The 53,745-nt window shown below is 48.4% G+C and overlaps 2 protein-coding genes and 1 pseudogene across 5 annotated transcripts; 2 read left to right on the top strand and 1 right to left on the bottom strand.

Annotated features, from left to right (window-relative positions):
• Positions 1-1,428: 1,428 nt before the first annotated feature.
• On the top strand, positions 1,429-18,993 carry LOC133348987 (large neutral amino acids transporter small subunit 4-like; annotated as a pseudogene).
• A 1,305-nt stretch (positions 18,994-20,298) lies between these two features.
• Positions 20,299-31,957, bottom strand: LOC133348964 (dual specificity tyrosine-phosphorylation-regulated kinase 2-like). Of its 3 annotated transcripts, XR_009755857.1 has the most exons (12): positions 31,920-31,957; positions 30,714-30,774; positions 30,197-30,345; positions 28,626-28,762; positions 27,741-27,875; positions 26,638-26,773; positions 25,837-25,918; positions 24,254-24,423; positions 23,223-23,283; positions 21,936-22,053; positions 21,080-21,497; positions 20,299-20,395 (listed from the first exon to the last, which is right to left on the bottom strand). XR_009755857.1 is itself a non-coding variant. In XM_061562126.1 (11 exons), the coding sequence occupies exons 1-11, from the start codon at positions 31,953-31,955 to the stop codon at positions 21,218-21,220; spliced, it is 1,365 nt and encodes a 454-aa protein (XP_061418110.1). In that variant the 5' UTR covers positions 31,956-31,957; the 3' UTR covers positions 21,020-21,217. The 3 variants fall into 3 exon arrangements, 2 of the variants coding, with proteins under 2 accessions (XP_061418110.1, XP_061418111.1); XM_061562126.1 differs by lacking the exon at positions 20,299-20,395 and having other exon boundaries at positions 21,020-21,497; XM_061562127.1 differs by lacking the exons at positions 20,299-20,395; positions 21,080-21,497 and having other exon boundaries at positions 21,621-22,053.
• A 9,639-nt stretch (positions 31,958-41,596) lies between these two features.
• PRR11 (proline rich 11) lies at positions 41,597-53,387 on the top strand. 2 transcript variants are annotated; one of them, XM_061562151.1, is made up of 10 exons: positions 41,597-41,648; positions 42,433-42,543; positions 44,238-44,379; positions 45,666-45,788; positions 46,903-47,127; positions 48,460-48,558; positions 50,542-50,657; positions 51,231-51,293; positions 51,465-51,561; positions 52,630-53,387. In XM_061562151.1, exons 2-10 carry the CDS (start codon positions 42,443-42,445, stop codon positions 52,705-52,707), a joined length of 1,044 nt encoding a protein of 347 aa, XP_061418135.1. In that variant the 5' UTR covers positions 41,597-41,648; positions 42,433-42,442; the 3' UTR covers positions 52,708-53,387. The 2 variants fall into 2 exon arrangements, with proteins under 2 accessions (XP_061418135.1, XP_061418134.1); XM_061562150.1 differs by having other exon boundaries at positions 41,616-41,660.
• The last annotated feature ends 358 nt before the right edge of the window (positions 53,388-53,745 follow it).

The following is a 53,745-nucleotide window of genomic DNA, read 5'->3' as shown; positions in this document are numbered from 1 at the left end:
CAGCAATCGATTAAAACGAGGAGATCCTTCAGGTTGTCATCGCGAAGTTCCTCTCATACCCCGCCATCCATTGGAACCCGCGGCGACCTCCTCAAACGTTCCTGCGACGTTCTGATCCGCCTGAGAACTTTCGCTCCAGTCTCCCCCAGGGGGACGGAGGCCCCAACGGAACGACGCGTGGCATTCTTTGGCCGCCACTCCGAAAGAACCAAAGCTTCAAATCAAAATATTCTGTTGGTTGTCGTTTTGGTTGTTGGTTGTTGTTGTTGTTGGCGATGGTTGTTGTTGTTATCATCGCTGGTGTAGGCCAATCAGTTTCAAAGACAACGCAGACGTTAAATTTCGATTTAAAGCTTTCGTGACTTGCAGGGATTCATCTTCTTGGTTCTTTCGGTAAAGTCACGTAAAAGGGAAATAATAAAATAATAAAAATACAACTATTAAATTCTCACGACGTTTCGATTGCATATGTAGTTACATCTACAAATGTCTCCGGAACCCGTTACACATATTTGAGCCACATAGCCGAAACGCGTGGTGCCGGTTTCTCAACGTGGAGGAGGAAAACCGGGAGGGCTCTGAGAAACATCCACGCGACCACGGCGAGAGAGAGACACTCAAACTCAAAATATACAGCAGCAGCAGGCGTCAGGGTCGGGACCGAACCCACGACCTCCTGCACACCAGGCGAGGTAGTCAACATTTTCTAGCCACCGTGGTGATGATGAGAGAGAGAGACGCAGACTCAAAATACACAGCAGGCTTCAGGGTCGGTTTCGAACCCACGACCTCCTGTTTTTTTTTCCCCTCCACATTTTAGAATCAACATCACGCGTTTAGAATTATACATGTAGGAATAACAGGTTCCACACTGCCCACCAGGGATTATTTGTCTGTCTGTCGTGCATATTTGTCTGTCGTGCACGAATGCGCTGTCCAACCAAGTTCCCTACCTGCCCACTCCGAAGGAACGTGTTTTGGCTGCTGCTACCACTGTCCACGTGATGATGATGATGAGAAGCCATTCCCGTTGAGCTATTATTGTGATAGCCAGATCGCTTCTACAACAACAAAATAAGCTACATAGCTCAGGTGGGACCTAACCTGGTTAAAAATAAAAACATTTCGATTTAAAGCTTTCGTGACTGCAGGGATTCATCTTCTTGGTTCTTTCGGTAAAGTCACGTAGAATGGAAGAATGAGACTCAGACTCTGTCTACTCGACAGACCTGCTCTCCACCTGAGGACGGCTGCTTGCGTTGTGACCGAAACATCGTGAGAATTATCTTATTATGTTTTATTTTTTATTATTTTATTATTTCAATTCTACGTCACTTTACCGAAAGAACCAAGAAAATAAAAACGTGTTTTTAGTAGTTCGGTTTGAACTGGATCCCGATGGTGGTGGCTTGCCTGCGGCTGTGGCAGGCGACTTTGCAGACATGCGCGGCGCTGGCAAGGGCTGGTCGCTGGCGCGGCGCTGGTGGCTGGCCAGCACGGCGCTGCTGGAAAGCCTCGTCACCTCGGGGGCGCTGCTGGGATGGAGCTCCCTGCTGCCCGTCCTCATGGCCGAGGGCGTCTTCTCGGGACTCTGCGCCCAGCCAGGACGGTGAGAGAGCGAGAGAGCGAGAGAGCGAGCGAGAGAGCTGAGCGAGAGGTGGGGCTTTACATAAAGCAGAGTTTAAAATTGTAAATGTAATTTTTTTTTAAATTACGAAATGATGAACGAAGCAAAGTGCCGAATACACCGAGCATCTTCTTGTTTCCACTGATCGTAAAAAAAGAGAGAGAGCGAGAGAGAGAGAGCAGCGCACATCTGCACGCAAGTTCAACGTCTTCTTTCGAGGCCGTGCGTGAGCCAACCGCGCTGACCGTGGCTTAGCGCAACGAGCTCAGCACAGCAACAAGAAGCAGATCTACAGAAGTTTGTTTTTAATCGGTGGAAGCCCACGCGGTGATACATATTTCACCTCATCCTGAGCCTGAACCTTACTTTCGGTGTCAAACTTCCACGGGATGGGTGACATGGCCCTAGTGGTATGTGCGTTGAATGCATGGACTTCTTTTCGCACCGTACGTAGCCAAGATTGCTCATCGGAGGTGCGAATGTGTCTTGGGCATTCGAATCTGGACAACATCGAGGTGGGCGCCGAGGTGGTGAGATGTGAATGACCACCCCGCGTGGGCGTGCAAGAGGTGGCGCGCTCACCTACTTGTGAAGAGGTTCACGATACTAACTAACAATAATACATAGACGCCGTCCGTTGTTTTAAAGCTGTCGTCGCATGCGTGATTAGCGCCGCTCGTTTCAATTGGGAATGGTTTATGTCCTCGTGAAACGTAAAAAAATCTCAAATCGCGATAAACCGTCGCACCATAAAAAAACAAATCACACGGCACCCCATGTCGTGACAATTGATATCGCGTTCGCCCTCACCCCCCCCCCCCTTCCCCTCTCTGCACGCAGAGGGGCTGAACGCCACCGCCGGACCCTCCGATCTGCCGGACAACGTCTCCGGCGTGGTGGCGTTGCGGGAGGCGGGCGGCTACGCGTCGTGCCCCAGGCAGGAGACGCGGCTGCATGTCGCCTTCACCGTGGGCGCCTTCGTGCAGGCAGCCACCGTGCTGCCCCTGGGGGTGCTCATGGACCGCTACGGGGCTCGCCGCCTCCGCCAGATCGGCAGGTACGGCTCCCGCCGGGTAGCCAAGCACGGCATCCAGTGGGTAGTCAGGTACGGCCTTCGCTGGATAGCCAGGTACGGCACCCGCCGGGTATCCAGGTAGCCGGGTACAGCCTCCGCCGGGTAGCCAAGCACGGCATCCAGTGGGTAGTGAGGTACGGCCATCGCTGGATAGCCAGGTACCGCATCCACTTGGCAGCAAGGTAGCCAGGTAAGGCCTCTACCGAGTAGCCAGATGGCCAGGTACGGCACCCGCTGGGCAGCCAGGTAGGCAGGGAAGGCCTCCACCGGATCACGGCGGTTGTTGGCGACACCGTGGCGATATTTGAAACAGAGTCGAGGCCACTCGTTTCCTGCCGTCACCGTCCAAGTTTGGTTTCGGCGTGGAGTGCAGCCGTCAGAGCGAGCAAGTTCAACAAAACCACTTCCCCTCCCCCGGCTGCCCACCGTGTAGGAACTCTCGGGCGCGTGGAGCGAAACGTCGGACACCGTGCCGAACAACGCGTGGCGTCGCAACCTCAAAACCCGTGGGAGTTATAGAAGCGAGGTCGGGGCGTGTGTGTGTGTGCTGTACGTTGAACTTCTTTCGCACCGTACGTAGCCAAGCGCGATAATGGGAGGTGCGGGGGAAGGACAACAAACTAACACAACAACAACAACAACAAGAAAAGGGCAGTGACTGAATCAGAATATTTATTTAGACCGCAGGAGAAATATACAGCAGCAGCAGGCGTCAGGCTCGGGATCGAACCCACGACCTCCTGCACACCAGGCGAGGTAGTCAACATCTCCTAGCCACCGTCTCTGAGGTGCCTACGACAGCGGCAGTGGGTTAACAAAGCGGCGGTCCCAGTACTTAATCGTCGCGTAACACAGCCCGTGCAAATTTCTAATGCCTAAATATTTCCCGTTGGCTGGCTACGTGCAGCGCGACAGAAGATCGACGTACACACGCGTACGTTGATATATAATGGAAAGGCGCTCACTTTGGGGACACCTCGAGTGCATCTGAGTCGGGTTCTGAATCACGAAAGGCTCTCCTCCCCTGGGCAGCTGTGTTTGTGTACGCACGTATGTACATGTTGTTGCAAAAACAAAAAATAGGAGGCATGCTCTGTTGACGAAACATTCCGTTGTCAAGATATTGGTTGTCAAGATATTGGTTGTCGGTAGAACGGAGGGGGAGGGTTGGGTAGGGAGAAGGCAGGGAGGGTGTAGAGCACAAATTTAATTGGAAATCTGATTTCCAGTGGATTGGCGGTGGTGGTGTTCAGCCCGGTGCGTAGCGGTGGTATGCAGAGAGGTCAGGGGAGTAGGCGGTGGCGATAACAGCCGCGCTTGGGTATCGTTCGGTTCGTTCTGCTAGCGACGGTGCCGAGAATTGTGTGGGCTCACGGAGGGGTGGCTAGGAGATGTTGACTACCTCGCCTGGTATGCAGGAGGTCGTGGGTTCGATCCCGACCCTGACGCCTGCTGCTGTATATTTTGAGTTTGCGTGTCTCTCTCTCATCATCATCATCACGGTGGCTAGAAGATGTTGACTACCTCGCCTGGTGTGCAGGAGGTCGTGGGTTCGATCCCGAGCCTGACGCCTGCTGCTGCTGCTGTATATTTGGAGTTTGCGTCTCTCTCTCTCTCCCCGTAGTCGCGTGGATTTTTCTCAGAGCCCTCCCGGGTTTTCCCGCCCACATTTAGAATCAACGTCACCACGCGTTTAGAGTATTTGGCTGCTACTACACATTCCCACGTGACAAGCCACTTCGTTGTGGCCAGGTTGCTTCTGAAAAAGAGCTGCACAGCATAAACCATCACGCAGACTCCCGTCATCCTCGCAGCGGCTTTTTGCTCGCCATTGGATGAAGGCGGTGGTCACCACATCGCTTGCTTTTCAGATGCGCTTCTGCGTCCGTCTGGAACGCTCTTCCTCCAGATATTAGGAAGCCACTGCAGCGATGCACTTTTAAAAATTCTAATCTAGATTGATAAACTGATTTCTTTAGAACTGCCTTTTGTGTTTAGTCTGTTGTCGTTCCCACGCATCTACAATTAGCGCGGTTGCCTACATACGGCGCGAGAGAAGTTCAACATGCATGTAAGTGGGCCTTGCCTGGTCAAATAACAAGTAGTTTGTTTGTCTGTTTCTCCTCAGCGCTGCGTTCTGCCTCTCCTGCATCTTCTTCTCCTACACGGCGGCCAACCCGGGCAGTGAGTGACGCTCACCGCCCCGACTCACGCAAACTCCTCCATACCTCCCGAAACGCAACAAGTTTGGGATTTTAAAAATATCCCGTTGTAAATTCAATTTAGTTTTTTTCCAGAGGTATTGAATTAGCTGAAGCTGCTGTGTTGTTCAAAATGATCGCTTTTCATGCTGGGGGGGCCCGGATTCGGGGAACCGTCTGATCGATTATTCTTCTCCAGTCGGCCAAGTCCCCGCTCGATTATTTTTTCACGAACAAATTATTTGGCGGCGTCGCCACCGCCGCCGCCGCTGCCGCTTCTGCGTTGGCAGTGGTGCTCAAGCACAACAAACAACCACAACAAACAACAACAACAACCAGAACATCCACGGGACCTCAGTCCCAGAGATCCGGCTTGGAAGCGGGGCGGAGAGCGGGCTCGCCGCCCCGCCGAGACCACGCGCTCTGAGCCACGCGGCTCGCTTCCAGAGGCAATTCGGCCAACTCACGACGGACGATGGCGCGCGACGGCGATGACTGCACGCGCGCGACGGGCACGGACCAGCGGGGCGTGCGGTGACGTCGGTGTGTGTGTGTGTGCGTGTGTGCGTGCGTGCGTGTGTGCGTGCGTGCGTGTGTGTGTGTGCGTGCGTGTGTGTGTGTGCGTGTGTGTGTGCGTGTGTGTGTGCGTGCGTGCGTGCAGGTCTCTCCACGCTCGTGTTCGTCGCCGTGTCGCTCAACGGATTCGGAGGGATGTGCATCAACGTCTCGGGCCAGATGGTGAGCGGGCGATCGTTGTGGCTGCGTCGTGCGTCGTGCGCGTCCGCGGCCCGTCACGTCGATGGGGCGGGGGAGAGGATTTGGGAACTTGAGAATCGGCTGACTTGGGGGTCACGGTGCGCCGTCGCTTTGTGAACTTCGCGACGCGATTACCGTCGCCTCGAGCCGCACTCACGTCCCCGATGGAGTCCTCCGTCCTTTCTCGTATCCGTCGCCTCTAAACTGTAAAACTACAAACTCAACACGTTATTTGGTATTTAACCGAGTAGCTATCGAGTTATTTTTTACAGACGCGACCTGGCCATCACAAATCATAGCGTGTCTACCCGTGTGTGTACCCGTGTGTACCCGTGTGTGTGTATCCATATGTTTGTGCGTGTACCCGTGTGTGTACGGGAGTGTAGCGGGTAGCATGCTGCGCTACGAACCCGGCGACCCGAGTTCGATTCCCTGCTTGCCCCAACAGTCAGGCTATACGGAGCATATTTGTATTTTTGTGTGACTGTGTGTGTGTGTGACCGTGTGTGTGTGACTGTGTGTGTGTGACTGTGTGTGGCCGTGTGTGTGTGTGACCTTGTGTGTGTGTGGCCGTGTGTGTGTGTGTGACCGTGTGCCTCCTCCCCAGCTTGCTGAAATGTTCCAGACGATATCCAACGTGTTCTCCGCCCTGCTGCTGGGTTCCTTCTGCTCGGCAGCCTTCACCATGACCATCCTCAAGGTGGGTGGCACACCTGGCGACACGAGCACACACACATAGTCACACACACACACAGTCACACACACACACAGTCACACACAGTCACACACACAGTCACAAAGACAAAGATCCCCCGTATAGCCTACAGACTGTAGGGGCAAGTGCTGTTAGCGAGCACCTATGAAGGCCGGAACGGTACACGAGGGGGTGGGTGGCCAGCACCACGCCCAACCGCCTTTGTCTCCCCAGTGGCGATGTTTACACACCGCACCAGGTACTCATTTAAGGCTGAGTCGACCTAGGGGAGGCCCAGGACCGGTTCAGATAATCGTCACTGGTGTTAGCCGTGAGCGGGAATCGAACGCGGGTCGCCAGGTTCATAGCGCAGCGCGCTAACCGCTACACTACCGCTCCCCACACACACAGTCACACACACAGTAACACACAACAACAACAACAACCGCCATTCGCCACTAAGTGGCGGTGACGTCACCACGATGCTTGTGCCAGGCCAAGTGCACCTTGAGGCCACGTGAAGTGTCGAAAGCCCGCTGGCAGGAGGTCACGGGGCAGACCCAGGTGCCACTGGTCGACTGACCGAGATGACCGAGATGACTGGCTGATGCACCACCTGTGCCCCCTACTGTGCCAACTTGCTGTGCTTTAGCCACCCGGCGCTCCGCTCGTTGTTGTGAGCGTCGCTCCTCCGCCCTCCGTTGTTGTTGGAGGGCGACTGCCTCCAACTGCCCAGTAGCGTCCTTCACGAGCCTCCTCCACTGAGGCCGATCTTGACACCGCTGGTACCAGTCATCGGCAAGTCCACTCAGCTCCACGTCCTCCTGTACCACATCACTCCATCTCTTCTCCAGCCCGTGCCGCGCCCGTCTAGCCCCCTCGATCCGGCCGAACAAAAGCTGTTTAGGCATGCGGTGGCTGGGCATGCGGGCTACATGACCCAGCCAACGCAGCCTTGCCTGCCGGAGGAGCTCACTGATGGGACTTTGCCCAGATCTTTCAAGGATTTGTGAGCTCCTCACACAATCCAGCCTGGTTAAACCCAGGATGGATCGTAGGCAGGCCAGCCTAAATGTTTCCAACCGGCGAAGATGCTCCACCAGGGGGGTCCACGTCTCGCAAGCGTAGAGAAGGGAGGGAATGACCGTGGCCGAGAAGACCTGAAGCTTCGTGCGGAGCGACAGACCAGGTAGCTTCCACACAGCGTTACGCAACCGATGAAAAGATATTGCCGCTCGACTGATTCGGAGTGAGACCTCTGCTGATAGACTGGAGCCGGTCATAAGCACACTGCCCAGGTATGGGAAACTCTCCACTCTCTCCACAACTGCCCCATCACCAATTGGGAGTTGTGGGGGTGGAGTGTCCGATGGTACAAAATACCCAGGCAGGTGCTTGGTTTTGGTGGGGCTGATGGTAAGGCCCCACCTCTTAGTGGCACGCTCCAGTCTCAGCAGCAGCGCCTCCAACTCCTCTTCTGAATGAGCAGCTATTACCAAATCATCGGCATACATAACGTGGTTGACCAATAGGGAGCCATCCCTTGATCGCACCCGGGCGTCGATCAGCCTCCCATTATATCTGTACCAAACGGAAATTCCCCCGGTACAGCTATTGAAGGCTTCACGAACTACGCGGTCAAAATAGATGTTAAATAATGTGGGAGCCAGAGGACATCCCTGTCGCACCCCAAGGTGTACAGGGAAAGGCTCCGACTCCCGGCCACGTAGTTTTACCCGGGCCCGCTCACCATCATGAAGGTCCTTAATGATCGTGAGCAGAGGGTCAGGGACTCCGAAAGCACGAAGAACAACCCAGAGTCCAGTCCTACTGATGGTATCATAGGCCTTGACCAGGTCAATAAAGCAGAGATGTAGGTCTTTTTGGAATTCCCTACACCTCTGCTGTAGCAGACGGACAGAAAATATGGCATCTGTGCAGGACCGCCCTTTCCTGAAACCGCATTGGGGCTCCGCAAGCCCCTCCTCAGCGTGCCTAGCAAGGCGATGTTGAATAATCCTTGCCAGGACCTTACCCGGCACACACACACAGTCACACACACACAATCACACACACACACAGTCACACAGTCACACACACAGTCACACACAGCTCACCTCGCACACACACAGCTCACCTCACACACACACACAGTCACCTGAGATCTCGTAACGTGGTGGGTGGCACGCCGGCCATGTCGGTGGCACGTCCGCGCGCTTGTCGCAGAGGTTCGCGGTTCCGATCCCACGGTTGTCCCGGTCACTGCGCATGGAAGCATCTACTGTATGCTGAACTTATTTCGCACCCTACCTAGCCAGCCGCGCTCATCGGACGTGTGGGGGAAGGAGAACAAACTAACACACAAAAAGCAGTTGCAAAAAAATGAATTTGTCAATCTGGACGATGATGATTTAAAAGTGCATAGCTCCAGTGCCTTCCTAATATCGGAAGGAAGAGCGCGTTCCAGACGGCCGCAAAAGCGCAACGGAAAGCGCCGCGCGATGCGGCGACCGCCGTCTTTGTCCGATGGCCCGGCCGAAGACGCATTCTTTCCAGGAGGGTCACGCTCCAGAACGATGGACCAGTTCCGTTGAGCCTTGGGTTTGTCGCAGGCGACCGCCGTGCGTGGAGGTGCCGCTGTGCCTCTCGGCACGTCAAAGAGGGTGACGAGAGTCGTCCGTGTTGCTCGCGCCGCAGGTGATGTACGAGGCCGGAGTCCCCTTCATCTACATCTGCCTGGGCTGGGCCCTGCTGGCCGTGGTCATCTTCCTCAACGCCATGTTCGGCTGGCCCGAGGAAGCCATGACGGGCCCCGCGCACATGAACCACTCGTGAGTAGACCCGCGTCCATCGTCAACAACAAATAGCAACAACAACAACAATAACAAACGGTGGCCGGCGGTTGCGCTGCGCCACGCAAATGGCCTGTAATCCGGCGCTGCGGAGGCAGCGAGGGTTGGTGGATCACCGCGTGAATGTCCCCGTGGTTCATCGAGGTGGAGCCGAACCCCTGGCTTCCCCGTCCAGCGAGCGGACTAATCGCCACCTGTTTCCATTGGTACGGGGATAGAGTGTTGCCCCCTCGCTCGAGTGAGTTTTAAATGTAGCAGGACGCTGCTGACAAAGGCAGCCATCCGTGGTGCTGGCCACCCACCTCCCCCCTCGTGTGCCGTGCCGGCCTTCATAGGTGCTACTCGCTAACAGCACTTGCCCCTGCAGTCTGTTACAGGCTACACGGGGGATATACTCTTAGTTCTTTCGGTAAAGCCACGTAGGTAAAAAATGAAATTAAAATTAATAAAAATAAAACAATAAAAATCACGACGTTTCGGAGGCAACACAAGCTTCCGTCTTCAGGTGTGAAGACGGAAGCTTGTGTTAACAGCGTGACTTTACCGAAAGAACTAAGAGTATGAATCCTTGCATTCACGAAAGCTTCAAATCTAGAATTAATACACGGGGGATCTTTGTCTTTGTTTTGTACCCGTGTGTGCGCGTGCTGCCCCCGCGTGCAGCATCCGACTGAAGCTGAGTTTCCGCGGCTCGCAGCGCGGCACGCAGGGCAAGGAGTTCTACGCTCAGATGGCCGCCATGGGCTACCGCCTGCGGCCCGACCTCCGCGAGCAGCACTCCCTGCTGCAGCCCGCTGACCGAGCCTCCACCGAGCGTACGTCGCTCGCTCGCGAATCATTGTCGCGTTCACGAAGATATCAAAACTTATTTTTTATTCAGTCAAAGTGATCTCCAGTTTAACAGCCAACACCCCTCCCCCCGACACCCCCTGACACCCCCCTTTCCCCGGAGCCGGTGGTGGAAATTCCTCATTCCTCTGGCAGGGGTGATTCTCTCTAAACGTTTTTCTTTTTCTTTTACCAACTTCAACTGGGCTACGTGGCTCTCTTTCAGAAGCTACATGTACACGTGCCCAGGCCTTGTGTACATGTAGCTATGAACCCGGCCACCCGAGTACAATTCCCGTTCACGGCCAACACCGGTGACGATTGTCTAAACCGGTCCTGGGCCTCCCCTACGTCGACTCAGCCTCAAATGAGTACCCGGTGCGGTGTGTGGTAAACATCGCCACTTGGGAGACAAAGGCGGCCGGGCGTGGTGCTGGCCACCCACCCCCTCGTGTGCCGTGGCGGCCTTCATAGGTGCTGCTCGCTAACAGCGCTCGCCCCAACAGTCTGTTGTAAGGCTCCACAGGGGATCTTTGTCTTTGTCGTGCGTCCGCAGGCATCCTGGCGTTCATGAGGAGCATCTTCACCCCCGTGATGCTGTGGAGCATGGTCACGATGGCCGTGACCCAGCTCCACCTGACCTTCTACCTGGGCTCACTGGGCAGCCTCCTGCCCGGAGGACCCGCGGGTGAGAGAGCCGCGTGACTCCGAGCGTGCCGGGAGCGGTGGTGCAGCGGTTAGCGCTACTGCCCTACAAAGTCGGCGGCCCCCCGAGTTCGATTAGCGCTCACGGCCAACATCGGTGACAAATATGTCTCAACCGCGGTTGAGATGAATGAGTTTATTACTTCCGAATAAACTCATTTTTACTGAAATAAAAATGACAATACGTTGCTGGCACGTTGCATTTCGGGAAAAAATCCACAAGCAATGCATTCGTGGGACCCAATACACTTCTTATATCATAGGAATATTAACTCCCCCCCCTCTCCAGAATCAGAATCTTTATCTAGATTGCAGGAGAAATCCGATGAGCTATGAAGCTCTTTTCACAGATGTCCTGTAAGGGCGGGTCAGCAAGTTACAAGAAACGATACAAAAACAAAACCAGCGGGAGTGTTTTCTTGAGGCAGCGAAGTCTGAGAAATTCGTGCCGAGGTGGCTAGGAGATGTTAACTACCTCGCCTGGTGTGCAGGAGGTCGTGGGTTCTACCCCGACCCTGACGCCTGCTGCTGCTGCTGTATATTTGGAGTTTGCGTGTCTCTCATCATCATCACGGTGGATAGGAGATGTTAACTACCTCGCCTGGTGTGCAGGAGGTCGTGGGTTCGAGCCCAAACCTAACAATACCTACTGCTGTATATTTGTAGTTTGTGTGTCTCTCCCCCCGTGATGGTTGGTCTTCTGGGTTTTCCCCTCCACATTTAGAATCAACGTCACCCATTCAGAGCATTTGGCTGCTATAAATGTGCACGTGACGATGACGATGATGATAAGCCCACTTCGTTGAGCTGTCATTAGTGATGGCCAGGTCGCTTCTGAAATCAGAAACGGTTTTAATCAGAAACGGAAAGAGAGCGACATCGCTCAGTGGGGCCATACCTGCTAAAAAATTAAATAAAACATAGTTTAATAGTTTAGTTTATTATTATTATTTTTCCTCTTTCCATGATATGGCTCGGGTTTTCGTGCAGGACGAGTTGGGTTTTGGCAGATCTGAAATCTGTCAAACCCCATTCTGCCTATAATAGAGGTTTTAGTTTAGATTGCGAAAATATAAATGTGTACGTGACTTTACCGAAAGAACCAAAGAGTATGGATTCCTGCCGTCACGAAAGCTTCAAATCAAGATTAAATGTGTTGTTAAACCCGCCACCGCTCGATACAGCCGGTTAGTAAGATTTGTCACGGAATCAAAACATGCCAATTCGTTCCAAATACAGCACACCGGTTTCACGGCACATTTATATTGACGCGATCTAACCCAAAAACCTCTTACAGATAATATTGCGAAAACCAGGTCGCTTCTGAAAAAGAGCCATATAGCTCAATGGGCCTTACTTGGTCAAATAAAAATAATAGTAGTAAGGTAATAGGTGCTCGCTAACTGCACTTGCCCTGGCAGTCCGTTGAAGGCTATACTGATGGGGATTTTTGTCTTGTGGTGCGTCGTGGCCGCTCGCAGACACGGAGCTGTACGTGACGGTGTTTGGGCTGCTGCAGCCGCTGTGTCTGCTCGTGTGCCCCCTGCTGGGTCACCTGCTCATGCGGGAGACGGCCGCCGCCAGGGCCGACCCGGCCGTCGCTCAAAGGTAGGGTCGGTTCGCCCCCAGTGTCACCCCCCAGTGTCACCCCCCCAGTGTCACCGCCGCGTGTCACCCCCCCAGTGTCACCCCCCAGTGTCACCGTCCAGCGTCACCCCCCCAGTGTCACCCCCCAGTGTCACCCCCCCCAGTGTCACCCCCCCAGTGTCACCGCCCCAGTGTCACCCCCCCAGTGTCACCCCCCCCCAGTGTCACCCACCAGCGTCACCCCCCATTGTCACCCCCCCCCAGTGTCACCCCCCAGTGTCACCCCCCCAGCGTCATCCCCCCAGTGTCACCCCCCCCAGTGTCACCCACCAGCGTCACCCCCCCCCCAGTGTCACCCCCCCCAGTGTCACCCCCCCCAGTGTCACCCCCCATTGTCACCCCCCAGCGTCACCCCCCAGTGTCACTGCCCCGTGCCATCGCCCAGTGTCACCGCTCAGTGTCACCCCCCAGTGTCACCCCCTAGTGTCACCCCCCAGTGTCACCGTCCCCGTGTCACCTCCCAGTGTCACCCCCCCAGTGTCACCGCCCCAGCGTCACCCCCCAGTGTCACCCCCCCAGTGCCACCGTCCCCGTGCCACGCGGACGGAGCGCTAACGGAGGCGGTAACGGTGTCGTTGCAGCGAGGAGGAGCGTGATCTGTCGAGGAAGATCACCAAGGTGCGCAGGGCGATGTGCGTGTTCTTCACGACCAGCGTGCTGCTGCTGGCGTTCGGCATCACGAGCCTGGTGCCCAACCTTCACCTGCAGGTCTCACCCGCAGCTGGCCTCACCGCAACGCCTGCCCGGCGGCATGGGCACAACGCGAATGATAGCAAAGACATTCACGACGTTCGCACAATGCCACCGTGGATCGATTTACGACGCACGAATCCGGACGGGTTTTCGATGCGACTTGGCATCACGATTGTGTTGTTCTCAAGTGTCCTCGTGGATTTGTGAGGCCTCGCCCGCCACCGTGACCGCGTCCTCTCGCGTGGGTTTCAGATCGCCACGTTCATCCTGCACACAGTGGACCGCGCGGCCGTGGCCATGGCGTGCAACGAGCTCTACACGGCGGTGTAAGTCGCACGCCGGATGGAGGGGGGGTTGTTTGGGGGGGGGTCGGGGGGGCCCCCCTTCTCGCCGCCGGAGTCTTTGGCGCCAAGACGCCACCGCCGCTCGCCCGCTCAGGGGAACCCCGCGGTTATGGAACGTGACGGGCGTAAAAATATAGATGATAATTGTTTTTTTACCCTTTTATCTGGCAACAAAACTGACACCTTTTTTTACGAAGAGTCATGTTTGCATTGACCACAATACCTGCAGTCGTAATGCAAACAAAAAACACAACTCTGATAATGTATGCACTGTCCTTGAAGTTGATCGGTCCACACCCGAGACAGCTTTCTTTAGAGCCTAGTCTCACATGGTGTTGGACAGATGACGCCAAAAGGCGCTCTAAGGAAAGCTGTATTGTGGTCTATGCAAACGTGACTCCTTGTAAAAAAAAGGTGTCAGTTTTGTTGCCAGATAAAAGGGTAAAAAACCAATTATCATATTTTTCGACTGGCAAATGAGGTTCCAATGCTGTAAAAATATAGATGTTTATATATTTTCTTTTCTATAGGTGTCTACGTGAATGTTGTAGATAGATAAGTAAATAACGAGCCCACGCTGGGGGGGGAGGTCGCGTGAAAGCCTTTGAGGGTCGGGGGAAGGATGCAGGCTGCGGCATGGATACCGTGCGGGAACATTTGAGAAAGTGCATCAGGGGGCGGGGGGTGGAAGGACGGCTGTACGTTTGTACGTACAGGATGTCGAACTTCTTTCGCACCGTACGTTAGCCAACCGTGCTCATCAGAGGTGTGGGGGGGGGGGGGCGTTTGTGACGACAGAACGCATTGATACTCAACAGGAGACGATTTGCGTTGGCTGGAAGTGTGGGTACATGTCTTCTGTGTGTGTGTGGGTACAGGCCTTCTGTGTGTGTGTGTACATGCCTTCTGTGTGTGTGTGTGGGTAAAGGCCTTCTGTGTGTGTGTGTGGGTACATGCCTTCTCTCTGTGTGTGTCATTGCCTTCTGTGTGTGTGCGGGTAGATGCCTTCTGTGTGTGTGCGGGTAGATGCCTTCTCTGTGTGTGTGTGTACATGCCTTCTGTGTGTACATGCCTTCTCTCTCTGTGTGTGCAGGTTCCCCGAGTCGCACTTTGGGTACCTGAATGGAGTGCAGTTCCTCACCAGTGCGCTGGTGACGCTGCTGCAACACCCGCTGCACCTCGTCCTGGTGGACAACACTCTGGAGGACAGCGCCCTCTGGGTACGTGCGCGTGTCTGTGTGTGTGTAGTATCTGTGTGTGTGTGTGGTATCTGTGTGTGTGTATCTGTGTGTGTGTGTCTGTGTGGTATCTGTGTGTGCGTGTGTGTATCTATGTGTGTGTATCTGTGTGTGTGTATCTGTGTGTGTGTATCTGTGTGTGTGTGGTATCTGTGTGTGTATCTGTGTGTGTGGTATCTGTGTGTGATATCTGTGTGTGTGTGCGTGTGGTATCTGTGTGTGTGTGGTATGTGTGTGTGCGCATGTGGTATCTGTGTGTGCGTGTGTGCATGTGTGTGTGTGTACATCTGTGTGTATCTGTGTGTGTGTATCTGTGTGTGTGTGTCTGTGTGTGTGTGTATCTGTGTGTGTGTATCTGTGTGTATCTGTGGGTGCGTGTGTGTCTGTGTGTGTATCTGTGTGTGCGTGGTATCTATGCGGAGCGGTAGTGTAGCGGTTAGAGCGCTGCGCTGCGAACCAGGCGGTCCGAGTTCAATACGCTCTCACGGCCAACACCAGTGGGCAGTGACGATTACCTGAACCGGTCATGGACCTCCCCTGGGTCTACTCAACCTAAAATTTGTACCTCGTGCAGTGTGTAAACATCGTCACTCTGGGAGACAAAGGCGGCCCGGCGTGGTGCGGGCCACCCACCCCCTCATGCGCAGTGACGGCCTTCGTAGGTGCTGCTCAATAACGGCACTTGCCCCAACAGTCGGTCAAGGCTACAGGGGGGATCTTTGTCTTTGAAACAGGTGAACGGCCTTCTGCTGGCGGTCTCGGTGCTGAGCCTCGGCCTGCCCTTCCACCTCCTCTTCTACCAACGGCGGCTGGCGAAGAAGCTCGGAGAAAATTCGGCCGTTTGCAATCAGCCGACCTTGCCGGAAGAGGCCCATTCAACCAAGTAGAGGTTTGGGGGGTATGGGGGAGAAAGCCCCAGGGGGTGGCGGTGAGGGATGGACAAGGCGACAGGTTGACACGTCCTGAAATGAGTTGGGAGGGAGGCATGGCCCGAATTTTGGAGCAAGGATTTTGATTCCTCTTAGCCGCGAGAGCTGCGTGTGATGATGAACCTAAATTCTGAAGTTAATGTCCGCCGGGATACGCAATGGTCTGCGCGGCTCCGGCAAACAGATGTTGAGCAATCCCTACAAGTTAAGTAATCCCTCCAATATATTGAGTCTTTGATATTGCGATCGGGTTAAAATTAGGCTGCGTTTCCGAGTATGATTACACTGATTATCGGTTCGACTGTTAAACGAATCGAATGACATCAAGGTAGTCGTGGGGAAAAAAGTTTAAGTAAATAAAACTCTGCACGCCACATATGCCGCTGGATGGGAGATGATGGGCGGAGATCGGTGATGCTATTGGCATTATATGCACGTGTGTTGAACTTCTTTCGCACCATACGTAGCCAACCGTGCTAATCGGAGGTGCTGCAGAAGGACATACAACGAAACACAAAAAGCGGTTCTAAAGAAATGGGTTTTCAATGTATATTTAAAATTGTATAGCTCTAGTAGCTTCTTCCTAATATCGGAAGGAAGAACGCTCCAGACGGCCGCAGAAGCGCATCTGAAAGCGGCGCGATGCAGTGAACTCCGTCTTTAAATTTCGATTTAAAGCTTTCGTGACTGCAGGGATTCATCTTCTTGGTTCTTTCGGTAAAGTCACGTAAAAAACTCCGTCTTTGGTTGATGGCCGAGCCAACAGCCGCCACCGCTGCTGCTGTGAGGATGAGCGGAGTGTCACGTGATGAACCCGTGCCATGCTGGGCTTGGCTGTTTCCTGCCTTCCTGCCTATATGCTTCACGCGGAGTATCTGCCGACAGTATGTTGGGGACATGCTGTGGTTCACACGGAGCAAACTTGCATGCATAGGATTTGTCCCAGAAATGAAAAAAAAATTCTTAAGGTTTTTTCAAACCTACAAACGCAGGGCTTCCTCAAGGTGTTGAACATTCGGGAATGTGTGGGTCAAACAAACACATTTTTATTACTTGCCGCTTTTTGAAAATATATTTTGGAACTATTTGGTTTTAAAATAAGTGCGGTAAGAACGGGGAATAACTTTTTCTAAGGAATCAGGGTTTGATTCCTCGAAGGAATCAGGGTTTAATTTCTCATGGTATATTTTCCGTGGTACCCCTAATCCCCAGATCCACGTCCACCACCCACCTCCCCGAACAGCGAGGAAGGAATGGGGAAGTATTTTCCAGTGCTCAGCCCTGGACTGATCGAGAGCTGAGCTCTAAACTCTGCGTATATTGATGGGTGGCTCCCACGAGATTTTCCATCTCGTTGTTTCACAGACCTTCTCTGCACTCTCACCGACACTTTGAAATGTCCAGACATCGACGGAGACAAAATCTAAGGCCCATTTTATTTCGTGGTGAAAAGGTACTAGTTCAAGTTCAAGTTCATTTATTAGGTATAGCCCTGTGAGCCATTCAGCTCTTGAATCGGGTGCAACCGCAACAAACAAAAAACATGAACAAAAAACATCTTAAAGTGAATATGTGACTAAGTGCAAACAGAAAATTCAAGAAAAGACAGCAAAAATATTGCAGAAAAAACACCGTACACCAACGCTGTGTGCAAAAATCTCAGTGGGATGCAAGTCAAACAACAACAACAACCACAAGACAGCTTAGATTAAGGCCATCAGTCTAACTCTGTACTACAACAAACAAACATGGCTAAACCAACACACTTTTCGAAATCACCAAAATAAAGCCATGAAAGCAATGAAAAAGCAACCATCCGCCGACCATGGCTGAAAACAAACGACAAACTCGGCTGTTGCCTGCCAAACAATCTGCGAGAACGCGAATCGAGACCCGGTCTGTAATATCTCAGCCTCGCCAGTAAAACCCACAGCCCCCCACCTTAGCAAGCAGCGCAGTGTTTCCGCAATCGGGGTGGCATACACGTCCTGGCGAGATCTGGAGAGTGGATTATCATCCACGATGTGTGGAACCCACTCAAGTTTGGTCATGGCCCACACCGAATGATGGCGGGGGCCTCATCCATTGAGTGGATTAGCTCAAGGGGTGTACGCCAGCGTCGCTACCTGCCCTAGTTTCTTTTTTCCCAGGATGTTCTCTTATTGGGGTAGCGTTCCTGGGAAATCTGTAAGTCTTCCGTGGGCATTTATAGATATTATTTTTCCCCTGAAATGTCCCGGTTTTTTGTCAGTTGCGTAATAATAAACCACTGGAGATGATGCGTTTATACGCAGTTCTCCCCTCGTCTGGTTTCGTGAGATATTCTTGGGGCGCCACGGTGGCTAGGAATGTTATCTCCCTCGCCTGGTATACAGGAGGTCGTGGGTTCGATCCCGACCCTGAGGCCAGCTGCTGTATATTTGGAGTTTGAGTTTTCTCCCCGTGGTCGTGTGTAATTTTCTCCGGGTCCTCCGGTTTTTCCCTCGACGTTTATAATCAACGTCTCGCGTTTAGTGTATTCGGCTGCTGCTATAAATTTCCACGCGATGGTGACGTAGATGATAAACCCACTTCATTGAGCTGTCATTTGTGATAGCCAGGTCGCTTCTGAAAATAGCTACATAACTCAGTGGGGCCTTACCTGGTAAAAAAAAAACATAGTTTAATAGTTTAGATTATTAATCTTCCTCTTTTCCATGATAGGACTCGAGTTTTCATGCAAGACGAGTTCTATTGCATCCGGTGTGTTTTACAGGCAGATCTGAAATCTGTCAAACACCATTCTGCCGATAACAGAGGTTTTGTGGTTAGATCACGTAAATATAAATGTGTCGTTAAACCCGCCACCACCCGAAACAGCCAATTAGTGAGGTTTGTCACGGAAACAAAACATGCCAATTTGTTATTAATGCAGCACACGATCTAACCCAAAACCTCTTATGGATAATATTGGTAGCGAAATCCTCCTGCGTGTTAAACCCATTCTGCCTCTTGCTTTTGTAGTAATGGAACTCTCACACGGGCTGCTGTGATATGTTTAGTTTTTGTTAATATTTTAGTTTATTATATTTCAACAGGAGCCCGGTACTGAGCACAAACTGCGACGCGAGTGGGGGGGGGGGGGTGTACAAGAAACTCGGCGGACCTCAGTTCCGAACTCTGTGCCCCTGGGTTTAAAGCAGGATGGGAGAGTGAGCTCGCCACCTGGGCCGCTGTGATTTTAACTTTTCGCTCCTCATTCCGCACGCACGATTGTTGTAGCCGCTTATGCGTGTGTCGTCTTAGAAGTTATTATCCTTTTGCTGTACAGTCTATGTTTTGTCGTCAGGTGTTGAACTATGGCTCATTGCTATGTAAAGATATGTTAAACCATCATTTTATCGTAGTAAAATTGTCAAAACCGATGTGGAATTGATTTTTTTGGTGATGCTGCTGCGTTGGTGGTAGTGCACATTGGCGGTGGTACACGGTGGCGGTGGTACACGGTGGCGGTGGTGTGCGGTGGCGCACGGTGGTACACATATCACGGTGGTGCACAATGGAAGTCTCTGCCCCTCTCTCGCATATCCTCAGTAGGTATGTTTTACTTCCAGTGTTTCGCGACTCCTTTGGCGGGTCCAGCGACACCCAAATTCGCAAACACACTCACTCCCACCTCCTCCTCCGCTCGCTGAACACCGTGCAACCTACGATGCAAGTCGGCAAGAACTCGCGTTTACAGAGGTTCCCCGAGGCCACACAGGCCACTCGCTGTTGGGGAGAATTAAACTGGCACGCCGTCAGCTGTGCCTGCCGCGCCTTGGCCACGCTGCACCATCCTACCCAACACTCTTCTTACAACGCCCACTCAGAAGACACTGGTCGTGGATACACTGTTCATGATTTGTATTAAATCGGAAATTTCGGGTTACACGAAATGCCAATGGAACGCACGGTCAAGACGAGCCTCTAACTTGATTCCAGGATACCGCTAAGATTGCATCTCAAATGCACACGAGTCGCGGCCGGGTCTCGACATAGACACGGACGGGTGAGAGAATGCAATATTAGCTTACCCGCTAAAGGCTCCGGTGGCAACTAATCACGAAAAACACTGGGTGCCGTGTGTTTCTTAGCATACAACACGGTTATCATGCGTCCATTTGCTGTCATCCGGACTCTCCGGGAGGTGGTCTCGTGGCAAACTCACTCTCGTCACAGGGGCCGGAGCTCCCAACTCACATCGGACTTTGGCCAAATCTCCTCCCCTCTGGGAAACCCTTGGCTGAGTTCGCACACTTGGCCGCCTGGGAAGAAAACCTCAGGGGAGAGGTCGGATTGTGAGGGCCCATTGATCAGGGCTAGTCCCCTGCGTGTGCGGTGTGTGATGATGGGCAGCCATCTCCCACTCCTCTTGGCTCGCACGGTCTTCTCCGCGCACTGCCGGCGGCGGACGATTCCCCGAGTGCGTGACGAGTCCTCAGCGTCTCCGCCGTCGCCTCTCCTGCCGCGCCATCGCCTCATCTGCCGCTGGGTTCCATGTCACGTAGCAGCTGCTAGGGGAGCAACAAATTCGCAAGGCATGGGGGTTAATCCCCCCCCCCCCCACCCCGGCCCCCCACACTCACTACCCTGTACTTCACTGCCTGGGCCTTCAGTCTCCTCGGCCCACACCGCAGCAGCAGCAAAGAAGTGCCCGGAAGCCCTTCTTCACAAGTGGGAATCTCCTGCCGGGACCCCTTCGCTTGCGTCGCCCTGAGGAAGGTGACGGCATCTTCCTTCCCCTCATCGCGATGATCCTCGCTGGGGCAAGGAACGGGCTCCCACCTGGCACAGAAACAAGGCGTCCCATCGTTACGCTCTTGAGTCCGGTACTCATCTCCATTGGCAACCTGAGGAAAGTGGCGGAGATTCTATAGTGCTATGACAGGGCCAAGCTTTGTTCATTTTACGATACCCCAAAGGGATGATGGGGACTGTTGACACGTCAACTGGTTATTGAACTCAAAAGCTTTCAGTGGGATACAGTTGAATAAGTTTGTATTTATCATGGGCATAACTGCAATTGGCTGGAGGTTGGCTCAGAGGATCTTAAGAGATGACGGATTATATCCATCAGTGGCTTGGGGACATTTATGTGTGTTTAAGTCATGTCAATGGAACAGTTAAATTTTAAGTCAGCGTAGATGTCTCATTCAAAACAGAAACCTAATCTCTTCAGATACAAAATAGTAATCTCATCGAATACATAACCATTATCTCTTTGAGGTTATCTTAATATGGCTCAACAGTTTCCAATTATTTCCTATAGATCATAAATCAGTACCGCTCTGTGGGAGTCTACAACAGTTGTAGTACTAGACAGGCGCCCGTCTACAATAAACTATAATTTCTCAGTGTCCCCGCATTGGAGATGTAAATTTCCCTACGCCAGTTGAAGGGAGACTTTCACTGAATAACCCAGCCAGCCCAAAACTTTCACCAAAGGTGCACTTGCACACAGAGACTCACTGTTGCCTCGTGGTCGACTCAATTTCTTCACCGCCGATGTTTTCATGGAGGCCCTCCTGAGTGCCGCTCGACCTCTCGTCACATTGCCCCTGGGCGTGGATTGATGTTGGTAGCGATAAGGAGATCACGTTCGGTTGCTCACAATTTGACTCTAGAGCAGTCATGTACGACTTCCATGTGTTGGTGGACGCCAGTAGCGACGGGACGGGTACCTGGATCGGATGGTCCAGAAATCGTTCCGCAATTGCCAGGAGTGAGATAAGTTGTCTCGTGTGCGTCAGAAGGCGCTGGTGCTGCTGGGTCTAGGGATGAGCTCGTCACCACCGACTGAGGCTCCACAGCCGGGTCGGGTGAGGTGTCACGTATCCACTGATGATCCAGGGCCTGTTGGGGTGTGAGCCGCCGAATAGGATCCCATCTGGCAAGCGAATAAAAACCAAGGGAAAAAATACAAGGCCGGCAACATTTCTAAAATCGTTTTCAAATCTGGAGTGGGCGTGAGCTATTTTTACCCTCTGCCATAGCATATCTTGTATTCAATTTAAGGAGGTGCAAGGAAGATACATTTTTCCCTGAAAAGGTATAAAGCTGCCCAAGCTCAACCAGGTGAGCGCACTTTTTTCCAGCGAGTGTCAATGGGAAATGTGAATTTTAATGATTTACTCAGACGTATGTATCTTGAATGTATCTCTCACCGTACGTAGCCAACCGTGCTAGTCGGAGGAGATTCGTTTTAAATCTAGATTCAAAGGCTCCATTGGCTTCCTAATAGCGGAAGGTAAGAGCGATGCGGTCACCATCTTCGTTCGGTGGCTACCCATAAGAGATGATGCGCAGTCAGTGATTTGTCTCTTACTCAAGGCATCTTTTGACAAAGTGGAGGAAATGAATATTTTCGATCCCAAGCAGTTTGTCGAGGGGGTCACTGCCAGGGGTGGTTTTCTTGCCGTTGGAATAAACGCCACCTTCATCATCTGTTTTCAGAGAGAAGAGAGAGAGAAAGAGAAGCAACAGGGGAATTAGTCCTGGTGAAGCAGACTACAATACCTCTGATTAGCACGGTCGGCTACGTACGGTGCGAAAGAAGTTCCGCAAACATAGAGTCGTACTTCACGCACAAACTGAATGGCGCAAATCCAAATCCCGGGCTCCAGTTGACTCAGCTCAACATCCCTCGAGGCTGAACAGAGAGGAGCATCCTACCGTGGCAGGTCATCAGCGGGTTGTCCTGTGGAAAGCTTGGCGCCCGCGATAGTTTAATGTTGGACGTCCCACGATTGGCTTGGGGACTAACAACGGAGAGGAGCACTCCCCGATGTTCTCATTCGAACAGCAGCAGACGCTTTGCATTGAATTTCGATTTAAAGTTTTCGTGACTGCAGGGATTCATCTTCTTGGTTCTTTCGGTAAAGTCACGTAGAAGGGAAATAATAAAGTAATAAAAATTTAACATCATAAAATACAATTCTCACGACGTTTCGGCCACAACGCAAGCAGCCGTCCTCAGGTGAAAAACAGGTCTGTCGGAAAGACAGCGTCATTAGGTCGCTGTCTTTCCGACAGCCCTGTTCTTCTACGTGACTTTACCGAAAGAACCAAGAAGCTTTGCATTGATATTTGCAGATAACCTCGCTTAATGAAAGGTGTGACGACGAGTATTTCCATAACACAGTTGTCATGTAAGATAGCATGGCCGGCTGTACTGATAACCGCTGATAAGCATACACCTGACACACATTTGGCATTTACTTTATTGGCAATAATATTCAACGAGGCCACGTTTATATGTTTGAAAGACTAATGTCTGTAAATCGATGTAATGCATATATCTAGCGCTGTTAGATGGCACCTAACTATGGCTTTTTCCCATACACTGTGCTATCTAAACGTGCTAATTGTTTTAAATCTCAAAATCAAGATGCACTTGCATTTGGAGACTCACTGTTGGCTCATGGGCCAAGAAAAACCCAGATTAACACAGAGCACAAGTATCGCTGGCTGCATGGCCACAGCTCGATGAAAAGTGACAGCAGAAGTAGCAACTCCCCTCCACTCACCATTGGAACCTCATTTGCCAGTAGCAAAATATGATAATTGGTTTTTTACCCTTTTATCTGACAACAAAACTGACACCTTCACTCACCAATGCGAATAATCTTGACTTTCAAGGCTGTTATGATGTTCATTGGCGGAAGCCCCAGGACCTATATATACACACACACACACCACAGTGACGATGAGTTGACGTGGGTGAGATCAGATGTAAATAAACACGTGATTACATACATCCGGTTGCCTACGACCAAATCACCCCCTAAAATGTTCAGTATCATCAGATCTCAGAAATGCAGCCGGGTTTAGCCTGGATAGTGCTTGGATAGGGTGACCACTACACAGACCAGATTGTCGCAGGTGGTTGCGGGTCTACGTGGTGTATATTACAGCGCAGTGCATCAATATAACATGAACCCTATGACTGCTCAGGGTGTGTGTGCGAGTCTGGAAATAATGAGCCCTAATCCCAATTTCTACTGACATCTGGCCACGCGGTAACGATGTCAATTCTGCACCTGTGTACGAGCAGAAGCAGGACGTATTTACCAGGGGAATTAGCCCGGTGTAAGGTTGTCACCTCTGGAGGTGCAAAAAATTGGGACGTATAATAAAAAGATATATCATGAAACCCGATGGATGAGATGCGTACTACATAAATGCATGATTTTGCAACTCACAAAACCCACGAGCCCAAAGGTAACCCTAGCCCAGAGAACAATAATTATTATAATTAAAAGGAATATTATAATTAATGATATGACGTTTGTTTACCCAAAAAAGCCTCACGTCTCTTGACTATTTCACAGGAGGTCCCTAGAAGTTTTCGGCAGGAGACGATGGTTTATGTACAACTTAAAAAATGTAGTGATTTGTGGGTAATTTTTCAACCTTTGGAAAATTTGGGCCATCGCGCAGAACGACGTTGGGACTCCGCAAGATTACAACCGTACACTTAATTGCGCAGAAATCTGTTTGCCATTCCTACTGTTAAACGTGCCATCGCCCACCTATAAACTAAAACAATGCTCTCGTTGATTGCAGGGTCTATGGTTGGTTAGATCTCTAAATAATATCTATTTGTCCATGCTGAGGTTTTTTGTTATCCTGTTCTTCACGTACCTGTATGATGCGCCCAACGTGAAATATTTGCTTTTTCCTGAACAATCGTTTCCCCATGGCCAGCTCTGCTGCGATGCAACCCAGAGACCACATGTCGACTGAGCACGTGACCGGGAGATAGAGGTACATCTCCGGGGCCATGTAACCCTTGGTGCCGCGGTGCGTGAAGACTGCTCGCCACACACAAACAAAAAGGTTCATCTTCCGGATAGCTTTAACAGACTGGTGGGTTAGCCGCTGTTAGCGAGCACCTATTACAATCAGCACGGCGTCTGAGGTGGGTTTAGAGGCCCGGGGCAGGGAGGAGAGCCGAGTTAGCCGGGGTGTAGGCATCACAGTCCCCTGGGGAGTTATAGGCTCGAGGAGTTTTGGTTCGGCGTAAGCCCTCAATAAACTTAGCGTGAGCCCCTGATGGAACCTGCCTCGGAGTCGTACATTGCGCCGCAGCAATTGCAATAGACACCCACACCAACGGGCACGTGGAATTTCCACCACTGGCTCAGAACCAACAACGGGCATGATGCTCCTGCTGTTGTTGAGTGACTCATGCAGCCAGCTATGGCTGCAGGGTTTTGATAGTACATGTTGTTTATGCCATTTATTGTGATTTTGAAAATTGTATTGGTTTAGCCTTGTTTGTTTGTTGTAGTACAGAGTTAGACTGATGGCCTTAATCTAAGTTGTTTTGTGGTTGTTGTTGTTGTTTGACTTGCATCCCACTGGGATTTTTGCACACAGCGTTGGTGTGCGGTGTTTTTTCTGCAATATTTTTCTGTCTCTTCTTGGATTTTCTGTTTGCACTCAGTCACATATTCACTTTAAGATGTTTTTTTGTTCATGTTTTTGTTTTTTGTTTGTTGCGGTTGCACCCGATTCAAGAGCCGAATGGCTCACAGGGCTATACCTAATAAATGAACTTGAAAATTGAACTTGAGTGCCACCTCATTCTGAGACATAGACGAATGATTTAAGCCTCAGGAATCTGATGAGCGATGAAGCTCTTCAACACACGTGTCCAGCCCAAAGCTGATCAGCAATGGCAGAAATTTTCCGTGCAGAGAAATGTGCGTAGATAAATTAAACAATCATACATAAACTCGAACAAAACAAAAGAATATATATTAAAGTATATATTTTAAAAAATTACTTTGACTGTTAGAACAAATGTTGTTTGTGAGCATCTATTGTGTAGCACACAGAAAAGTAGCAGCTACTGTTCCAAGTTTACTTAGGATAGTCCTATTCAATACCAATTGCGAGTATTGTGCATAGCGAAGAAATTACCTGGACGACTGGAAGTTTGGTCTAGTGCAAATCACTGTTCCACCACTATCCCCCCCCCACACTCAAATAAGCACAACAACCGCCATTAGCTACTTAGTGGCGGTGACATCACCACGGCGCTTGTGCCAGGCTATGTGCACTTTAAGGCCACGTCAAGTGTCAAACGCCCGTTGGCAGCAGGTCACGGGACAGACCCTGCAGGTGCCATGGGTTGACTGACTGAGATGACTGGCAATGCACCATCTGTGCCACACACACACACATAAAACAAGTGCCCACCCACAGACGAGCTCACTTACAATGGAGACGCTCTCGAACGCTGAGGCCAAAATCGGCGAGTCTGACATCGCCTGTGTCATGGTCTTTGACGAGGATGTTTTCCTGGAGAAGATAAAGGAGGATCGCTCATTAAACATCAGTCCTGGGTGTGCCACTCTACTTCAGTGCTCACACCAATCGGTAATGCGTTTAATAACGAGCTTTGACTCTTTTTTTATCGTGAATTTGTTCTGCTCAATTCAACACTTTGTTTAACATTGCAAGTCACAGTTGTTGCTTCAATTTAACACGTAGGCTTTCGCAAACTAATATTCACCGGTGTGCTGAAGTAGTAACTAATCGGCACGTTTTGTTCATGTGACAAACATCACTAATTGGCTGTCTGGTGGAGGTGGGTTAACGACATATTTATCAGTCAGTCAACCCATGGCATATTTATGTCGTTAACCTTTATGAGTTATTGCTTTGAGCATTGTCATTGTAATGCAACTTCCAATAATCCCAATGTTTATAGCAAGTAGATGTACATACAATCGTAGATTAAAGCAACTCTTGAATTTCAAAAGCACATGTTTAAACAAAAAGATATATTTATGTTTGTGTACGTTCATGATTGTTGTAAACAAGTGTTAGTATTCTGCAATGGCACTTTCAGTTGCTGCCTCATGACTTAATGACATGGCTCATAGATAAATAGTTTTAATATTTTACCGTTCAATCACGAGGGAGTCGTATTTGGCATGAACTGCCTCATAGGCAATACAAACAGACAAATCAATGAATGCATGAACGAAGCAGGAGGATGTTGATATTCTACTTACTAGCTTCAGATCTCCGTGAATGATCGCCTCACGCTTGAGTTTCACCAGGGCTCTCAGAATGGATCTCATGTAGAGCCTGATTTTGGGTAAATCAACCTTGCAGGTGATTGAGAGTTCCTCTTTCAGGTTTCCTCCTCTGCAAGACAGCACAATATTAACGGTTATGTCCCTTCTTCTTCATGGCCACTGCGTAGGGTTGGCTCCATGTACAGGACTCGTGGTTTGACTGCGGCTCGGGATTTTCCCGATACCAAATCCAATTGTAATCTCTCACAGGGGAATATGATCTTGGCTAACCAAAAAAACTAATTTTTTATTTTACCAGGTAAGGCCCACTAAGCTATATAGCTCTTTTTCAGATGCGACCTGGCCACAAATGATAGTGCAAACAACAAGTGACTTATCAGCATGTTTCTAAATGTGGAGAGAAAAATCGGAGGACCTGGGGAAAAATTCACACGAGCGCGGGTACAACATCCAAACTACAAATATACAGCAGCAGGCGTCAAGGTCGGGATCGAACCCACGACCTCCTGTATATCACGCGAGGTAGTAAACATTTCGCCACTGTGGTGCCCCTTAAAATGAGGCTCTTCACAAATATTCCATACGCAGACGGCCCAGTGGTGGGCAGCAACTTCATTTACAGCGAACAAGCGCTACCGTTGACCATAAGTATGAATGATAATAAAGGCAGATTCCTTGTATTAATGTGCTGTAACCAACTCAATATTGTATGTTGAACTTCTCTCGCATCGTACGTAGCCAACCGTGCTAATCAGAGGTGCGGGGGAAGGACAACAAACTAAACACAACAACAACAATCCGTTTAAACCACACTCACTGGTGTGGGGAAGTATGAGGCGGGGAAAACTTTTGAGGTTTTTTTTTATTTTGCTCTATTTTAAAAAGCCTACGCAGCTCAAAGGCATCTAGTAAAGCAAAAAAGTGTAAAAAAATTGTTACGTGCAAAGAAGGAGCTGCATGTGTATTGTTTTATATTCCATGAGATACCAAAAGTAACAATAAAGCATTGAGACTGAAGCGACCAGTGCACACAATCACACGAATGCAACTGCTTAAATGGATGCAATTCTACTCACAAGACAAGTTCAAGAACCATATTATAGTGGCCCCTGAATCTGAAGGTTTGAAGGAGTCTGATGATGTTATTGCTGTCCACCGACTTCAAGACATTTAGGATTTCCCTTTCCGAGTTGTACGTATTATGCACGATGCTGTGGAGAGAAAGCACGAATGAGTCTCACCACATTCTTAGCGCTCGCACGTTAAAAAAAGGCAGAGTGACACGTGAAGGCCCGATATGGCTCAGTCAATCGAGCATCGGTCAAGGCTGTGAGCGCTCAATCCTGGTTAACGTCGTTTGGCAGAGACGTTGTCAGTTTGTTGTTACACGAGAGATTGACCGAGTGCCCCATCATCACGGCAAGGTGGCAGGTACGCTATCGGATCAGCGAGTCCAAGTCAAAACGCTGTATCCGCACAAACTACCAATTGGGCAGCAGATCGAAATTCCCAAAAAATTACAGGTACCACAGATATAAAAGGTGGTCGCATAATACAAACAGTTTCTAATGATGTTTGAGCTATAATTCTATTCGGAGAGGGAACAACAGCTTCTGATCACTATTTAGATCAGTGGCTCTTAAGCTGGGGTAAACGCACCCTCTAAGGGTTGCGAGATGCCCTTTCTGGGGGTGCAGGACATGCCAGATTGTTTTAGAAGGTAAATCGTCGATACACAAATTAAGCACAGGCATGTAAGTACAACTACTTTGTTTCATCAAACCTAAGTATCTATTAGCATTATATCTTTTTTCACGATTGAGAATCAAATGAGTGCAAGGCTGCAGTAAAGGTTAAGAACAACCGATTGATATGATACAGCATTGCCTATGCTACAGGCTACACAACGCAAGTTAGTATTCTCAAATCCAGATATAGGTGTAGCTGTTGTCCAAACTCACCTTGAGTCATGCTTGAACATTTTCAAAGCCACTTGCTGTTTCGTTTTATGATCCAGGCACTGGAGCACCTGGCCATAACCTCCCTTCCCAAGCACCTTCAGTACTTGGTACCTATATGCCAGATGCTCGTCCATGACCTGTGTTGACACACGGTTCAATCGTTCGGTCAGTTTAATAACAAATTAGCACTCATACTCTTTGGTTCTTTCGGTAAAGTCACGGTAAAGTCACCTATGTGACCTACGTGACTTTACCGAAAGAACGAAAGAGTATGGATTCCTGCAGTCACGAAAGCTTCAAATCAAAATTAGCACTCATTTAACCAGAGCTCAATCACTGCTCACGTTTATATTTCCAATTAAATCCATGAATGGTATTGGAACCACTATTTCTGTTTGCCCATCTGCCTATCAGCAATGTAGCAGCATTAATCCTTAACCAAACTTGATTGGACATATATATAAATATTTTTCAGGCTACATAAAAGACCCCGAGTGTTGCGCAGAAAGATCGTCACCTTGAAATAAATTGCGGCCATTAGGGCCACCTGAAATGGGGGAAATGGGAATGACCTTGGCATAAAGCCCCCAGTAATTGCATATGATGATAACAATAAAAAAAACTATTTTCGTTTGTTTTTATTTTGGACCCCCCAAAATACACATTGTGATTTAAGGGTGAAGTAAAAAAACACAATTGGTCTGTAAAATTGCAGCAGCCATCCATTATATTAATGAGAAAGTGTAAAGAGGATAACAGAGAGAATATCGTGCAAATATAAATAATTATAATGTTCTAATACAAATGATAGTTTAAAATCACGAAACGTAATAAAAATATTTAATCACGAAACTGAATTTGGCGCAGTTTAATCACGTGACACTTTTATGAATTGGTTGTGTGGGCTGGAGGGTTTACGACACACATTTATACACCCAAAATCAACCAATTATGAATCGTATGAGTATCATTGTTTGCCCTGCAAGCTGAGCAAGGCTAAAGTGAAAAAACAGCACATATTCAGCATTCATTTCTGACCAGCTGAGGCCATCAAGCCTGCTATATACACGAATCTAGTTTTATCACAGACGACTTCCCTGGTTTCAAACCGAAGACCTTACAGATTCTGGATAAGTGCATTGACAGACATGATGTATCAAAGCCACCTCGCACCTCAATGGACACATTCATGGTGGTGGCATGTCCTGGTGGTAGCACATTCGCCACATGTTACAGAGGATCACGATTAACGCCACCTTCATCATCTGCTTTTCCTGAATATAACTGAGGTTGTCCCGATTGTTACTGCTGGTACACTAACCATTTTTTTTACACGTGCTGTCAGGTTCACAGTGAACGATGTCATTCACAAAGGGTAGGTGTCAGGGTCCAAAGTTGCCAAATTTACCAAAATACCCACAAATGACTCATTTGGCATTATACCATTCCAGTATTCAACACTCTGACAAGCATTAGCAACGGCATTGAGCGCGTTGTGTGTAAGGGTTGTCGCATTTGCATTGAGATGAGAACTGGTTAGAAAGCACGTGGGGCATGTTGAAGGGACGTACCGGTATGTAGTGGTTATTTTCATCATCGTAGCCGATATTGGAGGCACCTTCTGTCGCACTACGCATCTTGAAATAATATATCCATTTGTATGTAAGGATCTCGTCACACTCAAATTCCGTCATCTTCTCTTGGAATTTCACGAGGACATCTGCACGCGCACGCACGTACATACCAGGCACACGTGTAAAGTGGAGCAAGCATCAAGGACGGAAGCATCACTAACAAGAGCTCAGCCTAACCTCATATACTATGTTCTTTATAAAGGTATAGAATCATTGATGGATTAACTCTTATGCCGGACGGTTGAGAATATCGATGGAGTGGAAGCAACACATCTGGGAACGTACAGTATTCCTCATGTAAAATGGAGCAATGGAATCAGCCCGTGTGCAGATACTCGGTCTATCACATCACAGGCTCGTGAGGTCATGGTGATGGTTTTGGAAGGTGTGTTAGATGCACAGATTTAGCAGTGAATCGGGCGCTAAGGTTATACTGTAGTGAGTGGAGTAGTACCGGCAGGCGTGCAGCATATCCCTGCCTCTGCGAAGACGATAGTTTCATCCATTGGCGACGCCTGTTCGTCGCACACGAATTACACGTGGAAACACAAACGCACAGATATATGAATAACACCTTGGTCACGAATTCTAGATTTGAAGCTTTCGTGACTGCAATGATTCATATTCTTAGGTTTTTTCCGGTAAAGTCACGTAGGTCAAAAAACATTAAAAAGTAAAATAAAATAAAAATCACGACGTTTCGGAGGCAACACAAGCTTCCGTCTTCAGGTGGTACTGTCACAGCCACGACAGCTGTATCAAGTAAATGAGAGATTGCAGAAGCCACCACTCCGTTTATATAATGGTTGGAGGAGGTGGTAGAGCAAGGGCCGCATACTTTTATTAATATGGTAAGGTGAGGCTTAAGACTAAGAATAGACCTTGGTCACGTACAACGCGACGCACACGAGCGTGCGTTGTGGGCCATCAAGCCTGGAGGATCAACCCCCGGCGCGGCAACGTAGCCTGGTAGCCGTGCGTTTGTCGCTTGTTGCAAAAGAGGTTGACGGTTCAATTCCAGCGGCCGCCCTGATATAATTTATGGGACAAATATGCGTTTGCTTCAGAGTGGACGTTTAGATCCCGTGCTGCCATTCGCAGGAGTAGGCCAATGGATGCTGGCGTTGTCATCAAAATCTATGAAACTACACAACTGCAATATAGGAAGCAATCATCGCCCCCCCCCCCACCACCCTCCTGGGAAAATGATGACAAGGCTCTCTTGTCGAAGAGTCGTGAGACTAAGGTGATCCTTACCTAGGCAAACAAACGTAAGAATTAACTTTTTATAAAACTTTTCATCAAATTAAGATTGAACTTTTTATAAGTGGACAGCTTAAGCACTTAGGTCGCATTTCCCTTCGTTCGTAATCTAAATTGGTATGAGCTAAGAGGGCAGGTGATCACTTAAGGTGTTTTATGTGGCCATCCATTGGCCTTGGAACAAATTTTTCTATTGTAGAGATTGAAATAGTGTCTGTACTGTGCAGAGAGCTTGTGTCATTGTACATTACTTTGAAGTGACCTGGTATCTCTGTGTGTATACTGTGATGTGATCTATTGGTGTCCATGCTGTCAATTGGGTTTGTGTCATTGTATTGAGATGTGAGTTTGTAGCATTGCACTATCAGCTGAGCAGGTGTCAGGTATGAACACTTACCTGTCCAGGCACACTCGTATCTTTGTTCTCAGCCATAACCACGGATTGTTCTGTCAAAACAGCACACATGTTATGTCAGAGCGTTCCCTCATCCAAATAAGCACAGTATCCCAAATCTCAACCCATTTCAATATGTGATAATCGGAGGTGCAATATCCACTATTTACCCAGCTGAGAGCCGACTGAGACTCGTCAGCAAAGGAGAGATCTCGGACAGGTTTTACTATCGCATGAAGTTTAAGTCACAATTAACATTTAGTTTGATCAAATCTCAATTGACAGTCATCTAAGCCCATTATCTTTCAGGGCTGATAAAAAAAACCACGTCATAGAAAGCTTAGAGGTGGATGTCCTTTGAATATAAATTCCACATTCCTTTGGCGGGTTCAGAATGTACGTAGGGTGACCACTATTAACCTCACAGGCAACACAAATGTGTACTAATTGTGTCAACACAGTACAACAACAAGAGCGTCAGTGCAGTATAGCACCAGTGACCTATTAGCATGACCATCATTATAAGCTACCTATTACTAGCGCCCCCATGATTGTAATCACCTTCATCATCTCCTTTACCACCAACACTACCCCTACCAATTATACCAAAAGACAAAGATCCCCCGTGTAGCCTTAACAGACTGTTGGGGCAAGTGCTGTTAGCGAGTCGCACCTTTGAGGGCTGGCACGGCACCCGAGGCGGTGGGTGGCCAGCACCACGCCCGGCCGCCTTTGTCTCTCCAGTGGCGATGTTTACTACACACTGCACCAGGTACTCAATTGAGGCTGAGTCGACCTAGGGGAGGCCCCGGACAGGTTCAGAAAATCGTCACTGGTGTTGGTGGCCGTCAAAGGGGCCGTCCATAAATGACGTCACGCACCTATGGGGGAGGCAGGGGGTCAGACATTTGTGACGATGTGTGACGAGGGGGGGGGGGGTGAGAAATGTGACGTCACATCAAAATGCGCAACTTTAAATAAATATAGACAACACGTTCTACTTAATTAAATAGACTTTTTAATAAATGTTTTCTCCTACAACATCAGAGTGCAGCGCCACATTAAATACGCACTACAATGACAATAGTTTAAAGCGATTTGAAGCATTTTGGGGGGGTGGGGGGGGCAGAGCTTTGTGACGTCATATTTGAGGGGGGGCAGAGCTTTGTGACGTCATATTTGAGGGGGGGGGTCTGATTTTTTGTGACGTCATGTGACGAGGGGGGGGGGGTTAAAAATCGTCCAAAATCACGTGACGTCATTTATGGACGACCCCAAAGGAAATCGAACTCGGGTCGTCGGGTTTGTAAGTGAGCATTGTACCCCAAGGCCCCTATGGAGACCATGAAAATGTGTACTTTGTTTAAAAATACGTTTTAAATCAAATATACATTATTTTGTAGTCATATTAATATCCTTCTGCCTGCATCAGATCGCAAATTATCACTCACCTCAGAAACTCGGATACTTTTCACAAAATCCTCCTGCTTTCTTTCCGAAATTGTGAGGAAAACCCACACTTGCTTGAGGAGAATACGAAAATAAAAATAAAAATCGTCAAATATTACGTGAAAATGTTAAATAAAAGTAAATGTGTGAAGAGCTTTGGAGCGCGCGCCTGCTCGCCACTAGGTGGGGCCCGGAATGATTACGCGGTGTGACGTCACGGTGACGCACAGCGGGTGAGTGACCACGTGCTCTAAGCGCGGTTAACATTGTGACGTAACAGACAATGGACACTGCGATTTAAAGCTTTCGTGACTGCAGGGATTCATCTTCTTGGTTCTTTCGGTAAAGTCACGTAGAAGGGAAATAATAAAATAATAAAACATAATAAAATACAATTCTCACGACGTTTCGGCCACAACGCAAGCAGCCGTCCTCAGGTGAAGAACAGGGCTGTCGGAAAGATATTCGGACGCTGTCTTTCCGACAGCCCTGTTCTTCACCTGAGAATGGCTGCTTGCGTTGTGGCCGAAACGTCGTGAGAATTTTATTTTATGATGTTTTATTTTTTATTATTTTATTATTTCCCTTCTACGTGACTTTACCGAAAGAACCAAGAAAATGGACACTGCATTGGATTGCATTCAAACTTAAACTCTTTATAAACTAAATTATAGATTTTTTTAAACAAATATTTTACCAGGTAAGGCTCACTGAGCTATGTAGCACTTTTTCAGAAGCGACCTGGCCACAAATGATAGTTCAACGCAGTGGCTTGGGGGCCGTCCATAAATGACGTCACGCGATTTTGGAGGATTTTTGCCCACCCCCCACCCATCTTCACACGGCGTCACAAAAAGTCAGACCCCCCCTCAAATATGACGTCACAAAGCTCTGCGCCCCCCCCCCAAAAAAAACATGCTTCAAATCGCTTTAAACTATTGTCATTTTAGTGCGTATTTAATGTGCCGCTGCACTCTGATGTTGTAAGAGAAGACTTTTATTAAAAAAGTTTATTTAATTCAGTACAACGTGTTGTCTATATTTAATAAAAGTTGCGCATTTTGATGTGACGTCATATTTCTCAAACCCCCCCCCCCTCGTCACACATCGTCACAAATGTCCGACCCCCCCCCTAGGTGCGTGACGTCATTTATGGACAGCCCCCAAGCAGGCCTAGGGGTTTGTCATGACAACAGAGTTGATGGTCAGTTTAACACCTAGGCTTTCGCGACCAATATTATTCATATCATTCATAATGATTATTGTACAAAGTTGAAAGTCTCTACTCCCGCTGGTCTTCCACGAAAACATTGTAGCATTTTTTCCCGCGAGATCAACAATCACATTACGCTCGTCAACTTGATAGCTTAAGGACATTGACCAATCATTCTGGAGAGCTCAGGAAACTCCGGTAACACATTCCTGCGGGGGGAGCTGGTAGGAACGTTGGGTTGCTCGGTCAATGGCCAGGGTCAACGGCGGCGTGGTGTATTCCGCAAATATGGCCGACTGTGAGGGCGGGCACAAGCCGGCGTGAGTAGGTTAAACGTTGAGTTTTATAAGGGCACCACGGGGTGACCAGCCCCTCCCCACCCACCCTCCCCACCCAGCCCCTCCCCACCCTCCCCTCCCCACCCAGCCCCTCCCCACCCTCCCCTTTCCACCCAGCCCCACCCCTCCCATTTTTGGATGCACGACGGACGGACGGACGGACACAATAATCCCCTGTGGGCTGGTGTAACCAGGACGTTCCTACCAGTATAAGTGAATGTGAATGGAGATGCGCCAAGTTGTTGGGTCGTGATGGCAATCACTGCTATGCCTTGAAACCCCCACAAGAGGTCACCAGTGTCGTGCAGCACCGCATCCCAAACATGATCGCTGTCCCTTTTCAAGTTTATTAGGGACGAGCGGGAAGTACCCAGGGTTGCAGTGCAGGATACCATTGGTGTCCTATATCATTACCGTTACCATGACCATCAACTTCCATTACCTCCACTATCACCACAATCACTACCATTGCAAAGATCACCATCACTGTTTCCTCTAGTATCAACGTTACGGGCACCACAACCTTCAGCATAGATGTCATACTCCCTTTGGGGCCGTCCATAAATGATGTCACGCGATTTTGGACGATTTTAGACCCCCCCCCCCCTCGTCACACGGCGTCACAAAAAGTCAGACCCCCCCCCCCTCAAATATGACGTCACAAAGCTCTGCCCCCCCCCCCCCCCAAATTATTTTTAAAATATGCTTCAAATAGCTTTAAACTATTGTCATTGTAGTGCGTATTTAATGTAGCGCTGCACTCTGATGTTGTAGGAGAACACATTTATTAAAAAGTATATTTAATTAAGTAAAACGTGTTGTCTATATTTATTTAAAGTTGCGCCTTTTGATGTGACGTCACAATTCTCAAACCCCCCCCCCCCTCGTCACACATCGTCACAAATGTCTGACCCCCTCCCCCCCCCAGGTGCGTGACGTCATTTATGGACGGCCCATTTATCGTTATGTCTAGGGTCATTTCCACTGTCACCACCGTTACCTTTGCCACCAGGATCATCATCATCACAATAGCGATCTCCACCACAATCATTGTAAGCATTATCACAAAAGCTATCACTAGCATCCCAACAATTGTAATTACCCTCATCTGGTTTACCACCAGCACTGCAACTACCAACTATAATACAAACAAATATTCCCCGTATAACCAAAACAATTTGGTGGGAAAAGTGTTAGCGGGCACCTATAAAGGCCGGCACGGCACATTGGTGATGGCTGTGAGTGGAAATCGAACTCAGGTTCAAGTTAAAGTAAATTTATTAGGTATAGCCGTGTGTGAGCCATTCGGCTCTTGAATCGGGTGCAACCGCAACAAACAAAAACCAATAACATGAACAAGAAAACATCTTAAAGTGACTATGTGACTATGTGACAAACAGAAAATCCAGGGGGGAAAAAACAGCAAAAATTCCAGAAAAAAGCACCGTACACCAACGCTGTGTACAAAAATCCCAGTGGGATGCAAGTCAAACAACAAGCACAAGACAACTTAGATTAAGGCCATCAGTCTAACTCCGTACTACAACAAACAAACTATGGCTAAACCAAAAAACTTTTCGAAATCACCAAAATAAAGCCATAAAAGCAATGTAACAGTGATCATAGAAACTGACCGAATTTTCACAATAAACGACATAAACAACATGTACCACCAAACCCTGCAGCCATAGCTGGCTGCATGAGTCACTCCACAACATCAGGAGCATCAATCAGAGTATCAAATTTTTAAATGCACCTTTAAGATCAGCAGGTCACCTGGTTCGTAGTACACCAACACCATCACATCTTTCACCACCATCAATATTGTCACTTATCACTCTTTCCTCTTGCATCACTATTACCACCATCACTATCATTGCCATTCCAATAATCATATAGCAATCGTCACCGTCTATCAATATATTGATCTCTATCAAAACTATGATCCTCGATCACAACCTCCACTGTCACCAATTTCTTCGTCACGATTTCCTCTTGCATCACTATTATCTCCACTGTCATCACAATCACTATTATCACCCATAAGAGTTTTTTTTGGGTTAGATCGCGTAAATATATGAATGTGTCGCCAACTAGTAAGGGTTGTCAAGTAAACAGACATGCCAATGAAATATGGTGCCCTTAATAGGTATGCATTTAAATTATGTATTATTTGATGATTCGCTTCCACGCAGCACTAAGGCGGTAGCTATTTGAACGGTTAAAAATTTATTTTCTTAAAATTTTGATAGATTATCTAATCAGTCTTGGCCAGTAGTAGCTAGTTTTGCACAGAACTTCAACATTATCAAAATCAATTGAGTGTCCTTGTTGGCACGCGTGTTCTACTATTGCTAACAGTTGTATTTCGGAGTATTTAATATTTCTGTTCTTTTAATCTCGTGCTGATCATTCGTCCTGTTTGCCCAGCATAACATTTTCCACACGTGCAGTTAATCCCTTCTGTTGATAGCTTCGGTAATACATATTTTGTACCACTTAAAGGCCTGGGTTATCTGACGATAGGCCTGTCCCATCACCATCCAGTAAACTTTCGCTATTACACCTAGCCTGGCACAGATGTCACACTTGGTGACATGGCAGCTGATATTGTAACAAAGCCGACGTGTGCGAGTTGTCTGCCTTCGTGCAAGGGATGAGAAAATAATCACTCAGAACTGCAATTGCGATGCCTTTTACAAGTTTTAATACGGGATCAAATACTCACATGCTCGACAAGATGTTCGCATTGTATGGGAGTATTATAGACTACTTTTACCGTGGTTTCATTCTCTCCACCTCATTAGGTTTTCTCTGCATTTTATAACAGATCAAATTTGCCTTACCGGTGGCAATAATTATGCACGTCATCATGATATATGCTCGTCTTTGTACAATACCATTATCACCATGGAAAATATGAAACAGCTACTCTGATATATTAACAATCAGTAGGGTAGGGTCTTCATCAATCAACCATCGTGCCTTCTAGGCCAGTTATCCGAAAGCTTTCGTTTACACAAAATTTGCCTCATTTTGACTATTGAGTCTAATCAACAGGATTATGGCCTACTAATCAGAAATAGTATAAGAGATGCCCACAAACACAGCGAAGCTGTGCAAAACATTATGTAAAAGTTTAGCTTTCAGGGAGGGCATGGTAAAAGCGCGTTGACCATGAAGGCATGATGGCAGACGGTCAAAAATAACGCGAGTGATCGCCAAGGAGAGGAATGTGTCCAAGAAAGCATCATCCGAGATTGGGTTAATGACATCAGCTCGTGCGCACATGTCAAGAAGATTGTTGCATGGCAGGATCGTGAAGGATGGTGATAGCTGCAGAAGGCCTTCATCCAGCAGTGGATCGACCAAGGCGAGCGATGATAGCTTCCAATGGAATCTCACATGGGCTCACCGACGGAAGCTTTGACAATACAATTGCACTGCTCACCATTGCGTACAGTAGTGCAATGGTGTCAGAGCTTCCAGCAGGGGCTTGCAAGTTGCCACACGACCAAGGCAGCAGTGGATGAGTCCAGGCGAAAGGCGCGACTCCCCAATGCCCTTTTCACATTGCACTACTTCGCAGAGCACACAGTAGCACAATATAAAAAGGACAGTGGGGGGACGCTGAGCTTCCGTCGAAAAAGTGACAGTGTTGTAATGATGATACGAAATACACTGTGAAATCTCCTGTTAAAGAATCTGACTTTCGGCCCAATGACAAGTAACATAGGTGTCACAGTTGCGCTCTCTGAAGCGTTTCAGGGTTGTGCCGCGTGTTGTTCAGCATGTTTGTCATTTTTGCTCTCTTCGTGCTGGGAACTTCTTCATGAACTCAAACTCGGTTGCCTGCAGAGAATCTCCCGACACGTGCAGCAACAACTTTGGACGTCACGGCAAACAACATCCAGGGCAACCTCTGAGAACCCATCAGAGAGATAAGGAAAACGTCAATCCTAACGGATACTTACTACAATGTTTTTGTTTTATTAAAATGAATTGTACCCTTGAATGTGGTTCCTATGTGACCCCACCAAAGATCTCTCCTCTTTATGTACCACACACTTGTCATGAAACAATAGAATGCTTATAGTAAGCCATTAAAATGCCATTCCCATTGGAAAAGTTGATCATTCAAAACAGCCGCACTTAAAAAAGAAAATTATGGTAAAATTAACGGACGATTGCAATATTTTCTCGAAACATGAGAAGCTGCTACAACATTGCATTTAAACCTCCTCAAGATATATAAGTAAAATTGTAACGTTTATTTTATGTGATTATGGCATAATTGTAAATTAATGGGAGGTGCTTTGTCAGGGAGGAATTGCAGGAAGGCGTCGTGAAGTCGCGATGATGACCAATTATCCAGATCTGCAACGAGAACAACAAAATAAACCGGTTAACTTGTTTTCATTATTTCTTACACCGTTGTCAACGTCACACATGCCTGTCTGTTAGTGCATACGCTAGAAAGGGCATGAGCACAGCTCTTGCGTTTGTCACCTTCTTGTATTTTTGAAACAAATTAGAATTCAGTGACCCCTGCAGCGGTTAATACAGCACGGAGTTCAAGAGAATAATTCCTTCACGTTCGCAAAAAAAGTACAGGCACGTGACGACTGGAAACATTACTTCGTGATAAAATTCGCAGACCCAAATGGCATGATTATGCCAAATGGTCTATTTTAAATTCTTTTTGATTAAAAATATATATTACTGGATATCCAAGTCTGAAAATATGCAATATTATTTTTCTACTAATCACATCAGCACATACTTATGAAACAAAAGTACTCTGCATTATTTCAAGGGCCTCACATTTTTTTGTAATCTCCGAACTTGCCCCCACACTCTTTGGGATATTCTGATATTCGTTATCAAAATCAGCAAGGTTCATTTTTTACCAGGTCGACAACGCGAAAATTATCCACAGCACCTGACACACACAACAAACATCCAAGGATGTGGCTACTGGTCCCGTTGTCCTTTCCGATTGGCCAGCGACCTCTGCACATGTAAGGTTGAAGGTAAGACCAACAACGAAGGAGTGGGAGCCCAATCAGAACAGAATGAGGACAAAAGTATCGCAAACGGAGCGACACGCGGACGGATTGCGAACATCGCAAAACCCGTGGGGAGCCACTGGCGTTAGCACCCCGCCATGCACACGTGTGTTCACCGTCCGTAGCTTCTTTACGACTGGAGCTGTGACTGAATTACGGTCTGTTCGCTGGGGCATCAATGCACTCATTGGAAACAGATTGCAAGCGAAATCTGTAGCCCTGCAATGTCTCTTGGCACGCCACTGCAGGCCTTCAGGGTGTCCACCAGAGCGAGCTCGAGAGAGGGAATATTTATTTTAACTCGAGTAAATGATTGCAATTTCAAGTATAATTGTAATATTGGTCGTATAACACGGCTTTTTCTGCACGCACACTTCTACTACAATCCTGAACACGTTTGCAATTTTTTTTTTATTTTAAAAATACCCCCATCGCTTATTCAAACAATAAAATTAACTGAACAAAAAAACAATGACAGAGATACACCGAATCGCCGACCACCCGATGCCACACGCTCCGCGCATTCACGTGCAGCAAGGCAAGTTCATCATCATTTACGCAACCAGTGGTGCATAGATTGTTCATTTAAGGGTTAGATTTATGCGCGGCTCAGACCACGCCTTCTTTATAATTAACATAATAAACCCAACAGCCGCCGCGCCGCATAAATTATGTTAATTCGCGTCTATGCCACGCCCACCCCCGCGCCGCATAAATTATGTTAATTCGTGTCTATGCCACGCCCACCCCGCGCCGCATAAATTATGTTAATTAGCGTCTATGCCACGCCCACCCCGCGCCGCATAAATTATGTTAATTCGCGTCTATGCCACGCCACCCCCGCGCCGCATAAATTATGTTAATTTCGCGTCTATGCCACGCCCACCCCGCGCCAGCTGTCAACGGCGTCTGAGGCGACGCTGCCTCTCGGCCTAGTCGCCATTTATCGCTCAGCCCTGCCTCGGTTTTGCACCCAAGTAACGCGTACACGAGAATGACAACTATTTTTCCGATATTTTTTACTTGCGTCCAAGGCTTCCCCACCCACTTTCGCGCACAAATCTCTAAAATTTAACTGCACTTAACCAAACAATAAATTTATTTGCGCCTTACCACTGCCTCGGCTGGCCATCGCGGCGGCCATGTTGAATAGTTTACATTCCTGCGTGTAATCAGCGCGAGGCTTCTTGCGATGTAAGCGCGACTCCCATTGGTCGAGCGGGGCTAATCGGCATCTGGCCGCGCGCGACGTAAGCCGCTCGCCCATTGGACGAGCCCCGGAAGCTGAGTCACGCCCCTTCAGCGCTGCGCCAATGGGAAAGCGCGAAATGGGTTTTTTGGGGGGGGAGGGAAGGGGGGATCCGCCCACTACTCACCCCCCTCTCTCTCTCTTAGGAGCGGCCCAGCCGCGCGCGATGTAAGCGGCTCGTTGATTGGCTAGAAGCTCTTACTGGGGGGGGGGGGGTGTTACCCGGACGGTTGGTCGTCGCACGTAAGGGCGACGTCGATTGGCGGAGAAGAGAGCGATCGCAGGGCGGGGGGAGGGGCAGCGAATGAAAGGCGACCGCTCATTGGCTACAGCGGCGAGGGGGGGGGGTCCTTGGTTGGTTGGTTGGGGGCGACTTTTAAAGGCGCAGTTTGAATCGAGGCAGCCAGAGGCGTGGTGCGTACAGTGGTGAGAGCCTTGTGTGTCACTGTTTTGTGTTGTGTAGCACTGTGTGTTGTGTTGTGTGTCACTGTGTGTTGTGTAGCATTGTGTGCTGTGTGTCACTGTGTGTTGTGTAGCATTGTGTGTTTTGTGTAGCACTGTGTTGTGTGTCACTGTGTTTTGTGTAGCACTGTGTGTTGTGTAGCATTGTGTGTCATTGTGTTTTGTGTAGCACTGTGTGTTGTGTAGCACTGTTTTTGTGTGTCACTGTGTTGTGTTTAGCACTGTTTTGTGTAGCACTGTGTGTTGTGTTGTGTAGCACTGTGTGTTGTGTTGTGTAGCACTGTGTGTTGTGTTGTGTAGCACTGTGTGTTGTGTTGTGGAGCATTGTGTGTTACTGTGTGTTGTGTGTCACTGTGTGTTGTGTTGTGGAGCACTGTGTGTTGTGTTGTGTAGCACTGTGTGCTGTGTTGTGTTGTGGAGCATTGTGTGTTATGTGTCACTGTGTTTTGTGTAGCACTGTGTTGTGTCACTGCGTGCTGTGTGACTTTGTATGTTGAACTTCTTTCGCACCGTACGTAGCCATCCGTGGAAAGACACAACGGGGGGAGGGTGCATACTTGCAACTGCATCGTCTCAATGAATCCAATCACAACCTGGCAATTCAAAGAAAACTGTGTTCTTTACATTCAATGGTAACGCAGTACTGTATTAAGAATGCTCTCCCCCCCCCCCTTCCTCACAACTGCACTGCTACAAATGCCCCCCTCCTCCTCCTCTCTTCCTCTGCTCGTCCTAGGCGAGAGAAGATGTCTAAAAGCAGAAGGCGGCGGTGGAAGGCCGAGCACGCCCGCGGGAGGCCGCTGGGACGACCCACGACCAGGCGGCCACGTGAGACCCCGGCCATCAGGTAACGGGGGCAGCCTCATTCGTACTGGGACACGTTTCTGGTGCTAAGGTACACGTATTTTTGTTTGCATTTGACTGCAAGTATTGTGGTTAATGTAAACATGATTCCTTGTAAAAAGGTGTCAGTTTTGTCGCCAGAAAAAGGAGAAAACCCCTATTAGTATATGTTGGTACTGGCAAAGGAGGTCCCATGATGTAGCTGCTCACCCCGAGCTCTCATTACTCTGGTAGTGCGTTGTCTATGAACTGTGCGCATTTTGGCGTCATCTGGTCGAACACCAATACGAGACTAGGCTCTAAAGAAAGCTGTCTCTGGTGTGGACCAATCAGTTTCAAGGACAATGCATAAATTATCAGAGTATTGTTTTTTGTTTGCATTTGACTGCAAGTATTGTGGTTAATGTAAACATGATTCCTTGCAAAAGGTGTCCGTTTTGTTGCCATAAAAAAGGGGAAAAACCCTATTAGTATATTTTGGTACTGGCAAAGGAGGTCCCATGATGTAGCTGCTCACCCCGAGCTCTCATTACTCTGATGGTGCGTTGTCTTTGAACTGTGTGCGCCTTTTGGTGTCATCTGGTCGAACACCATACGAGACTAGGCTCTAAAGAAAGCTGTCTCTGGTGTGGACCAATCAGTTTCAAGGACAATGCATAAATTATCAGAGTATAGTTTTTTGTTTGCATTTGACTGCAAGTATTGTGGTTAATGTAAACATGATTCCTTGCAAAAGGTGTCAGTTTTGTTGCTAGAAAAAGGGGAAAAACCCTATTAGTGCACGTTTTTGTTTTGTTTCTCATTCATTGTTTTTTCCCGTCATGGAGAGAGGTTTTCTTTGGGGGGTTGGATCGCGCGGAATGTAAATGTGTCGTGAAACCCGTCACCAGCCGAAACGGCCAATTAGTGAGGTTTGTCACCGAAACAGAACGTGGCCAATTTGTTGCTAGTACAGCACACCGGTGTGTTGGAGAGTAAACAACAACCACAACGTTTACCATGCGAGTGCGACGTTTTGCCAGCAGTTACAACGAGCATCATCAGGCGACAGCCAGATAAATCGTAAATAATTAATTTATTTTTGACAACTCCGTCCCACCGCGCACATAAACGCCGCGACCCGCCTGGTGCGGATCATTCTGTTATGTCATGTCATGTCCAAGCGCAGCAGCGAGGACGAATGCGCAGAAGAGATGAACAAGCGAATGCACTCCATGCTCGGGTATGGGTAGGCTCATAATTCTTATCCAAAGCTGCTCAAACTGCCTACAACGACTTAAGTCCTTTATTTGTCACCACGGTATGCATAATACGGTGAAACTGCTCTCTTATCTTCATTATTATTTGTGACTTAACAATGTCTGCAGCCAGGATCAATCGGTGACGATCCTATTACCTGTAGATATTTAACAGATGAGATGCGTTGCACCGTTAATTCCTCCTGTTTGATTATAATACTTCTCTTGTTCGTATGCATCTGTGCAGATCGTTTTTTTATGCAGTTAAGCCATCGTCCCCACGATGGTAACATTGGTATAAACGCTTGTTACAATATGAACAGCGCATTGAAAAGGCGTACTATTTTATGTACTGTTTACAAAGTGTGTTCACAAATCCACACTGAGAAACACGATGATTGACAGGGGTGTAAATAATATTTCCTGATTGTGTTTGCCTTGCGCGTGGCACTGGCCCCAGGTCCCTAGAGTGTGACGGCAGGGCCCATGTGGAGGGAGAGCCGTGCCAGGGAGGCGCGGTGGCAGGGCTGTCTCGTGCCGTCCGCTCGCTGGTGGGCACCGTGTCTCACGTCTACCACTGGTGCAGCAGCGGCATCTTGCAGGTGATTGAGCGGGGCGCGTACTATTTATTTGCACAACGAATAGGGCGCTGGGCAGACGTGAAGCCACAAACTGCTCTCAGAATGTGGGAAAGGAACGCTTCGCTGTGCTGGAGAAGGGAGAAAATGTACATGTGGTTAAGGATACATCGCCATCGTGAAAAGACTGGGATTTAAATCCGAAGTCATGTGCTTTTATCAGTGTAATGTAAGCATGTGTTGCTTATATCAGAACTGTTTATATGAGGTGCGTTCATTTCAGGCTTTTGCTCTATCAAGGATGTTCGTTTGTGGCATCTTGCAGGTGAATAAGCAGCATTTGATGTGTATCTTTCTTTTACCAGCTAAGTGCCACCTGAGCTATGTAGCTCTTTTTCAGAAGCGAACTTGCCAAAAATGATTGCTCGACGAAGTGGCTTATCACGTGAATATGTATAGTGGCCAAATAACTCCGAACGCGTGATGTCGATTCTAAAGTGGCGGAGGGATGAAGCGGAAGACCCGGAGCACATAACGTGGCATGTGCCCCATATATTGTTGGATCTCAAAGGCATGAGCAGGGGTGAGAATGGGTAGTGCGGAGCTGGATGACCACCTTGCATCGGACAGATGCCTTGGTGATGAGATGTAAACTACCTCGCCTGGTATACGGGGGGGTCGTGGGTTCGATCCCAACCCTGACGCCTGTATATTTGGGGTTTGCATGCTCTTCCCGTGTTCGTGTGGATTTTTCTCAGTGTCCTGGTTTTTCCCTCTACATTTTAGCAGCGTGCGTTTTTAGGGTATTTGGCTGCGATCAATTTCCACGTGATAAGCCACTTTGTTGAGTGATCATCTGTGGCCAGGTCGTTGCTGAAAATAGCTATGTAGCTCAGTGGGCCTTACCCGTGAAATACTAAATAGTTTTAATTTACATAAGCTTCAGGGGTACGTTGAGGGCAGTACAACAAAATTCCAAAATCAATTGTTCTACGCGCTTGCATCTACACGTTCTGCCTTTTACCAACCCACACTGGCTAGCCTTTACCAAAGTATGATCAAATACCCACTCCCCATGCATCTTGTTGCTGTACGAAAGAATAAGAACTGTTGGCCATCCATATCCGTGTTGCTGTAATGGCAAACAGCGCGTTTCACGTTTGTTATTTTACATGTTTGACAGGTGTAGGGGTGTTTTTTACAGTGGTCGGTGCAGGGAGACTGTTTGTCGTGTCTTTGCGTGCGAGTGATGTCGTGTCGACGTCAATCGGGGAGCTGAACACCTGCGTTGTGCCCTCCGTGCATGACAGGGAGTGGTGCTGGCCAAAGACTGGCTCACGCCAGAGTTCGCCCACCGGAGGGATTTTCAGCAGACGCTGCGGCGCCTGACGAGCCTGGAGGCCGAACTGCAGGCTCTCAAGCGCATCACTCGAGTGAGCCCTGCTGCATACGACACAAAGATTCCTCCATGTCACCTTAACTAGACTGTTGGGGCAAGTGCTGTTAGCGAGTAGCACCTATGAAGGCAGGCACGGCACACGAGGGGGTGAGTGACCAACACCACGCCCGGCCGCCTTTGTCTCTTCAGTGGCGATGTTTACACACCGCACCAGGTACTAATTTGAGTCGACCATGACTGGTTGATATAATCGTCACTGGTGTTGGCCATGAGCGGGAATCGAACTTTGTTAGCTGGGTTCGCGGGTTCGTAGCGCAGTCTGCTAAGCACGACACTCCTGCTCCCGATAAGACACGCACGCATGCCGGTGTATAAGCAAGAAGTGGACTCGCAGAGTGCTGTCCGTTATTATTTGAAACAACGCTGGGTGTGGAGTGGGGCGCACTTCTTTAACCCAGCACGTTAGAGGTGAGGCTGTGAAGGTGGCCAAGAGGTGTGAAGTACAGCGGGCCCTTTGTGAGATATTCCTTCTCTACCCACGTAAAAACAGATACTCCATAATGATGAAAAAAAGGTTTCCGTAGATATAGCACTCCTTCACCGAACATCTCAATAAAAGTCTTCGCTTAGTGAGGCTTTCCAGGATAAATTGCATGTATATGCTTGTTTTGCATTCATAATTGGAGTGGCCCAGGAGATTCTTGAGTTTACTGCAGGCCCCCCCTCTGCCGTTTAAGCAACACAACGCGTGTAGTTTGAAGACAAAATTAATTATGCATAAAGTTGGGTGAATTGTGCAGCCATTGGTATATATGTCGTATGATGTGCATGACGTCTCGAATTGTATTGCACGTTCATATAAAGTGTAATTTCCAATTCTCTATTTGAACAGAACCAAAAAAATCTCAGCACTTGTCGTTAGCATTGACTTGTAACAGAAACGTAAGCAGTCAAGGGGCATAATTTTTTAAGATGAGAACTTGCAACGATGGGAGAATGTGGTGTCTGATATTTAATTTGACTCGCAGTTTGTGACAGTATTTACATTGTGGTGCCTTCAATGACATTGAATGTTCATCAAGTCTAGTGAGTGGAGTTTGGTGGGTAGCCATCAAGTCTGTCGAGAGCTAACTGGCCCTGACCCGCAGGATGGTACGCACCAGGCCTGCGAGGGCCTGTGCCCCAAGTGCTCAGGCGTGTGCGTGCCGTGCCCGCCGCCTGTCTGCGCTGTTCCACCCCTCGTCTCATCCTTTCCGCCTCCGCAAGTTCCTCCTCCGCCGCCTCCTCCTCCTCCGCCTCCTCCTCCACCTCCGCTGCCTCCACCCCCTTCAGCTAAGCCCAAGCTCGTGCTGAAGAGGAAGGCGGCCGTGCAGGCACGTTCCATGGGGGGGGGGGGGGGGGGGGGAAGAGGACCTTGCGAGCCTCGCTGTCTAGCCATTGCAGTGTGTGCACCACTCAAGTACACGCGTGCCATTTTTCTGTTTGCTTTAGCGTTGTAGTTTGGTTTGCTTCTGTAATTTTTTTTTGTGGTTTCCCCCCCCCCCCCCCCCCCCCCCCCGGTCACTTGCATATGAGACTACGTTGGTTCATTGAGGTCTCGCCTGGTTAAATTAAATACACTGAAAGGATCCATCCATACTCTGAACCAGGTGCCTGGATGCACAATTGCCTTTTCCTAATTTCCTGCAACAGATCGTGCAAAATTATGCTTCTACTATGCCACTTTTGAAAATAGTTCTCTGAGCCCCAGACATAACATTATTGCTTAGTATCCTAAAGGTGCCTCAGTCTGAACCTCCCTGAGCCACAACCGGTAATACTAAACCAACACAAACTTATGTCTGACTTTGGTGAGCTTTTGGCATGAACACTGACCCATAAGAAGTTGAAAAGTGTCTGAGTGGCATGCTGTGTATGTATGTTATTGTGTCGTATGCTCTATGCATGCATGTATGGATAGAACAATTTTAACTCGTAATTTTCTATCGTGAAGTTGATAACAAGGAGAGAACAGAATGAGGCGGACTTTTTTTATTGTTTTCCAGGGGGGACGTGGAATGCAAAGTAATTCTAAGTGCTCCTAGTACAACAGAAAAATAAGCATTCAAATCAGTTTCTGCCATGTGTTGTGATGTCACAGCTCCCCAGCGATGTCATTGACTTTCTGGCGACATCTAAAGCTGCGTACATGTTCACGTAATATGCTTCAGTGCATTGTCAGAGTTATGTTAATATGCTTCGGTGCATTTGCGTGCACAATAACAGCATAGATGTGTTTATTATTTACCTGTCTTCAAACGTAATTATGTCTTTGTTCTTACTGGGAAACTGTCAACCAAAGTGTCATTCACAGGGGTCGTTCGATCTTGCTTCACCACGCTTAGTCCGCTTACGTGCTGTATGTTGAACTTCTTTCGCACCGTGCGTAGGCCACCGTGCTAATGGGGGGTGCAGACCTGGGTTGGTAAAGAGGGGGTGCCAGGACTGGTTAGGATATCGCTCGTCACTGTTGTGAATCGTAGCTGGATATCGCTGGGAATTGAGCTCGGGGGGGGGGGGGGGTCACTGAATTCATAGCTTGGTGTGCACACACCACCACGCCACCACCGCTGCACTCTTAACAGAAGTCCATCGTTGTGTTCGTGGAGCATGTGCCGCGATTTTTTAAAATTGAAATCCTCTTGCGTGCGCGTTTGTCTGCGTAGCAGCCAACCCAGAGGGACTGCACTCCGGTGGTAACCGTGAAGGATCTTCTGCGGGTGAAGCTGCGCAAAACCTCCACCGAGGTTGAGGATGAGAAGCGGGTAAGAGGCGGCGTTCACAACTCGGGTGTTGTTCAACATTGTAATTGAACCGCGTCCGAATTGTCACTTCCATGTATCGTTCCATTTTTAAGCCACGATGTGATTGCCACTTAAATTGTTATTCGCTTTCACAGCGTGGAACAGAAGTGTAAGCACATCGGTCATGTGGCAATGCTCTGATACAAACCATTTTAATGTATTCTGATGCTCACGATGTACGTGTCGCACTGTGTGCATAACAACGAATCCTTTTCAATTCCTATGAATTGTCGTTTTTTTAAATCCTTTATATTAAGTTCGCTTGCTTGCTTAGGACCGTGCAAATCTTTCGGTCGTTTTTTTAACCCACTTCCCGTGATCCAATCGAGCTGACATTTTGCACACAGACTCGTTGTGCGTGACAATGCACTTTTTAGGAAAAAAAAAATGTCATATTTTATTTAAAATACCAATGTGATAAAAATGAAACTCTTACTCAAGAAAAACAGAAATGAATAATAAAATTAAACCGATGCCACGCGCATATAAAGGATTTATAGTGAAAAACTTTGTTTTTACGGGTTAATTTTTTTTATAGTCCAATAGGCGTTGTGCATGACTAGAGGTCAGTGCAGCAAAGTCCATTGTACAGTACTGTGTTTCTATGCTCTCACATCTATGCTGCCTGCCTTCATCAACCCATACCGGCCAGCGTGATGACGTGTCCTTAAATAACCCCCACGGCTGACGACACGTGGGGAGTCCCTCGTCCAGCCGTGGATTAACCAAGGGCTGTATTTCACTAATTTGTATACATTTGTCAGGGATGTCAGGGGAAGGATTCTCACCAAAAGGAAGGGGGAGTGGGACGGTGACGGGGGAAGGGGGAGGAGCAGGTGAGAAGATATGAGAGAACGGGTGGGAATAAGTATAACCCGTAAAAACAAAGTTTTTCACTATAAATCCTTTATATGCGTGGCGGCTAGAGTCCTCTCGTCCTCTGGCTTGAGATGGCTGCCACCTATGGGTCAGATGATTGTCTGCCAGTATTAAGCAATTGGTAATTAAATATTTAATTTGTTTTCCCTAAACAGTGTAAAATTTTGGAAAAAAATTTTCACGAACATTACTTGTCTCGCACAACGAGTCTGTGTGCAAAATGTGAGCTCGATTGGATCCCGGAAAGTGGGTTAAAAAACGACCGAAATATTTGCACGGTCGTAAGCAAGCAAAGCAAGCAAGCACGCAAGCAAGCAAGCGAACTTAATATAAAGGATTTAAAAAGGGGGAGAATTGGCAGGAAACGGATCGAGAAGGCTGGGGGTGAGTGTGGACTGGGGGAAGCAATAAAAGACGAACGCCCTGTCACCTTGTGTCGGCTCCCCTTGACAAATTCATGCCACCGTAGATTATCCCGATTGGCGCCACTGCAGATCCTAGATATGTTTCCCACCGCTGTTGAATGAGCATGCACCAGTGGAAGAAAAGGGGAAGGAATTGAGACCCTGATTGGTGAACCCCGGTCATTGTGACAACTCCAGAATCGGAATCTTTATTTAGGCTGCAGCAGGGGGAGGTAATCCGATGAGCTGTAAAGCTCTTTTTCACAGATGTCCAGTATGGGCGGGGTCAGCAAAGTTACAACAGCAAACGAAACAAAAACACGATAGGAGTACAAAATAGAGAATGTTGAGCGAGTCACTTAATATAAATACATATTTTAACTTGTTTTTATCAAGATTGGGCAAGGGAGCAAAAAAACAACAAAAAATACAGTCCCAGACCACACCAAGATACTGGACATCTGTGGAAACAAAGAACTTTATAGTTCATCGGATTCCCTCCCAGTACAAATAAATATTCCGATTCTGATAACGCACACAGTAGTCGTCCCTCGATGAAACGTCGTGGGCTCGCGGGCTCACGCGAGGGCGCGAATCGTGGCACCGGCGCACACCGAGGTTCTGCGCGTGCTCTGTTGCCCTCCCCACCTCCCCGGGGTAGGATGCGAGCGAGTGGAAGAAGGCGCTCGTCACCGTGAGGGACCTGCAGGCTGTGAGCCTGCGCCGCACCGTGTCCGAGTCGTGCGCGCAATCGATGCTCTCCCCAAGGAGCTGCCGGTGAGGAGCCGGGTCCTCGCGTGCGCGCCTCCTTCACGCTCTGTCCTCGTGCTCGCACCGGCAGGCTGCTCTTTGTCGTGAAATGTTTCCGCGCTCGTCCCCCGATCAGGATGGACAAAAAATAATGCCCCGCTCTTGTGCAATTCAACTTTCGTGTTCAGTCCTAATTGCCTCAGCGATCTGTCATAGACCACCACAGTTGTGCTGATTGGGGAGGGATCTGTGTTTTTAAAGCTTTTGCTCATGATAACCTTTACCAACACATATATTTTAAAATGTTTTTTACGTTCAGTGTTTTTTGGTTTCTTTACGGCCAGTCTTGCTCTAACTTCTATTTGGTTATTTTTTCCCCTCTGATTTCTGTCATCGTTGTACGCATGTGTTTATGTTATTATCATTGTGGTGACCCAAGTTACTTGCTAATGAGACCATCTGTCCTCGAGTTCTCAACTGGTTCAACAAAATTGCCTTCAACTGGGCTTGAGTCTGCTCTGTTGTTAGTCGATAATAGTCAAGTCTTTGTTTATCATGATATGTATTTTTAACGCCACGTACTATTTCTTCACGTTGTAGGCAAACGCCAACCAAAACGCCGTACAACTTACGGGGACTTCTCAAACGCGTGGACATAATCAGGTGAGATATTTCCTTCACATTTGCTGCATACAAATTTGCAGTTTTTGTGGTCCTTCCCCACACCTCCGATTAGCACGGTTGGATATGTACGGTGCGAAAGAAGTTCTCTACATACATACGTCCATAGGTCTTTGTGTACGAGACGTACTATTCGCTGTGTTTGACGTGCAGGAGCCCTGGAGGCACCCCCATGTATGACAAGGAGAACCGGGAGACCGGAACAGGCCTCACCCCGGTCATGACACAAGCTTTGCGCAAGAAGTTTAAGGTAATTCTAGATTTGAAGCTTTTGTGACTGCGAGGATTCATACTCTTAGGTTTTTTCGGTAAAGTCACGTAGGTAAAAAATAATGAAATAAAAATAAATCACGACGTTTCGGAGGCAACACAAGTCTCCGTCTTCAGGTGGGACCGTCACAGCTAAATTTACTGTATCAAGTGGAAAGAAATGCAAACGACGAGATCTTAAATACTACCATTGGAACCTCATTTGCCAGTAAAAAATATAATTGTTTTTTTACCCTTCTATCTGGCAACAAAACGGACACCTTTTTTTACAACGAGTCATGTTCGCATAGACCACAATACCTGCAGTCATAATGCGTCATCTGGTCCAACCCATGTGAGACTAGGCTCTAAGGAAAGCTGTCTCGGGTGTGGACCAATTAACTTCAAGGACAGTGCATACATTATCAGAGTTGTGTTTTTTGTTTGCATTGTGACTGCAGGTATTGTGCCAGATAGAAGGGTAAACAACCAATTATCTTAAATACTAGTTAAGGGGAGGGGGGAGGGGCTTATCTAAATGTGTCAATCAGGGACTGGGAGGGTGGGGAGGGTAATAGAGCGTCAAAAAGAGTTCTCGTTCGCACAAATTGCACGATAAATTTACTCTGCACATCTTTGTGTTATTTGTGAATTCAAATGGTGGGTTTCACGGCTTGGTTATAGCCAACCGTTGTGAAAAGAACTTGTTCATTTGAAATGCACATTAATTTGAAATGTATTATTTCGTGGGAATGTTATGTTATTCGTAGAATAAATCTGCCTGGGAATGTTTACGAAACACCTTCTGTTGAGTGTTTAATGCGAGGGAGGCCATGATGATATTTCCGTGCAGACGGTGTGATCCACCAAGCTTAAATGATCATCCACCAACTTGTGAATTGCACCCTTTAGACTTTTCAGCATCTCTACCTCGTCTCTTTTTTACATGGTTTACTGATGGGGGGAAATGGGTTTGGAGATTAGCCAATAAGCCAATCCATGTTGTGCAAGATCACCGGTGCCCGGCAGATGGTCGCCTTGCTTTAACGGAGTCTTGGCCACTTCACAGTCGCTGCACCCGGATCGCAGCCCCTCGCCTGCCGGGAAGTATTCCCCCAACAACAGCTTTGAAGACCTCATGCAGTAGGGGACCTTGCGCCGCGGTTCCCGGCGCCGGCAGGACATCGGTGCCGCCGCGCGCACGCGCACGGACGGACGACGCCAAGTTTTGAAACTCTTTCGACATCCACCGCGGACGAGTTCTCTCTTGCGTTCAGTGTCTTTGCTAAACGTGGACACTGGCCCTCGTCATGGAAATGTGGAATTTCCAGCAGCAGCAGCGGCAGATAATTTTATTTTTCATGGTTGGGCTATTCGTGTTGATGGACAGCCATACAATGCTTTTTGTTGTTCTGGAATGCTGCTGTCCATTTTCTTCGTCCCATACGCTGCGTACGCTCCGCTTTGCACATCGTGTCAATCTACAGCCCCCTCCAGTGTAAGACACGTGGACCACGATCGCATCGGCCACTTGCTGCACGCCAGCGTCCGAGCGCTGTGAAAACGAGCAGAGCTTTAGGCGTGTGGGTTCTGTGGAGAATCGCTGCCATAGATGCAGGCAAAACCTCTCCCGACGGCAACGTCTTGGTCGTGGCCTATTCGTCAAGGTGCTACAGCACAAAGTGAGAGTTTTAATGAAGTAACATTTTACCACTCCACTGAATGGAGTGTTCATGCTCGACGCTGGAATGGGAACAATTCCAGTGGGATGTAGCTACATAAATGGTTGCATTTTTGTCTACTAATACAACGAATGTTTACTTTCCATTTCTGATGTTGTCTATGTTATGTACACTTCTATATGGTTTTATTGGTATTGTGTTGAATGCATTTGTACTAACACCGGTCAAGCCATACTACTTTTTTTCTACTAATTTTAATCGTGTATCATATGGCCAGGTCTGTAAAATGATAACTTTTTTGTTTATCCACCTTGAAGTCTGGGTCCCTTTCCTGTCGGCGACCTAAACCCATCGGGTTTATGTCACTCGTGGTCACGCTGCTCGGTGAACTGGGCATTTAGGTCAATTTCTCTCCAGGTGAACGTTTTTTTGAATAATTTTGGTCGCGAAAGCCGACGTGTTAAATTCTCTCCAGGTGTTAACATCGAGCGTGGGTCCAGGGA

This window comes from Lethenteron reissneri, chromosome 28, assembly GCF_015708825.2.
Source record: "Lethenteron reissneri isolate LAM-NWPU_2019-01 chromosome 28, ASM1570882v1, whole genome shotgun sequence".
Taxonomy (NCBI): domain Eukaryota; kingdom Metazoa; phylum Chordata; class Hyperoartia; order Petromyzontiformes; family Petromyzontidae; genus Lethenteron; species Lethenteron reissneri.
This window is presented reverse-complemented; position numbering and strand designations above follow the sequence as displayed.

Excerpts from the sequence above, each read along its gene's own strand:
- LOC133348964 (XM_061562126.1), bottom strand. The coding sequence starts at position 31,955 with ATGGCTGAGAACAAAGATACGAGTGTGCCTGGACAG. Across the intron at positions 30,346-30,713 it reads GATATGCTGCACGCCTGCCG|ATGTCCTCGTGAAATTCCAA; the intron begins GTACTACTCCAC and ends GTGCGCGTGCAG. Across the intron at positions 23,284-24,253 it reads ACGTTGGGCGCATCATACAG|GTCCTGGGGCTTCCGCCAAT; the intron begins GTACGTGAAGAA and ends GTGTATATATAG.
- PRR11 (XM_061562151.1), top strand. The coding sequence starts at position 42,443 with ATGTCTAAAAGCAGAAGGCGGCGGTGGAAGGCCGAGCACGCCCGCGGG. Across the intron at positions 50,658-51,230 it reads CTCTCCCCAAGGAGCTGCCG|GCAAACGCCAACCAAAACGC; the intron begins GTGAGGAGCCGG and ends TTCACGTTGTAG. Across the intron at positions 51,562-52,629 it reads CTTTGCGCAAGAAGTTTAAG|TCGCTGCACCCGGATCGCAG; the intron begins GTAATTCTAGAT and ends GCCACTTCACAG.